This window comes from Aegilops tauschii, chromosome 2 (genome assembly GCF_002575655.3).
Source record: "Aegilops tauschii subsp. strangulata cultivar AL8/78 chromosome 2, Aet v6.0, whole genome shotgun sequence".
Lineage (NCBI taxonomy): Eukaryota > Viridiplantae > Streptophyta > Magnoliopsida > Poales > Poaceae > Aegilops > Aegilops tauschii.
The window spans coordinates 208,659,402-208,730,978 of NC_053036.3; the positions used below are offsets into that span (position 1 = coordinate 208,659,402).

The 71,577-nt window shown below is 45.9% G+C and overlaps 3 protein-coding genes and 1 long non-coding RNA gene across 5 annotated transcripts; 2 read left to right on the top strand and 2 right to left on the bottom strand.

Moving 5' to 3' along the window:
- Positions 1–12,432: 12,432 nt before the first annotated feature.
- Positions 12,433–20,014, bottom strand: LOC109744408 (mitotic checkpoint serine/threonine-protein kinase BUB1). Its single transcript, XM_020303525.3, has 14 exons — positions 19,766–20,014; positions 18,973–19,132; positions 18,720–18,877; positions 18,532–18,625; positions 16,581–16,691; positions 16,414–16,501; positions 16,081–16,184; positions 15,929–16,000; positions 15,722–15,811; positions 15,415–15,572; positions 13,301–13,355; positions 13,086–13,220; positions 12,873–12,994; positions 12,433–12,782 (listed from the first exon to the last, which is right to left on the bottom strand). The coding sequence occupies exons 1-14, from the start codon at positions 19,885–19,887 to the stop codon at positions 12,593–12,595; spliced, it is 1,659 nt and encodes a 552-aa protein (XP_020159114.1). The 5' UTR covers positions 19,888–20,014; the 3' UTR covers positions 12,433–12,592.
- Positions 20,015–20,125: 111 nt separating this feature from the next.
- Positions 20,126–25,497, top strand: LOC109744389 (SH3 domain-containing protein 3). The gene is made up of 10 exons (XM_020303503.3): positions 20,126–20,347; positions 21,575–21,697; positions 21,976–22,045; positions 22,776–22,924; positions 24,206–24,307; positions 24,400–24,597; positions 24,693–24,755; positions 24,833–24,913; positions 25,025–25,099; positions 25,218–25,497. The coding sequence occupies exons 1-10, from the start codon at positions 20,288–20,290 to the stop codon at positions 25,332–25,334; spliced, it is 1,038 nt and encodes a 345-aa protein (XP_020159092.1). The 5' UTR covers positions 20,126–20,287; the 3' UTR covers positions 25,335–25,497.
- Positions 25,498–25,843: 346 nt separating this feature from the next.
- LOC109744388 (protein FLX-like 1) lies at positions 25,844–32,243 on the bottom strand. The gene is made up of 5 exons (XM_020303501.4): positions 31,664–32,243; positions 27,820–28,052; positions 26,835–26,998; positions 26,422–26,498; positions 25,844–26,338 (listed from the first exon to the last, which is right to left on the bottom strand). The coding sequence occupies exons 1-5, from the start codon at positions 32,207–32,209 to the stop codon at positions 26,243–26,245; spliced, it is 1,116 nt and encodes a 371-aa protein (XP_020159090.1). The 5' UTR covers positions 32,210–32,243; the 3' UTR covers positions 25,844–26,242.
- A 288-nt stretch (positions 32,244–32,531) lies between these two features.
- Positions 32,532–35,949, top strand: LOC120973243 (uncharacterized). Of its 2 annotated transcripts, none has more exons than XR_012202285.1 (3): positions 32,532–33,066; positions 33,924–34,031; positions 34,359–35,949. It is a non-coding gene; the product is annotated as an uncharacterized lncRNA (long non-coding RNA). The 2 variants fall into 2 exon arrangements; XR_005767662.3 differs by having other exon boundaries at positions 32,539–33,074.
- The last annotated feature ends 35,628 nt before the right edge of the window (positions 35,950–71,577 follow it).

A 71,577-nucleotide genomic window follows, 5' to 3' on the forward strand; every position in this document is an offset into this window, starting at 1 on the left:
TTGTCACAGTAGACAATAGTGGCCTGCTCAATAGGCCTGTGTAGCTCGAAGAGTAACTGCCGAATCCAGATTGTATCTGCAACGGCATGTGCCACAGCGCGATACTCAGCCTCGGCCGACGAACGTGAGACTGTAACCTGTCTTTTCGAAGACCAAGAAATCAAATTGTTACCAAGAAAAACACAAAAACCGGAAGTGGACCTTCGAGTGTCAGGACAACCAGCCCAGTCTGCATCAGAGTATGCGGTAAGCGAGTTTGGAGAAGAATTATTGAGGTGGAGACCATGATTGAGAGTTCCTTTTAAATACCGAAGAATGCGTTTAACATGATTATAGTGAGGAACCCGGGGATCATGCATATAGAGACATGCTTGTTGAACAGCAAAAGAGATTTCAGGACGAGTAATGGTGAGATATTGGAGAACACCTGTTAGGCTACGATAGAGAGTAGGATCGGAAAAGGGTTCACCGGTAGCCGAAAGTTTAAAACTAGTATCGACAGGAGTGCGAGATGATTGACAGTCAAGCATACCAGCACAATTAAGAAGATCAAAAATATACTGGCGTTGGGAAAGAAAAAGGCTGGAGGAATCTCGAACAACAGCAATGCCTAAGAAATGATGAAGGAGTCCTAGGTCAGTCATAGAAAATTCAGATCTAAGAAGAGAGACAATATGATCTAAGAACTTTTGAGAGGAGGCGGTAAGAATGATATCATCTACATAGAGAAGTAAATAGGCAGTGTCAGAAGTTTGATGATACACAAAAAGAGAGGTGTCGGAGAGAGATGGAGTGAAGCCTATTGTTTGAATGAAGGAGGAGAAGCGTTGAAACCAAACTCGTGGGGCCTGTTTAAGACCGTAGAGAGATTTCTGAAGAAGACATACATGAGTTGGAAAGGATGGATTTTCAAAACCCAGAGGTTGCTGGCAGTAGACAGTTTCTTGAAGGGAACCATGGAGGAAAGCATTTTTAACATCAAGTTGGTGAATGGGCCATGAAGAGGAGACAGCAACACTAAGAACGGTGCGAATGGTGCTAGGTTTAACAACAGGAGAGAAGGTTTCTTCGTAATCAATTCCTTGTTGCTGAGAAAAGCCACGACAAACCCACCTGGCTTTATATCGTGAGAGGCTCCCATCGGAGTGGAACTTTTGGCGAAAAATCCATTTGCCAGAAACAATATTTGTATTGGGAGGACGAGGAACAAGTTGCCAGGTGTTGTTTTGAAGTAAAGCATTATATTCTTCTTGCATGACAGCGGCCCAATTGGGATCAAGTAGAGCAGTTTTGTAATTCTTTGGAAGATAAGTGAGAGATACGGAGGTATGAAGGTTTAGGCAGTCTTGGGGTTGATGAAATCCTGATTTGGCCCTAGTACGCATGCGATGATCATTAATCGGGGCTGCTGTAGGAATAGCACGAGGGGGTAAGGTGGGTACTGGTGAGTCCGGTGCAGCGGAAGAGTCGGACGAAGGAGTAGGGCTGGGTGGTGGAGTGGGAGCAGGGATGGGTGGTGGAGTGGGAGTAGGGGCCGGGGGTGTTGGGGACGTCTCGGGTGGGGTGAGTGTATGGTTGGGATTCTATGGTGGGTGTTAATGGTGGTGGTGATAAGTTGTGTTCGGCAGGTAGGGGAGTATATAGTTGGAAAGAACGGGGAGAGGGGGTGTTTGCGGAGCTAGGGGTGTTGGATGGTGTAGTAGTGCGTTGTGAGAAAGGAAAAATGTGCTCAGCAAACATGACATGACGAGAGACATGAACGTGTCCGGTGTGAAGGTCAAGACAGTGATAGCCTTTGTGCTCGTCAGAGAAGCCGAGAAAAGCACATGGGATAGAGCGTGGTGACAATTTATTTGCAGAAGTGGCGTAGGCATTGGGAAAACAGAGACAGCCGAAAACACGAACCGCGGAGTAGTCGGGGTGGGAAAGAAAGAGGGAATAATAGGGAGTAGTGTTGGGTTTAGTTTTAGAAGGTCGAATATTTAGAAGGAAGGTGGCCATGTGTAGGGCTTCAGCCCAAAACTTGGGAGGCATAGATGATTGAATGAGGAGAGTGCGAACTATATCATTGAGGGTGCGAAGAGAGCGTTCTACTTTACCATTTTGAGGGAATGTGTAGGGACATGAGAATCTAAGCAGGATGCCATGTTGTAAGAAGAAAGTATGATTTTTAATGTTATCAAACTCGCGACCATTGTCACATTGGATAAAGCGAATTGGGAGGAAGAAGTGAACAGACACATAGCGTTGAAAATTAAGGAAAAGAGAATGGACCTCGGATTTGTTGCGTAGAGGAAAAGTCCAGACAAAGTGGGTGAAATCATCTAGGATAACAAGGTAGTATTTAAAACCCGAAACACTTGCAATGGGAGAGATCCATAAATCACAATGTATTAATTCAAAGGGATAAATGCTATAAGAACTAGAGGAACTAAAGGGAAGACGCACATGTTTGCCTAATTGACAAGACTCGCAAAACACAGAATTATGAGAGTCCCTATTACGTGGTATGGTAAATTCACTAAGCATAGAAGCTAAGACGGCGAGGTTGGGATGGCCCAAGCAACGATGCCAGAGATCGACGGAGGCCAGCATGGATGTTGGAGGGGTGGCGGTAGGAACTCCATTAAGAGAATAAAGATCACCGGAGCTATTGAAGCGAGCGATCTCGGCCTTGGTCAGGTAATCCTTCACAGATAAACCAAAAGGGTCAAATTCAGCCGAAACTAGATTGTCGCAAGTAAATTGACGAACAGAGATAAGATTTTTAATGAGGGCGGGTGCAACTAGAACATCGCGAAGTAAAAGAGGTTTGGTGGAAGAGGGAAGTTGAGCCTGACCAACACAATATATAGGAATAGATGATCCATCTCCAAGGATAATGGAAGGGAAAGGAGATTTAGTGCAAGAAGATAACCAATTACTAGATGCAGACATATGACTGGAGGCCCCTGAATCAAAGATCCAATCCGTACCTGAGTTTCCTTGTGCAGCAAAGTTATTCATGGCCTGGAGAAAGGCAGCTTGATCCCAGCTCGCCGTCGCAGGCGAGGGTGGCGTCGGAAGCAGTGCCGGCGGATACGATGATGAAGGCAGTAGGGCCGGCTGGGGAGTGTAGTAGGCATTGGCCGGCTGTGGTGGGGGTGGCGTCGGGAGCAGGGCCGGCTGAGGTGTGTAGTAGGCGTCGCCGTCGGTGGTGTAATGACCATAAGGAGCATACGTCGGGGCGGCGTGATAGGCATTGGCCGGCTGTCGGGGGTTGAGAACCCCGGGAGCACCAGTAGACGGCCAAAGGCCGGGTTGCCAGGCACCTGAGTATGCCGGCGGAGCACCGAGGGTGGACGGAGCGGACCAGGGCATGGGCCATGCTTGAACAAGCCCCGTCCAAGGATCATGAGGAGGCTGCCATGCAACCGCAGATGGAGCACTGGTGGGTGGTGCAGGACTCGGTGCTGGTGATGTCGTAGGCGGAACCGAACAAGTCGACGGCGGCCTGTAGATAGGGTTTTTGCCGCCGTAGTTCGGACTAGGACGCCAGCCTGGGGGCGGTTGAACAGATGACGATGCGGACGGCCCGGCGGCAGGAGCCGGCCTGGAAGGGGCGCTGGTGTAGACGACAGAGGAGAACGAGCCGCAGCATGAAAGACCTTGGGGCGAGAGTCCTTGCGAGCTTGTGTTTCCGCCGCGAGTTGTAGCAAGGAACAAACTTCAGCGAAGGTAGGAGGGGGCCGTATCATCGGTATGAACGAGGCTTGCTTGTCAAAGTCTTCGCTGAGGCCGACGACGACGATATTGATTAGCTGTGAGTCGCTAACTGTATCGCCGAGTTCGCGGAGCTCATCACCAATGGTCTTAACGCGCTAGCAGAACAGGTTCCCCGGGGCGTCTCCTTGCACCATATTGCGAAGCTCGGTGTGAAGAGCGTTTTTCCGAGCGTCGGTGTTGCTTTGGAAGAGCTGACGGAGGGAGTGCCAGATGTTGGCAGCGGTGGCGCCGTCGTGATCGAGCATGTTGAAGATCTCGGTGGTGATGCGGGTGTAGAACCACTGGACGATCGCGAGATCGTCTTTCAACCATTGCGGATCGTTGGGGCGGGGAAGACAGTTGGCGGCGACATGCGAGCGCAGGTTGCAGCGGCCGAGGTGGAGATCGAAGAGATGTCTCCAATGATAGTAGTTGTGGGCGGCGAGATCAAGAACTATGGGATGTAGGGGCTGACGTCGGAGATTGTGTCAGCAAGAGATATTGGTGCGGCGAGGATGGGTGCAGGGTAGTTTTGTGGAGCTATGGTGAGGGCCGAGAGAGAAGCGGCCGCGGCGTTGGCAGCCTTGGCGATGAGTGCGGCCCGGCGCTCGAAGTAGCCAGGCGGCGGCGCGGCGGTGGCGTTGGTGGAGCCATACTCTAAACCCTGGGACCGGTATCTGATACCATGAAAGCTGAATAAAACTGTTGCTTATAGATGATTTGGTGCGGCATACAAAAGTATATGAGAGGGTACAAACCGACTTAGGGTAGGGGTACAAAACTGACTTAGATTAGAAGTCGTATACCATAATGATTACTCTAACACTGTGGTTCATCATCTTTTCTTCTTCTTGTTTTCGGCGAATACTGATGATCCACAAGGCACCAAGTCACAAGCGCAGACTCAACAAGTTCAGAGATTCAGCCTAACTCACTTTGATTAGCCGCTTTCAGAGGGAAGATTCAGTCTAATTAGGCTATTATTACAGTAGGAGACTTTACGGGCACTATTAGCACAGGGCAGTGATCATGTGGCGTGATCCTTGATTTCTTTCCTTGTTGGTTTTTAGGTACGTCAGCGGATTTTAACATGATGCCCAAATGAAAAGTGTTCTATACTAGGTCAAACAGTCTGCCCTGTTCCTGTTCGCAGCCGGTTTCACCGTTGCCTTCATGTTCACCGGAAGAATGCTCGTAGAAGAACCCTCGTGCGTTGCAACGAGGCCACGTTAACTTTAAGAGTTTAATATTAATATTCTCACACGTATCAAGTGATATTAGCAACATTTTTTATCATCAAATCCTCACACACACACTCTCTCCCTCCCTCTTCCTCACTCTCTCTCCCCCTCTCCCTCTCTCTCTCTAACACACACATATCCATCTTATTGGATACGGGACCATAATCCATTTATTTCACACACACACGCTAGTGCATAACAATATGGATTATGTGTATTATATTTGTCACCACAATCGAGGGAATTAATTTCATGTAAATCGGCCAGCCAAAGCTTCAAGAATACGCGGAGGAGGTGGCCCGGGTCGGTGTCGGCGCCGTCCGGCGTGGGCCACGGGCCCGCTTCCAAGTGCGTCTGCGCGCCGGCCACCCACGCCGGGTCCTTCAAGTGCCGCTTCCACTGCACCAACTTCCAAGGCCACGGCCACGGCCAGGGAAGCCACCCTTTTTCGCCCCCTTCACCGGCCGCGGCCAACGCGGCCGCAGCACCCGGCCTCGCCGTCCTCGTCCTCCGGCACCGTCGCGACCCAGTGACGCAGCCCAAGCATCGGCCTCGAGAATCAAGAACGCTCGACAACGGAGAGGGAAGGGAAGATCATATACATGTCATAAGAAAAGAAGTTTATTTACTGCTCCCTCGATGTATTGTTTCCTTTGTTTGGAGATTGATTACCATCTGTGAGTTAAGGTAAGGTTAATGTGATTGACCGATTTTTCTGAAAATCAATTATTTGTTTTCTAATTAATGTGATTGAGTGATTTAAGGTAAGGTTAATTAATTTAGATTTGATCTTTAGAGATTGTTCGTGATTGATTCTACATTACTAAATAACTTGCGCCAGTATGGAAAGTTCTGATCTGTTCAGATTTTTTTTCGTTGTGTGAGGGGGTGACGCGAAAATAAACCGATGAAGTAGGGGGAGGTGACGAAAAAAATCTACGAAAAAAACCAGCGAAGGTGGGACAAAAAAAAACTGGAAGCGAGATTACCAACTGCTCCATTAGGAGTAGAGATATTGACGAGGGCGTAGCATCCCATATCAAGCTAAATGGGGTAAGTTGGATGAATTTCACTCGCTTAAATAGGGTAATCCTTGTAAAAAATGAATGACTCGACAAAAGAGGGGGTAAAAGAGGGAAGAAATAATTCTTGGAAAAATCCTGCTCGCCTTATTTCATGATTAGATTAGACTACATTGAAACTTGGCGACGCTCTGAGTCTTGCCTCTGCCTGGTTGTACGTACAGGAAGAGGATCGAGTGTTTGACCTGAGAGGCAAGAAGCAATTAATATGCTCCACCTGACGACGGACGCAAATTAAGGCAAAGCGTTGATGCTCCACGAACACCTGATGAATCAAGTCTGAGGAGATGGACAATTCGAAGAGTTGAGTACCCAAGGACGACTGCCCCTCGCCCTCCAACCGGCTTTTGCAGCCAGCAATCTGTTAGCTGTTTCCATCAAATTAAGAATCGCTGTGGTTGGGACTTGGGCGTACGTCAAGTCTCTGTCCACGAAACTGAAACTGAAACTGAAAGGATGCATGCAGATGCAGGTGTATAACCAACAGGAGGAGCTAGCCTCGCCGTACTGTGAATGTACGTGCTGCCTGTATGTAGCGTTTGGATTCGCGATCGATCACGCAGACGCCCGCAGGAAGGAAGAGTCGGTGTCACTTTGCCACACATTTTTATCAAGCTTGCCTAAGATTAGTTCATCAAAATGAGAGCCACATGTTGACAAGCCTAAGGGAATCTTGGCACATTTTTTACGTGTATACCATGTGGGGTCCAAGTGTGGCTTGCCTAAGATGTGGCTTAAACCAAACACTCACCTAAGTTGGTCAAACTTAGCTAACGTGTGGCAATCTTTGACAAAGTTAGTCACAAACCAAACAACCCCTAGATAATGGCCGTATCCTATCCGGGCGAAAACAGCGGCCGCGCATCCACAGGGCCGGCGGAGGAAGGGTGGCAGCTCGTCTGACCGCCCGCTGGCGCTGGGCGGTCTCGATAAGAGAAGGACAGGTCGACCGAGGACGTAGTACGCATCCACGTTGAGTAGTGCAGGGCCACATGACATGATCGATGGAGCGACGTCTCGCGAAGCACCACGACGATGATTGCCGGCCGGGCCGGTTGGTTGGACGGACACAGACAGGTTGGCCATGGCCTCTTGCTTGGCCGGCGATCCTTCGGAGGTGAGGGGAAGGAGGTCGGACGGTGCAAATAAAGCTCCCAGTCAGTCAGTCCCAGCTAGCGCGGGACACCACTTAGACCTCCGGCGAGGCGAGGCATTTGACCATGCTAGCTTACATTTGAAGAGGCTTTGTCCTCAACGATAACCGGCTAAAAACTGGAACTCTCACGTCTGTAACTGGCCCTACGCCTACGTGTGTAAGTGTAAATTCCCGGCTCAGCCACTGCGCTAGACCAGTAAGTCGATCGGTTCGGTGCAACTGCACGGGACATGCCAGAGCGGCCTAGCTGCTAGCTAGCGCACAAACACACAGTGGTGGCACTGACCGGCCGGCCACCGCGCAGGCCTTAGACCATCTCCATCGCGCGAACCTAAACGGACGTCCATTTTGTCCGGATTCTGTCCGTTTGGATAGGGATTTGGGATCGTGTCCGGACGTGTTTTGGGATGCGGTGGCCGTGCGGCCAGCGCGCGGCCGCATCCGTTTGCCCTATCCTGTCCGCGTCTATTTAAAACAAAAGCAACGTTTCAAATGCCAAACCCTAATTCACGGCCCCAGTTCATCACGCCGGCAACAAAGCCAGCGGCCTACACGTCCATCGCCGGCATCGGGCAGCAGCCGGCAACACAGCCAGCCTCCAAAATGAATAGTTGTCCTCGTCGGCAACACAGCCAGCCTCCAAAATGAATAGTTGTCCTCGCCGGCAACACAGCCAGCGGCCGGCAACATAGCCGGCCTTCAAAATGAATGTTTTCTCGCCGGCACACTGCCAGCGGCCTAGCGGGCGGGCGGCACCCATGCCAGCCTCCAAAAAGAACGGCCATGCCGATCGGACGACCTAGTTCAGGCCTTCGGCGTCGAGCATCTCCTTCTGCCTGGCCTCGAACCAGGCCCTCGTCTTGTCGCTCATCTTCGACAAGTCCACGCTTATGATCGCAAGGGCCACCTCCTTCGCTTTGGTGGCAGCATTGGTGGCCTCGATGTCGAGCTGCCTCTGCCTGGCCTTGACGTTGTCGGCCTCGATGTCGAGCTGCCTTTGCCGGGCGGCCTCTTTCATGTCGAGCTGCCTTTGCCGGGCCGCCTCCTCCATGTCGATCTTCCTCTTCTTGGCCGCCTCCTCCATCTCAAGCTTCTTTCTTTGAAGGTCTAGGTATTGCTTCATTTGCTCGTCCTTGCTTTGTCACTTCTTCTCGTCCCTCACATCCTTTTGAGACATCATGCCATGCAAAGTGTCATGCAATGCCATGGATGAGGCATCACGTATGTCATCAACCTTGGAGTTGGTCTTGCCCCTCGGCCTCTTCAACGCCTCGCCATCTCCACCTCCGGCGAACTTGGCCGTCTTCAGTCCTCTCTTCCTTTGTAGTTCACGGTATTGGTCCTTAAACTTAGGGTAATTGTTGATGAGCGTCCAACAATGCGTAAGAGTGAATGACTTGTCATTATGCCGGGCCTTGAATGCCTCCAAAGATTGAAATGCCTACAACACATGATCAACAAGAAGTGAACATGCAAACATATACAAGGCCGAAGTCTCATGGCCGTAGCAAGGAAACGGCATACCGTGTCCCCAACGCCGAGACCACTCACGGGCTGTGCTTCAACGCTCTCAAATGCGGCTTGATACTTGTTGCACTCTTGTTGGATGAACAACCATCTCTTTTGAATCGAGCCGATGCCACGGTTGCTTGAAATTTGGTAGGGCTCGAACATCTTTCTTTCATGGAATGTTTTGTGGACTCTCGTCCAAAAAACAATGCCCTTTTGTTGCGCGCCGGTCCTCGGATCTTGGCTAATCTCCATTCAAGCTTGGCAAATCAACTTGTCCTCATCTTGTGTGTATGAACCTGTGCGAATGCTCTTCCTCCTCTTTTGTGCTTCCGCTCTTTGGGTCAGCTCGTCGATGAACAATGGCGCGCCACTAATATCAACGTTATTGCCTTCTTCTTCTTCATCACCATCACCTTCGACATAGATGTCATCGTCTTCAACGGGGGGCCGGCATGGTGCACGTGCTTGCTTGCTCTGCATCTCGACGGACGGTCGGCCGCCGCTGCTGGACCCAGGCATGACATTAAGGTCGATGACGGCCGCGGGGCGCGATGTCGACGGCGCGAACAAGCCAACGTCCGGCGACCCCGAGAAACGGGTCTGGGCGTCGTGCCTTGGCGGAGGAAAGCCGGGCGACATGGGCGTGGTCCGCGACGTCGGCGACTGGCAGTGCGCAGGCCGGGCGACCGACGAGCCTGTGCTCGCCGGGCCGACGGCCGCTGTAGTGAAACCGGCGGACGGCCCATGCTCAGCATGAGGAGGGCGTGCGCTTTGTTGACGATGTCCTCCTTCTCGTCGGCCGCGGCCTTGCGCCGAGCGGCCTCCTTCGCATCGCGCTCGGCGGCGAACTTGGCCGCGGCGGCATTGACCTTGACGACCGCTCTCCGGCTCCTCTTCTTCGCCACTTCCGCGTCCAACCTGGCGATCTCCTCCGGCGTGCACTCCGACCGCGGCTTCCTTGCCGCCTTGGCCGCCTTCTTCTTCACCTTTCCGGGCGGGTCAACGGCCAGGCCGCCGGAATTCGGCTGGGCGTCGGCCATGAACGGGGGAGAGAGGGGGCCGCGGGAGGGACGTGGGAGGGTTTGGGGGAAATGGCGCCAAATGAGGCGTGGGGGGTTTTGGTTTCTCCCACCAACAGGCGGGCCAGGCGAGGACAAGCGCGCGCGTCCCGCCCGTCCGTGCGCTGTCCGTTTCACCCCAAAACCGGCGCAAACTTGGGCCGGGATGGGTCGAAAGCGGACACGAAACGGACAAAAGTCCGTTTGCTCCCGCGCGCTGGACCGCCTGGTTTGTCTTTTTTACCCCAAACGGACGGGGACGGACAGGATAGAGTCGCGGTAGAGTTGGCCTTAGGACCACGCTTGCATGGTCGATGGATCACAATGTCAACGACAGGCCGGTCCATGGCCATGGGGGCGTGCAAGTAGAGAGACAGATACAGGTCGGTAGGTAGGTCGGTAGGTTGCTAGGTTGGCAGCTGCATAGCGTCAGTCAGTCAGTCCGTCCGTCCGTCATCAGGGGCCAGCCCCGCCATGTTTTGGATCCGGCCAAAACCTCCCCTCCACCATCGATCAGAACCTCCACAAGGCCGGTGAGGTTTCAGAGGTCAGAACAGGAACAGGCAGGAGAGCGACAGGTCGTCATGAGGGGCCATGGCCACCTTCCATCAGATCGCTAGCTAACTGCATGCAATGCACTGGAAGGTGAGCATCGTCAGGCAGATAGATCTGCTGCCTTACGGACGCGCGCCATGCATGGTAAATAAATCTTGGCTCCATCCACCGCACCGCACTTTGTACGGGTTTCGCCATATGCTTAGCGTGCTCAGCTACTCATCATGCATCGCCATATGGTGATGGTACCGCCGATCCATGCATTGCCGATCCTGGAGTAGAAGAAAATGTAGGCTGGGGCCAGGGATCTAATTATGAGTTGCGGTAGGGCCGGTCTCATCACGCATGCGCATTATTATGCCCGGTAATGCTGGAGTTAATTAGTGGAGTAATTATCGGCCAGGTTGACCGGCTCTTGCTGCCAAAGAACCTGGCTGGACAAGGGGTGAATTCAAATTTCAAGGGTCGATTTGAACTCGTGTTAAGAGCCATACATTTGCTGACCAACTATGATGATGCCGCGAACTGTGCGAAGCTCAAATGGTTAGTTTTTTCTTGTGGTGGAACCAACCCATCAAACCTCAAGTCCTAGACTACAAAGGCTTCTGGGGTAGGGAGTGCGTGCGTGTGTGTTCATAGGAATGACTGTATCTATATATATATGAGCGTCTGCATCTGTACTATGTTATAAAAGAAACTACGATCATGCTGTTATCGACATCCGACCTTCGGTAATGGGTCAAATGGTACAATATTCCTTCGTTGTTGTCCAGCGGATGTTAATATCTTTTACAACAACAAGGTTGCCCATAGTTAAGCTTGACAGTGTGAAGATTTACCGGTTCCATCTATCAGATATGCTTAAAGAGATAGGGTGTGCGTTTGTAAGAAGTGCTAGTACGTGTTGTTGAGTGTATTCGTTTACACCGTGTTTCTAAAGAAAAAGGTTTCAGCTATATAAGGTGACCTCTCCACCCTCCGGCTATTTATAAGGGTGTGTGTTTATGAGCGTATGCGTTTGTACTATGTTTTTACAAAAGTTTCAACGACCTCTCCACCCCTCCCCTCGTAACGATGGAAGACTGACATTTGTAAGTAAAAGATGATAACAATTTGCACTATGATTCCTTTATGTTTATCAAATTTGGGTTGCTCAGCAAGTATCCGGTTCCCAAAAAACGATATCAGTGTTAAAATGGTCTCCATAATACTATAATGGAACCGTTTGCATGTAACGATCTGAAATGTGCTTTTAAATTGATTGCCAAAGAACTGAAAAATTGCTGTAAACTCTCAAGTAGTTAAACCTAGTACTACCCCGGGTCCATCTTACAACAACCTTTGTTGTATATACAGGTACAGACATAGCATAACCGGGTCCAAGTCGGTCTGCTTACAAGTCTGACGCCGAGGACCAAAGCTAGGTGCATGGCAGTTGGAAACGGGCCAAGACAGTGCAAGACCCAAGACAGATCCCTGCACCTAATCCAGGGCCTCGACCTGACAAACGCTGGATATTATGTCGCCCCAGAACGCTGCACCGTGGGCAGCAGCAGGCGCAGGCAGGGACCAGGGCACTCACTCAGATCCTGCATGCGATGCGCCCAAACGTTATGCTATGGCTATGCTATGAGCTGGCAAAACCGCACCACGGATCGAGCCATCGTCCAATAACAACAAGACATACATGCACATCTCTATCTCCCTCCGTCTCCATCTAAGAGATCGGTGACATCGACATGAACGCCGCGAGGACACACAGCCCCAGTGGCCATACGCCAAGACACGCACAGTGAAGCGTTGGCTCATATATATCGCTCAGATCAGATGGGTGGGCAGCCCATGTCCTCGCGCAGGACGAAAGTGACAATACCGTTGAGCGGACGTTGATGGTCCTGGCAAAAACGTGACATGTCTAACAGGGCTGATTAGCCCCATTATAGCCTAGCCAAAGAGGCCCTTTGACTTTGGTTGGGCACTCTTGGTTCGTGACAGCAACCACTCATCCGTTGCGTCTCATCTCGTTTGTCCCACCTGTACGCATATCTAAGACGGTAACTATTTGGTTCTCACCGGGACACATCTTGAGAGTGACGCGGAGTACTAGTTAGACCATGACACGGGCGTGTATTTTCATTTTCAGATGATACAACAAGGCCACGAGATGTGGACGAAGGCACATACATAGGGAGGTAGAAGAGTAGATAAATATCGCAGAGGCATTCTGGGGACGAAATGCACACCTCAGGATGAGCACAGGGAGGCCTTCTGCTTTGCCAGCAGCTGGTTCAGCTTGACCACCAGCTGATAGTTGCTGCACATGTACTCCTGGAACGATCTCCGGAGGCTCCGGAGGTCGCCTACGTGGTTCCCGTTGGAGCCCGGGTTCAGCAGCGTGGTGAAGAGCTGCTTCCACAGCGCAACGTTCCAGTACCTGTTCAAAGGACAGAAAGGTGGAGGGGTTATCTTCTCACTCTGGGCATCACTTTTGTAAGCAAAAATCAAGAGCTCGCGGCAGCACAACCTTTTAAATGACAATTTCGGTTGGTACATGTAGCTTCCACCTGTTCCGGGCACCTTGGCGATGCTCATCTCTTCCCCGTGCAGCATCATGTGTGCAACCACGCACAGACCAAAAGTGTCAACCTGCAAGAGAGGAAACCAAATCGATGTTGCAGACGGTTCCTTTCTGTGATGATGGTTAGTACGGTTGTGAGTAACTTTGAAGGGTACAGACTTGATATGTCCAGCTTCTCTCTTCTTGCATCTCGATACAACTGAACCCTGAGGTTCCACAATCCGCAAGGAACTCCGTGCCGGCTGGGAAGAGATTCACATCAATGCCCCGGCCCCAGTCAATAAGACACAGCCCCTGGAACGGAAGTTGTTTCATAAGCAACACAAAGCCTTCCCATACCTCTAAATCAAGATTCTTTGAATTCAAATGCTAACCTGATTCTGCCCGCTTCTCGTTTCGCTCCTGAAGGTATCGTCTGTGATCTCTTCACTTTATGGGCCACAGGTGAGAGGAAAACTCATGTTAAATTTAAACGAGTTGACAAGTGCTACAAACTGAACTAGCAACTTCGGGAAAATAAGTCGAGAAGCAAGCAATGCATGTTTACTTTCTTCAAAGAGCACGCATGAAATAGTCTGGGTGAGCTTTAACACATAATAGATTTTTATTATTCTTAAAACAAGAACCAGCTTCAGTGATGGTGTTTGATATGATCTTCTAATAACCAAAACAGAATTCGTACAATCAAATGCTCAACAATAAGGAAGACAAAATATCAGAACATCAACATCTCAGCAAAAGCATGGAACATGAAAATACAGATTCCAAATACACTTTGAAGTAATAATAATAAACAGAGTCAGGAATCATCCTAGATCTTTGCACCCACCAAACCCAACATCTGGGGCCAACAAATCAACCTCTTATCTACTTTCATGCTTGCTCTTATGACCAACCATTTCAAATATTTACAAAGAAAGTTATGGTTCTTAGTTGCAATAACATCTGGCATAATTCTAATCAGTTAGGAGACATTTGTAAGCTCGGAACACACATTTACAGAAGAGTCACAACATCACCTAAGGTGCTTTAAAACGATTTGTACAAACTCGCAAAACCTGACTATTAGATGTCTGTAGTCGCTTGTGCACACTACAGGTGGTTGATCGGTGCAATCTTTCGTACTGTGACAGATTCAAACAGGCTGGGATACCATCACCCACAAAAACAAGAATACAGGATCTGCCTGAAATATATACTATCTCCGTCAAGAAATGCAAGTCATCCAATTGAAAGGACATCTACACGCCCTAAGTAGATTTTGGTAATTAAGGAGCTAATATGTGTGCTAAGTACATGAGCAGGTCTTGAAGCCCCACAAAGTGAAAAGAAGGTCCTCTGTCGCTACAAAGGCCAAAAGCCTCACACAACCATCCTTGGGTGATAATCCAGGCCAGGAGGCCAGAATCTCCAGACGCAGTAGCTAGTGAGCAAGGAGGCCAAAGACTTTCCAGGCGCCCTTCAGGGTCGCCCAATAGCCGGCTCAGAATATGTGGGGTATTAGCACGTACATTGTCGGAGCTAGATAGGTACTTGGGTGTACAAATGTACATTCATCTCTGCAAGAAGGTTGACTACCTATGTATACACACATATGGATCAAATAAATTAAAAATTATAGTAAAATGGTGATTTTTAAGGAAATATGTACACCCATTGTCTGGATACTGGCTCCGCCACTGAGCACGTATACCCGAATGTGTAACCGGCCTGGAAAATATCCGGAGGTGCATTGTTACTGGGCCAGGCAGTTCCGAATGTTTCGTTGCCAGGATTCTGTGTGAGTGCCATGTCACCAGACAGTATGAATTTGAAGGGTACCTTAGGACAAGAGTAGATTTGAGAGATTTTTGAAATTTCACATGTACACAGAGCTAGAGCATCGTCTACCAAGCATTCACCACGCCCATTTCTCTTGGAGTTTGCAGACTCCTAGGCACCGGCAGTCACCTGGGGACATCCAACGTGTGGATTCGCCAAAAAGACTTTGTGATGGCTGGAGATCGCCTCACGATCATCCACTAATGGTTGAGCTTAGACACTGCCCAAGGCTCAAGGAGAAGAAGGTTAGGTCTTTGTGGTTGAAGGGACTTGGTGTCCAGGCCTCTCCAACGAAGACGTACAATACCCCCAAGGATTCATACTCCAGGAACCAAATCCTCGTGTCCAGGTCCTTTGGTTGATTTACTTTACCTTCATATCTTGTTTGTTGTGCTTGCCTAGCTTATCATCCTGTGTTCGTGGAATTTCTAAGTTGATTGCACCATATAGGTTATTCCAATTAGAGAACCTTTACATTTCAGCAATAATGTGACAAGGTTGAATTAGGAATACATTTTCTTAGTTGCCTTTCACCGCGCCCCTCTAGATGAGGCATTTGGTCCTTCCCCAAGGATTGAAACTTTTACCAGCAGTATGAAAAGGTACACAGTTTGACCACGCAAAAAAGGTTGAGTAATTCCTCAAATGTGGTAAGTTGGTTAGTTACCTTGGATAGCAGACAAGCATATTGTCAGGTTTGAAATCACCATGGATTATGCCAACACTATGTAGAGTTTCAAGCATGTGCAACATCTCTATAGTGTAATATATGCACAAAACTTCATCCATGTGCTGACCAACAACTAAATGGGAATTTATAGCGTCCTGCAAAAGGTCTGTACTGTAAGCTATCACATTTAGCAACATGGATTAGCTAGAGATATATCTGGGCAACAACAGATACAATCCTGATATATAAAGTTGTTCTTTCGAGCAGGTTTTGAAAGAGCTTTCTTCACATACGAAGGAATTACCAGAAGAGTTCCGTATGGCAGGAAATTGCAAACTAGCACACTGACGTCAGCAAAGACATGCACTTCATGAGCATAGCCATAGCTTGGTCTCTGGAAAGAAAATTATTTGACATGTGAGCATCATTATAATTTACCAACTACTAACAACCTGGTGTTCTTAACAGAAATTATTTTTAGAGAGTGATTCTTAGAACAGAGATTATTCACCTGAATATCAGATATACGCGTATCAAGCTGGCGGTACATGTAAAATTCCCAAGGAAATGCAGGCTTTTGAACCTGCAAACAAGCACTAGGGTTTAAAATCAGAATCAGGTGCAAAAGGCAGGTTTTACTAAGACAACTGAAACATGTTTCACCTTCAAAGCAACTATTTCTTCCGTGTTGCCATCAACACTAGCTTTGTATAATTTAGCAAAAGCACCAGTACCAGGAGAACCTTTGATGTGATATTTCCTGCCACCTTGGTGCAATAGAAGGTATCATTGTTAAACTCTGTGATATCAGTTACATGAATCGGCTTCTTGAAATCGTAGAACAGAGAGATATTTCTGTGAGAACATTATGTAGTTATGTTCTGATTGAGACATGAAAAACACAGTAGAAAACAAAAAACTTCATCCAGTGGCACTATTGCGGAGTGCACAACAACATTGTCAAAGGTTGCAAGAGAAAATAACTAGAGTTTATACCTAACTCGACGTCTTTATTTTTTAAAGCATTATGTGAGGAAGTTAGGGGCACCTTTCCTGAGTAGATCTTGTTGCTCTTATGATAGCCCTGTCAAGGATTTCAGTGGCACACAAAGATGAGAGCCAAGCAAAACACTAGTGAACCACACAAAGCAAATTTAACTTACTGTTAACTTCTTGAGGCCACCACTAATTTTCGTTAGCAAATTGCTCATGGTAGAATCTGACCATGGATCAACCACAGTAAACTCCCTTTTTTGTATTTTAGATGGTTTGGGCTGCCCAAACAAAATTGGAACGACAAACAATTAATTACCCACCAGGATGTTAGGCACTAGGTGACCATATCGATGAAATGATGCTATTTAAATTAATGGACAAAGTGGGAAAATTGTATTAGATAGAATAAGGTGCATAGTCTACCACAAACGACAGCGTAAAACATTTTCAATAAGTTTTAGAAATAAAACTCAAGCTAATCATCATTGCTGTAAGTGGAAATAGATGCTGTGGATATATACAAGCCAGCATAGAGAAACAAATAAAATAGATGCCAATCTGTCAGCCTCCAAGTTACACTCAACTATGAACTATCGAGTGACAAACAGGCACAATCATACATAAATGGGCGAAATAAATACATGCTGGAAGGAGACAAATCACAAGCACTGGAATGTACAAATCATATTCATTTCCTATCATTTTATAACCAAGTAACCATTCTGTGGGAAAGTAATTGTTTAATCACAAAAAAACATATAAGAAACTGCAAAACAAACCCTTCTGTGCTTGTAACATGATGTACAGGGTTGACAGAATACAAATGAAGTGAAGGGCTAATTCAAGTAATATTACGTTTATCCAGAAAGCTAGCCCACTAGTAGATGGGCCTATAAGCTTGATGGGGAAATAATCAAATAATCCTCAAAGCAGCTTGAGTTTGAGTTATCGCAACAAATAAGCAGCTACACTATTATAAACCCCAAAACTGCACCTAAAGATTTTACCGTTTCAGCTTCCCTCTAGAAGGGAGCTCATATTAAGAGTTAAGGCCAACTATTCAGTATTCAAGAAAAAACTATATTCCACCTTTAGTTTGTATTGCTAGAAACTGGAGCCTGTAGGACAGTAACGTCAGTCCCAATGGTCGTCTCTTATTACCCGTATTTCTATTACTTAGATTCTCATCATCCTAATGCACTGTATCTTACATAGGCTAAGTATTTATTATAGAAGCTCCCACTTTTATTAAGATTACACGAGTCTAATTGGAGGACGATGGACGAGTATGAGATTAAATTATCTATGTATTGGATTGTGTGTAGAGATAGTATATAAGATAAGAGACGGCTTCTTCCTCTCTCTCATTAATTCTGTGCCACATAAACAAATATCTGATGTGGAGGGCTACGAGACGGTACCAAGGTGGAGCACTGAAAGAGACCAAAGCTTAAGCTATGCTGAACAAGACTTCTATAATTACACCATATCTTCAGAAAAACATAGCATATCGAATTATGGAAGATCAGTAGCTAAATCCACATAAGGAAAAAGTTACACGATAAGGAAAAACTTGTACTAAACCAGCGACAAGTAATATGTATCGGAGGGAGTAGCGTATCCCGATTATCTCTCTTATGTAGTAAATAAAAGTCTATATGAACTCTACACTGCAAAGAACTCGATAAAGTTCTTCATTGTAGAAAGCTATTTCAAATTCAATTAATTATCATAGATATGGGATGTAAGGCACGAACATCAATGATTATGCGATTGTAATCTTTTCTAGGTGGAACGCATATTTTCCAACATGTGTTTGCTGAACAGTAATGAGAAAATCTGTCAGCCTAGTCATCATCATATCTCAAATACAACATGGGGCGAATATCAATCCAGTTCCTTGCTTCTTCCCGCACCTCCGGTCTCAAAAAAAGTTGTATATCTCAAATACTACCGAATACAACATGACAATTAGATAGGAAACCCGTGACTATTTGACAGCAATAAAAAAATCAGAAAGCGCAATGCTTAATATATAGCCTACCAAAACGTCATATATTTAGGTACGGAGGGAGTACATGATAGCAATATTTCGACTCAGTTATGTGGCTTTCATACCTGTGCATCCTCATCAGATTCTTCGACAATACTCTCCAATTGTTTTAAGAAGTTGATATGCATCTTCTTCAAATGATCAAGGGGCTCGGCTTTTCTGGTTAAACCACAGACTATAATTTGCCATCACATCAACACGATAACCATCATTTTGTAGCTGAACACGAAGGAAAAATACTATCGACTCTAACCTGGAAATACCAATCCCATAGACCTTATCAGCCTCGAGCGCTCTCCCCTGAGCACACAGAAACAGTGCATATGATTCATAGAGCAGTGCATCCTCTAAGAACATTCTCTTCTCCTCCAAATGTGCATACACCTTGTCAAAATCAGAAACTGCATCCCCCTAAAATAGCAAAATCTCAGGAAATTAAGGAATGAGGATAAAAAAAAAGCAGAAAGATAACATCAGCATTGGCATTTTAAAAGCAATTAAGTTACATAGAGGATCCAGATCTTCAGGAGCCGGGGGTCAGTGGAGTACTGATAATCGTCCCCATACTTATCAATGCATTCTGTGACATAAATCTTGAGCTGTTCAAGTGCTGCGTGATAACATTCTGGGTGTGCCCTGATCTCATCAATGGCCTTCTTGATAGACCTGAATATGAACACATAATCGGAGATAAGAAAATAGCACACAGATGGTAGATCATAGAGGCGTCCACGTCACCAGATAAAACACATGACATTTATATGCACAAAATTTGATACTGAACTATGACTGAAGCATATGCACATCAGCTGCATGAATACCAATTGTAAGTTAAGAAATCCATATACTCAAATTGCCCAGAAATTGAACTCCGAAACATAGCTCATACACATAGAAATGAGTTCATAAGTACGAATGGCGGTGATAATCATACTAGTATATGCTTAAACCTTTACGCACTCAAATACATTTGATGCCAGAATCAAGGTATCTCGACTCAATCGCATATTTACAGATTAGCGAATATATGTAGAATCACAAAGGTGAGGTGGCGCAAGCTAAATTAGATGCGTCCGCCATATTATGCACCTAAGCAATGCATAAGCCGGGAGGTTCATCCTTTCTTTTCCACGTATATAAGATAAGAAAGAAAAAAGCACCTGAGCAGTTAGGTGGCGCAACGGAAGCGCGTCTCCATGCGCAAACCGAGGCGAAACCTCGGATACACGCACGCACACAGCTGAGGTGAAATCGCGCGAAGATGTAAGCAGGTAGAGAGGTAGATCTCGAGGGCGCTACCTGAGGTAGGGGAGGATGGGGTCGGACGGCGGCGACGCCTCCCGCGAAGCCCTAGGAGTGGATCTCTGGAGCGGACTGAAGGGGGCCGCCCCCGCGCACGGCGTGCGCTCGATCAGAACCATCCCCGGCGGCGGAACTGAATGGGGAATGGGGAGAGCGACACAGCGTAGCGGCGGAAGAAGGAGAATGGGGAAGATTTTGTTTGAATTCTGAGAGCGCACAACTTTTTTTTTTCTTTGATTCGAGGGAATTGAGAGCGCACAACTTTTTTTTTGAGAGCGCACAACTGAACTGAACGCACGCGGGGCTCGCTGCTGGGCCGAAATGGGCAGACGTGGGCCGAGCCCGTTCTTGCAGCCTTTGATGAACGGCCGTGATTTCGTCGCAGCGCTGTTCCTTTCTTTCAGCGTGTAGGGGCCACCGCCCACCGGTGTGCTTGAGCGTGCGCATCTCAGCGAGAGAGAGAGAGAGAGAGAGAGAGGACGAGGAGGAGGAGCCGGGGAGCAGGCGAGCAGAGCAGAGATGGAGGCGTTCAGGAAGCAGGCGAACAAGTTCAAGGAGCAGGTCGCCAAGCAGCAGCAGGTGAGCACCATCCGAGATCTCATGATTTCTTCCTCGCGGCATAGTCGTTGGTCGAGGGGCGAGATTTCGCCTTGGCATGATTTGATGCGTTGTGCGTGTGGAGGCCGCCAATGAATGAGCGAGATCGCCTGCGAACCTCGGATCTGCTATCGAAATTGCTACGCTATTGACTTAGGCTACAGACTGTTGAACTGCTACTGATTTAGACTACAGACTGTTTAATCTTATCCTAAACTGCGACCGATTTGGACTGCACTGTTCACACCCTAGTGTGAAGCTACGCTGCTGGTCTTTTGTGCTAGGGGGAGCTTGTTTGCCTGCTCTTATTTAGCTTATGTAATACTCCGTATTTGCTTGTAACACCGTTCTTTGCTCATGTTTACAACAGTGTCAGGATTGGTATATATGGAAATAAATGGATTCGTACTACAGTTTAATGGAAGAGGAAGTTCTTTATTACTTGCTTCAGGAAAAGTTTTTATTTTTAATGGAAGTACAGAAAGGCAAAAATTACAATTTAGGTTCTATTTATCAGAGCATATGTGTACTTTGTGAAACCCCATTGACCATTGCGCTAGAGATGGGCAATGTATATGCATATTCCATAAATGTATGTGCAGAATCCTCTAACTAAATTTGTGTAGCCCTTTTTAGGAAAGGGGCCAATTCAGTGGTCTGTTCCTTTTTCATGCACTCCTAGGTTAGTTATTCTAGTGTCTACCATGCCATCAATGCAAATGTTCTTATTCCAGCATTCCATTATATATGCGAATTACTACTAAGTTTTTCTTTTATATTGCTCTTGACATGCGTGGAGTTTCCATGTAAACCCCGTTATTAATTATCTATAAGAAGCGTAAAGCTACGCATTGCTACTAATTTCTGTATGAAAAAAGGGCTAAATTTGAGATCACTTTTGTAGCATAACCATATTAGCATTCAAAATTTGTTTTTGTGGTCTAAACATGCTCCTAAACTCCATTTCTGCAATGACATTCCACGATGTGAGCACGTGTCATTACTTCTTTTGTGTATACCTTCTAATTGAGGCAGCAACCGTCTTTGTGCAAATATAATACCCGAAAACTTAAATTTGAAAGAGTTTATCATTTGTAGGATGATGGTGTTGCCCTGCCTACATTATTCTTGATGTTTCTGCTAGAGCTGCAGGTGCTCTGTTTAAGATTAATTCCATGTTTCCTTACGTCTTATGAATTAAATTTGCAGGCTGTGATAAAACAATTCAGCACTACTGGTTACGAGCGTTCAGATTCTGTTGTCATTGATGAAGTTGAATTACAGCAACATCAAAGGCTTGAGAAATTGTACAGTTCTACTCGTTCTGGAAGGGTAAGAACGGTTAAATTACAATGTCAGGGGATACATAACTGTGTGGTGTGAGCAGCAAGCTAAAAAATAATATTGCAATCAAACATGTATTCCCTTTTCTGTGCCATGCTGCAATGAATGGACCATCATTCTCAACATATCTTATTGCATCAAGTTCATTAGACCTTTTTATAGTCAATAACTATAGAAACTATTGCACAACTGCACTGATGCATTATGTGCTTTGTTGAGTTTCGTCCTGTCAGTTCTAAGCTTATTCCATGCATATACGCTTACAGGATTTCCAAAAGGACATAGTTCGAGCAGCTGAAGGCTTGGTGTCTATTGGAAGCAAGCATATTGAAGTGGGTATGTACCTCTTGTCCTCCATACTTTGTTGGTTTATTCTGTCAGCCTTCGGTTCTCTTTCAGAATGGGGGGAATTATGCTACTTGTGGGTACGTGTTAGTAATATATTCAGATTAGAAGGTAGAATGTCTACAATCCAGAAAATGTGGGGTGTTTGCTTGAAGGAATGGGTTGCTTGTAACTTGTAAGTTCATCAGATCCTAACAAAAAAGCACCTTGTTTGGTTTGAGGAATGGAATGGCATGATCCATTATCATGTTATTCCACTGACCACAATGCTAACAGAAAAACGTGAAATTAGTTCATGCCATATTAAATCATTGGGATGGCTGTATGGACCAGCCCATCTTATAGTATGATATTCATTAAAGAAAATGGTTCCTTAGTGCCTTGGTGTGGCACCTATCTATCTAGGAAGCTCTTATAGTGCTTGCTACAGATTTTAGATTGGTCTTGCTAGTAAATGTTATGAAGTGTCTTTTGAGACTGCTCCCTTCACTTGCGGCCTCTTTATTTTTTACACTTGCGGACTCAATGTTACTAAGATATGCATTTCAGTTTACCAAAGAATTTTAAATTTGTGTCAGTTACCTTATGCCTGCTGACAGCATGGTAAAAATTCTATTAATGAGTCATATTTTCTTAAAATACATTGCTTGATCTATCCATATCTCCAAATTCAACATCTGGTGGGTGATGCAGGTGCACCTTTTCTTGCATTTGATCACAGGAACAAAATTTTCTGAGGATTGCTATAGATATGGAGGTGAAAATAATGCTGATGGTGAAGCTCTTACAAAAGCCGCATCACTGTATGGAGGTGCTTTGAGAAATGTTGAAAAAGAGTATGAAGATTTCAATAGAACTTTATGTTCTCAGGTAACTCTATCGACCTCTCTTTGAGCTAGTTTTCCATGCAGATGAAATGTGTTGATTTCTAAGAGTGGACATGAAAACTTGGGCTAAAGCAGTTCAGATTCGAATGTGTAAAAAGTTCAACCTACATACACAAAAAGAGTTCTGAATAAAAAAATAAGTTGTTGAATTTCCTTACAAAAACAACTTTGTGCATAGCAAAGTTAACAAAATTTCTGGAAAAAAGAAAGGAAAAATATATTTAACACAAAAAATTTACATGTATATTACACGCACCAAAGACAAAGAATTGTTGCTGGCCCCACAGGCTTTTCTTATTGGAAGCTCAAACGAGAGACGTATTCAGTTAAGCTATGACCGATGTGACAGTTGGTGCGGTTAAGGCATGGTGAAAATCAAGCCTGGGCGGTTCAGTTTTCCAGGCCACTAACGCAGCTAACCCCACACTCTCTGAGCGGTTGCCATGCATGCACTACCACCAGCCCCACGACCTCGCTCCACCCCACTATATATACAGAGGCTAGCAACTCCTCGGCCATATCCATCGCCATTGCTCTTCTCTCTCCATCTCTCTCTCTCGCCCCAAAACACAAACCAACACACACGAGCAGGAAGTACACCAGGAAGCACTACGGCATCGAGAAGCTCCACATCGTCTGCACCAGCAGAGCTAGGCATGCCGACAAGATGATCACCAAGTTCAGAACTTGCTCCGAGGCACGCCAGACAAGATCATCAGTGTGGATGTGGAGTACATGTATGATAAGGAACAGAAGGCCGCCGTCCTCCAACTCTGCGTCGGCAATGAATACCGGGTGTACCTCGTTAGCGCCGCCGAACAGAGATTAGCCGTACTGCGGCATGAAGCTTAACAATAAATATCTGTAACATTCCATCCATGGATGCAATGTTATACTGGAAATGTTCATCTGAGGTCTCGGCAATAGCCCAGTTTATCTGAGTAGCTGAAAGTATTTTTTAGACGAGCTATCTAAAGTTTCACCCCATAAACGCAAACATGCCAGTGCTCTAAAACCGAATGGTATTGATGCCTCCTACACAATGCACAACTGTTTTGTCCTATCTTCTCTCTTCGCAACAACTTATACCAGTTCGCCATAAGTTGTGATAATATAATGAGTGTAGCAACGTTCTTTTTCAGCACAAATCGGAGCTTCTGAAGCATATGATATTATGATAGAAATATAAGACCATTAATAATCATATTTTGTAAGGCGCTTAAGTATAACTTTTAAGTATTCTGTCATCTATTTGGCATTTCAGATCATAGATCCATTGAAGGCGATGGCTGTGTGCGCTCCCCTGGAAGAAGCTCGTGGTTTTGCACAACGTTATAGCCGGATGAGACATGAAGCTGAGATACTCGTACGTGGCATCTTGCTCCTTGCATCATGTTCAGAAGTAGTAGTATTGTGATGCATAATACAGTACTTTGCCCTGACCTGCTTGTCGAACAGTCTGCTGAAATTGCTAGAAGGAAGGCACGGGTAAGAGAATCTCCAGTTGCTGAGCACACTACAAAACTTGAGCAATCTGAAGGTAAGATGATAGAGCACAAAGCAAGCATGGCTGTGTTGGGAAAAGAGGCTGTTGCTGCACTTGGTGCTGTTGAATCTCAGCAAAAGAGGGTAACTCTTCAGCGCCTGGTTGGCATGGTAAGAGTGCCTTCCTCTAGCATATGGGTTACATATTTCAATTGGTTTGTTCGGTTTGGCTTTTGCTTATGGCTTGGTCACTCATCCTGTTGAAGGTAGAAGCAGAGAAGTTGTTCTATTTGAGGTTAGCTGCCATACTTGATGATGTTGAAGCTGAGGTATAGTTTCTCACCCTGCTAGTCATATTAAGCTGTCATTTCTTGCAGTTGTAATCTTGACTGATTGCTCTTGATAGATGTCATCTGAGAAGCAAAAGAGAGAGTCTGCACCTCCTTCCCGTAAGCGTGCCGAGATGGCCCAGTACTTCCTCGCCGAGGTGAAATATGAGCAACTGACAATACCAGACAAATAACTCATAATTCCGCACTGTAGTTCTTTTTAGCTGAATTCCGCATTGTAGTTACCAGTCCTTTCCATTGTGCTGCAGGCAGTGCATAACTTCAATGGTACCACGGAGAAGGAACTGAGCTTAATTGTTGGTGATTATGTTGTTGTTCGTCAGGTCAGTGTGCCAATAGTCATTCGAAAGGAACTGAGCTCGTTTGTTGATGCATGATGGAGAAAGCAATCTAGGGATGGATGAAATAAAATCCGGTGCCTAACTGTTTGCACTTTTCCAGATTGCTCCCAACGGTTGGGCGGAAGGGGAATGCAGAGCGAAGGCAGGGTGGTTTCCGGCTGCCTATGTCGAGAGGCGCGAGAATATCCCCCCGAATAAAGTCTTCCCGCAGGCATAGTTGGCGACTTAGTTTCTAAAATGCTTCTAGTGGTTGTCATGTAGATTCGCGCTGTTTTCTCTGCAAGAACTTGGTATTTGTTTGTTGTATATTATCGTGCACCTCCCACGAGTGGTTCAGAACATGCCAGTTGCAATGTGAGCTGCTTCCTTTCCAGTGTAAATTGTTTTGCTAGTATGCTACTTTATTGATTGGTTTTGCTTCTTGTTGTCTAATATTTGGCCTTCTGATATGGCCACGTCGCATCGCCTAATACGCCAATGCTTTCGACGACACAAATTTTAGTCGGTATATGCCAGTACCGATGATCGGATATGATTCTACACCATTGTTCTTGAGGTAGAAGAAAAAAAAAGGAACTACTGGATTCAACTGGTGTCCCTATTCGGTACAACGGTGGGTCATTACTCGTTAATCATCACCCAGGTTCTTCTTACTGACACGAGCATCCCATGTCAGTTTTCTTTTAGATCAATGGTAATGGCAACACTGGGAAAAGATGCTTGTAATAAACAAAGGTAGTGACAACTGCATTAGGTGAAAGAGCACATGTACACAAAATGCAATTTCGCGGTAACCTAGATCACTGTAACGTGCAATAAGCATGTAACTCACTCAGATAAAGGTCAAGAAATACACAAGGCATATCTGACTCGTCATAAATCAACATTGCACAGAAATCAGGTTGTGCCAGAAATCTCCGTTTGTTACTTCGCTAACAGGACCAGATTTAGGCTTTGTTCGGAATCCCTCCTCACCGCTCCGACTCCGTGGAGTCGTGGAGCTCAGTTTTAGCAGCTCCGTGAAAATGAGCTAGCACCTGGTCCGCTCCGGAGCGGAGTGGAGGGAGCGGAGAGGAGCCGAACGCGGCCTTAATAATAAAATAAAGAGGAGGAGGATGTCGGTATTCATCTCCGTCCTGGAGCTCTTTGCATGTCGTAGGCGCCCCAGGAACTGTGCGCTGCCCCAGCCCCATACTGAGAACCAGAATCAGTAGCATTTGCCTGAGATAAAGATGCCATCTGAGACGCGGATTCAAATAAGGATACAAAAGAGAGTGCCTTCAAAAACAAAGCACAAGACATACTTGATTCATGCTGTATCCAGCATTGTAAGGATTTGCAGCATAATTGGCATTAGGATTTCCATAGCCTCCAGCATAACCTGCGGGATGGGTGCACAAAGCATAATCCACATTTCAGATACATGCAAATTGTACTATATAGTCAGCCTTACTTATTAATTATTATGCCCTTGATAGAATATTACTCCCTCTGTAAACTAATATAAGAGTGTTTAGATCACTATTTTAGTTATTAAACGCTCTTATATTAGATTATTAGTTTACGGAGGGAGTACAAAGTTTCACTATTTTAAGGCTCATGATGGTGTCTTCTTCAAGCAGATTGGCTGCGGACAGAACCGTATTTAGCATGTCAATTTACAGATAAGTAGCACAACTACTATCTGCAACATATGCAATCTAATGTAAAAACAAACCTTGATTGCCTGCAGATACAGCAGCTCGTGATCTCTTCTCAGCATTAGCAACCTCAGCACGAAGTTTCTCCACTTCAGAAGCAACTGAGACCAATTTCTTCTGCATCTCTTGTCCCTGCTCATAACTCTCTGCATATCCTTTCTTCTCAAGCTCAATACTGGATCTGCAAGTTAGTTCAAAAGTATGTAAGTTCACAAAATAAAAAATAAAGGGCTTCTTGCAACCTCACCTTTCTCGGTGTTACTTCACGGAAATTTAAAATTCAATTCAATCCAATGTGACAAATCATTTCAATCAGAACTTAATAAACCCATATTGTCGCATCGAGCTTTAAGAAAATCACTTTTTACCCTCTAACCAACAAAACTGGCTATTGTTCCCCCTAGACATCCCATAACAAAGCACTACCCCCAAGGTGGTTTTGGAGGCGGTTTTCCCAGTAACACAAGGTGACAGGCATGTCAGTGTGAAAAGGTGAAAGCAGAGGCTAACTCGGACCACATGTAGGTGGTGGACGGAGCTAGTGGTCTATCGCATTTTCTTCTGTTGACTGGGACGTTCGTGTGCTCAAGAGAGAGAGAGAGATAATAGAGAAATATGCCTAGCGTGACCTTTTGATAGCAGAGATGCCATCTCATTTCCACAGTGACAAAGTCGGCTTCGAAATCACTATAGGCGATTAGGTGTTCCAGTATTTAAAATTCATGGGTAGCTCAGGGGCTTAAGTGGATATCTACACAGGTTTGGGGGTGGAACTATTCCATAAAACACTTCATTTGAAACTGTATGCTGTATTTTGATCAGGCACACCAGTAAAGGAGGCTATAGGACCAAGAGAATGTTTCCTCATTAGTGCCAAGAGGAGAAAGATAAACCAGGGCATAACATAGAAAGCACCAATGAATTATGACTGTATTTCAAAAAATACTGAACAGGTATATTTTCAAATAGAGAGAGTACATGCAAGGTCAATAGGGGACTTACCTTAAATGCTGTGTTTCATGCCTGAGTTCTTGGGTCTCAGCTTTCACTGCAGCCACCTGCTGCAACTCTACTGCTGAACGAGCCAAATCTTGTGTATATCCCTGAATCTGACCCATGAGTTCCTGTCTTGCTGCACCCAGCTGTTGAATGTCCATACGAACATGTGCAAGTTCCGCTCTCATCTCCTCTACTGCTCGGAACTCTGCTTCCATTTTCATTAACCTCTCATAGACCTTTAACACAAAAAACAAGTCAATTTTACATGCCAAAACTAATCTACTCCATCCGCCCCTAAATATAGGTCTTTTTTGAGATTTCATTACGAACTACATACGGATGTATGTAGACATATTTTAGAGTGTAAATTCACTCATTTTGCTCCGTATGTAGTCCATATTGGAATCTCTAAAAAGACTTATATTTAGGAACGGAGGGAGTATTTAACTCAGGCAGATTTCTATCAAAGAGAAGAGAATTTTAATAATAACATACAAAGTCAGAATATATTTTAAAAACACTACCATATAATGGGTATCTTGAGCAAAAGTAGTCAAAAAAATGTGCGGGGTACACAGCTTCGAACCAGTAACAAACGAAACAGTATAACATGTCATGCAAAATGCACTAACTATAAACAAGTAAAAAAGCTGTGATAGTTTTGTAACTGAACTATAGGCAACGGATTGTGTGGTTTGAAATAAGAGTGTGGTTGAAAAAATATTACAGATAAGCAAGCATATATAAACTATAATGAAATATTTATGTAATTTCAAATACTTTATACAAAAAGGTCATACAACAGAAGTTACAAAGTTCACGTTGAAGGAGTGAATTCTAGTGCTCATAAATCTCTTTTGGACAAAGAGTTGGCGTAGGGGAGGCTTTTGCATCTTTATGAAGGCAGATGCAGCAGTTGCTCTGTGTTGTATCCAGATCTCACATATCACTTAGATATATCATATATGGCACAGAAAATTTGGAATTCACACCCATTGCATCAAGAATTTGTGTATCGATACTCCAGTCCACAAAAAATGTGGGGGAAATGGCCCGAATAAGTACTAAAAAAACTCAACCAATCAGGCACTAGCACCTGGTGGCATTGTTTGTAGAAGAATGACCAAGACACCAGGCACTCCAAAAGAATTCCGCCCAATGGGAGTTGAACCCTTCTGGGCGGTTGGCACTCACACAATCTGTCTGTTCCGTGGAGACTGGGGTCCCACTGATCCGTCTTGCATGGGCCGCGGCAGCCCCACCAACGAGCGGGCACGGGCTAGCTGCCCGTGTACTACAAGACTCCGCTCCCTTCAAGGTGGCAAGTAGATCTTCGTCAAGATCTGAGGCTATGGGAGCCTACCTCCAAGGTGGGCGAGGCTGCCTTCACTGCTGACAGGTGGTTCGAGGACGGACGCGCCACGGCTGACTACACCATCCAGAAGCACTCCATGCTACCACCTTGCCTCCCGGCAACGTGGTGGTATGCAGATTTTTGTCAAGAATCCTCCTCCAGATGCAGATCTTTGTGAAGACTTTCACTGACAAGATCATCACACCTGAGGAAGGGCTCTCTGACACCCTCGACAACGTCAAGACCAAGGTCACCATGGGAAAGAGCTTCTTCTGGGGAAGATCCTACCCGTCGTCTGCCTCCCGAGAACGACCTCAAGACCGCCAATGACCTGTCGCTAGCAGGCGCAGTGATGGGACTGCTCATACCACCAGTGGCCTAAACCTGCAGCGGCCAGCCATAGCTCAGGGCGTGTTATCAAGCATGCATGGCCTCCCTTGGAGGGCAAGTTCCGTGCGCAGCGGCTCACCCCCGCATGCGTGCCACTTGCCGATGCATGTAACAGTGGCGGGCACGGATCAACAAAGCTGCCTCCGATGGGACGTGCATCTGCCCCCAGCAACGTGGTTCGACGCCACGTGTTCGCACATTAAATGTGCTAGGTGCTCCACTGTGCAACTACCTTATGTACTGCCTTGTAGCACTTGTGGCCACCCCTTGTATCTATAAAAGGAGGTCCAAGCTACCTAGATCAGGGTTCGGCTCCTAGCAAGTCTACACCCACGTACTAGAGCTCATTTCCTAGTCCCGGCAAGCCCCGGCAACGAAAACCATCTCTTGTAAACATTGTTCATCACATCCAGTGAGAAAATCCAGCAGGACGTAGGGTGTTACGTTACTCAGCGGCCCAAACCTGGGTAAAAACCACCATGTTGTAGAGTTTGGATTCGAGCGTCTCGGTTCCCCTCTCCGAACCAAAAAAAGGGGGCATCACTTGTCCCCGGTGTTGTGTTTCTGCACACACGACACACTCCCATGGCTCCCAATAGAGGGACGCTTAGTTCTCGGCCCAAATAAGCGCAGGAAAATGTAAGCCAATGTAGACTTGCATATTACATTTGCATGAACGAAATGTCCTGTTTACCATTTGTGAAAATAGAGTGACACTCCTTGCATATTATATTACGTCATTCTTCTTCATCTCTGCCTTGACTCCGTTGTTTATGTGCTTGCAAAAAGGACAGGAAGATGAGATCAAAGGAAAAAAGATAGATCATAGTCCAGTGCGAGCCAGCAAAAGCCTGTCCCGTCTACAAAACTGGCCTGGACAACTTGACATCACACACAGAGAGAAGTACAAACACAGGATTCTAGACTAGTGGCTTCTCATGCCTCCTGATGTCATAACGGATAACACTACTGCCGCCAAGCTCCCAGCGTCATCAAAATAGGGGAGATGGAAAGAAAGGGAGGAAAAAAGGAGGAGACTAACCCTAGACTTTCAAGAGAAAGAAAATGAAGGGTGGCAGTTCCTTCCCTTGCTTCAGCCCTACCCTGTGAGGAAAATAAAACGTGCTTCTCTAGTTGCCATGTTATTATCGTATCTCTCATCTTCACAAATACAGGTGGAGGAAACCAAATACGGCATAATACTGGCCCCTATGCTGTTTGGGTCATCTCCCCACGGCTTTGGTAGTTCAGAGCATCAATGGATGCCAGCTTTCAGACTTGCTGCAACTACAATCAAAAAGCCACTTTGGAACCCGGGTGTATTGGAGCCCTATTTTTTGAACTGTGCCAAAATGCTTTTTTGAAGTTTCAAAAAATTCTGAAAACAAATCAACATGTTTATATGAATGTATATTACACATGTGTAAACTTTGATGTTGAAATAAGTAACCATGTGAGTTACACAGAAATGACAAAATCGTGATTTTAGAAAGATGAACAGTGCATGCATTATTCACTATTTGGAAATCACCATTTTGTCATTTTTATATAGGTCGCATAGTTACTTATTTCATCACCAAACATTACACATGTGTAATATACATCCATATGATCACGTAGAATTTTTTTCAGAATTTTTTGAAACCTTAAATGTGATTTTCAAAGTATTTAAAATAAGGTCCTCCAATACACCCGGCTTCCAAAAATCCACTCTCCAACTACAATACACTATCATTGCCCTATGCAAAATTAAGACACAGCGTACAACAGCAGTTGGAAATAGGTGATGATAAGCTAAAATTTGCATGCTCGTTAGTCGTTATGAATACACAAAATACAGTACATATCATACTCTAAGGAGTTACTTCCTGCATTTGCAACGCCAGGATGAGTTTAGGAATGTATGTAACACCAAAGTCGCATCATACAGGCTCAAGGCATTGTAGAGCTTCTTTCTAAAAAAAAGGCTTTGTGGAGCTTCTTGTACTGGGTTAAATGTTGCAATTTGCATTAAGCAGGGATGAGTATATATTGGCACTGAATTTGCAATGCAAAGAGAGAAAGATCAACTCAGGGCACTTAACGAATGGAAAGCATCCACACCTCACGAATACGGAGATCTCCCTCTTGCTGGGCAGCGCCGATGGCTCGAGCGGTGTGGCCAAGCTCGTGCCGCACGGCGGAGACCTCCTGCACGAGCGCCACGTGCGTCGCAGAGAGTCGCTGGTTCTGTCCGAGCAGCGCGTGCGCCTCCTCAATCTCCGCGCCGATACGCTCCTCCAGCGCCGCGGCCATGTGCGATGCTGGGGGCAGGGCCCCTCCGCCGTGGCCCGCGAAGTGGTGGCGCGGCAGAGGAGGATGCTCGCGGAGGCTGTCGGGGTGGCCAGGTGGCAGGCGAGCCGGGTCTCGGAAGTCATCGAGGTGGTGCGGGGGGAGGCGCGGCGGCTCGCGGAATTCGTCGAGGTGGTAAGGCGGGAGATGAGGGTGATGGGGCGGAGGAGGGTGCGGGTGGTTTCCAGCACCGGCGCCGCGGGAGAAGGAAGAAGGCAGCGGGTTACGGTGGCGACCGGCCATGCGGAGTCGCCGGAACCCTACCGAAGGGTTGTTGAAGCCTTGAAGGGACGCCGACGAACAGATAATTTTGCACATAGCTACTTTGAAAGATTTATTAATTCCATGCTTCGCTGAGGAGTGGGAAGGGATTATTCTTCGGAAATCTTATCTACCTGACGTTCCTCAGGGGGCAATTCCTGGCGAACGCCTCGAGAGCCCTCTCATCTCGATCCAAGGGCGATAGTTTTCTATGAGAACACACTGAAAAGAAGGAATTGCCAACCCTATGCACATCAAACACAATAAGCTACGGGACAATGGCGCCCTCTAGCCATGTCCACGTCGGATTCAATATACGTTAACGAATGAATAGTGAATTTCTCACGAGTCCCCGATTGGCCCGTTGGCCTTTTTCTCTAAAGTTCTCGATTGGGTGCTGCGTGTTTGTATCTGCATGTGGGTCGCGCCATGTTGTTGGGCCTGATGTCAGTGAGTGTGGCTCGCTGGATCAATCTCCCGCAGATAACACTGCCCCAAGTTTCTTCCCTTTGCCTTTCCAAAGAAGGCTTGAAACCCACGCGACCTCGCTCTCGTTCCCCACAAGGCCTCCAACCACTCCTGCTTCTCCGCCGCCGCCACCTCTTTCTCTGCCAAATCTACATCGCCTTGAGAGGGCTTCCCCGCGAGGCATTGCAGATGAGATGGGGCGCTGGCGGAAAGGCAGCGAAGGCATGGCGAACGGTGCGTGTGAGCCTCTGGTGACGCGCGACAGCACCACCGTGCTGCTCTGAACGTGTGTCGTGGTGCTGCTCGCGGCGGCCTTCGAGAAGCACGGGGTGTGGTCCGGCTGCCTCGCGCAGACGCTTTGCAGCGCCCGGTGCTTCTGCCGGCGGACCGCGGGAGGGTCGCCGCCACCGCCGCCGCCACAGTCGGACTACCGCTACCGCCAAAGTGTTAGTCGGTAGACTCTTGGTCCCCTTCTCTTCCCTTCTTTTGGTTATGAATGTTTCCGAATAAGGCGGCTTCTGGAACATATACTATCTCTTCAGGGAGTACAAAAAGTTAGGCTCTGTTGTTGCTGATAAATCACAAAAGACTATTGGGAATATTGGCTTAAGTCATGGGACATGGCTGGTAGTGTTCTGCTAATCCTTTTTAGTTTTTTCTCAAAGTGGAATCGAATTTATTAAATAATTATTTGTTTGACTTACTCGCTTGTATTCAAACTGTACTGCATTTTTGGTTAGGATACTGTTTTTTCATGTTCATGATAGTTCATATATACCATGCTTCTCATAATTTAGGTGGGACATTTTATAAAGGTAATCTTTGGTATCATTGAGTGGTTTCAACTAATTTCTGAGAGCAACTAATTTCATTTTCTGTAATCAAATATAGAATTTGCATTGTAAAAGGTATCAAAGTGATGCATATACTCTAAAATGTATCTATCTAGCTGGTCTTAGTTGCAGTTAGATAAATTTCTATTCATTGATCATGAGTATGATGGCTTCTTTTTTTCCTACTATAAGCAATTCTTTATTGTGTGGAGTTTGTCAGTATAATTACTTGATGACCAATAGATAGCAGAAGAAGATTTGGCAATTTGGCAATTCCATCAAAAGAGGAAAGGTATCATACGTACAGAACTGTAATGCACCACGAAATAACCTTGAATAATCAACCATATGGTTCAACTGAACACATGTTTATTAGTTCAGTAACTATAGTTCTGTCTGCCGATTCGATAAGTTATCACATCTGATAAATTTAAACAGATTAATTACTTATAAAATACATTTGTTTTTAGGTATTTCAAAGAATACTCAAGGCCTTTGCAACAAAAGTATATGCCAGGCTGCCATAAGGTGGTACTGGCATTGTTGCAGCTGCTACTAGTACCGACGGGCAGATCAGGGTATGACAGTCATCATTGCACCGGTTGCTTTTCTATCACTTGTTTCTCTCATCTGGTAACAACATTTTATGTCCCGTGGGTACTACTGTAGACCTATGACAGTGATGCAAAAATTATATGTTACATTGTTAATACTGCTGAGTATTTGTAAAAGTCCAGTCTTAGCTTGTTGTTAGTATGTGAAAATAATAGCATTGTTTAATGCATTGTTAGAACTTTTGTCTTTGTTGTCTCCTGTGTTTCAGCTGCATGTTATCTTTTCTAAATACTTACCATGCAGTAGTCTGAATTCTTCCGTCATTTTCTTATGTGATCAAAAATATGCAGGGATGGTGTGAGCGAGTCTCAGTTTACCCAAGTACAGAATCTTGAGGTTGATCGAGTAATAAAGGTTGTACTTGACACTTTGGCTCTAGAAACTCTTGGTTTTCTGGAAAGGCCTTTTTTACAGACTTTTGATGATGCGGGCTTACTAGAATATGGGTCAGGGGCAACCTCCAAAGATTACAGTTACTGTTGCTCAAAAGAATCACCACACGGAACTGTTCCAAGCTGATGCACCAGATAATGTTCCGCCTGGTAAGCAATTGTCCTATGTCAAACATAGTGGAGTGCTTAGCATCCCCACCAAAGAAAAGAGGACAATTTATGGAACTAAATTGTGTTTTGGCTCTGAACATTTCAAGCTGTTGTGATTTCACCCTTGATCTGTCAGGTTTTATTCGGCATCCTAAATTGATTGACGAAGGGAGTATAAAATTAGCAACACGGATCTTATTACTTATAGACATTATCTAAAAGAGGTTTACTCTGTCAATGAAAGGGTTGTGTTTGTCATCAATACTATGCTTCACATGTCAGTTTTGTGGCCAAATGATCTAAACCAGATTTACCTAGTTCTAGAACAGAAAAGAATCTGGTGTTTCCATTCCTTGGATTTGCTCCAACGATTGTCTTTAGACTTTTCTTCAAATCCACTCGGTTTCTTTTCATCTCGAATTTGTTTCATTGTTTGCAAACCAAGAAAAAGGTTTAACGGTTTTCATATTCCTGATTTAGTAGTACGTTTGTTTGTAGTTTCTTCGTATAGATAATAAATTAGGGGCAGAGCAGCCACCTCTCAGGCGGTGCCCCATTCATTATTTTCACTCGTTCAAGTATATCCTGGTTGGACATGCATGTTTGAATTTGCTTTTGTATACCAATATGGAAGTATACTATTTCAAGATATTTTACTAAAGTAGCTTCTGATTTGTTCACATTTGTAGAACTGCACAGTCATGCTCATTCCTTCTCTTCTCCTAATTAATCTCATGTCAAATTAAGCTTTATCCCTTGATTAGGATTCTGAGCTACTTAAATCTCTTCGCCCACATGCAACAATTGTAGACTCGGCAAGCAGGTCAGCGCCATAACCCCTTCCCTTCATCATGCCTTTAGTTAACGTGCACACGTCGTACCTGTTCTAACATGTTTGGCTGCCTATTGGGTGATCATGTTAATGCCTGAGATATGAAGTGTGCATCGCATTTTTTTCACAGGACCAAAGGTAGGGAAAATCTCAAGTTGTATACTTATCTTTTATTTATTTACATATAAGGAGAGCCTGAAGTCATGGTACGTCCGATCAACCACACTCGCTTCTCCCAGAATTTGTATATTCACTAGAAGTTCACGACCAGTCAAGCCAAAGATATGAAATGGAACACACAGCTGAGGAGAGAAGGACGTCTCCTCAACAAAGCACGTCTGGTTGTAGTGCGAGAAGAAGTACGTGCAGCAAAGTTTTGTGGGTATATGTGCGATTTGTGGTCCTCTCAATGGTGAACGGTTGTGTATATGCGATTTGCTGGTGCTCTCAATGGTGAACGGCTTTGGCTGCCTAGCAAAGTTTCTGCATCAAGATGCTCTTCTGTCATGTATATTGTGATCCAAATTGCCTTCCTCATTTTTGAACAAGCTGCCATAATGTAATGTATCATTTAGCCGGTTACTGCTACTCGCGGACTGTCAGTAACAGATCTTATCGACTTAATATTGTTTAGAGCTTGTCACCTGTGTTTGCATGTATCACACCCATAACCAAAAAGGCTCGCGGAATGGGCGTTACCTACCTGGCACCGCTCCAATTTTCTCTCAGGAGGCCCACAATGGTGGGCCCCAACCACTAGTAAAATGCCAACCGACGTTCGCATGTACCACCCTAACTGGCGACCGTCCTTATTCTTAAAAAAACGGTACGATGCTCTCTCTGACTGGGAATATAATCACGCATAGAAATATAATTCTTATTATTACTAGCAAATATGCATGTGCATTATGTTGTAAAAAAGAAAATATCCGCAACTGGGGAAAATATCACTTTGTTCCTAGCACAATAAACACGATTGAAGACCCCTCCACAAGTGCACGTTATCTATTTGAACATAGCGCCTCATCCGTGTTGTCGCTTATCCTTCTTCTTGTCGTCACCAACCAAGGTTGTCGTGTCCATCTGATTATAATGCGTTCAACGTGATCAATCTCATGATGATGATCTCAACTACTCACTGATACGTCTCCAACATATTTATAATTTATGAAGTATTCATGCTGTTATACTATCATTCTTGGATGTTTCACAATCATTTTATAGCAACTCTATATCTTTTTTGGGACTAACCTATTGACATAGTGCTCAGTGCCAGTTGTTGTTTTTTGCTTGTTTTTACATCGCAGAAAATCAATATCAAGCGGAGTCCAAATGCGGCGAAACTTTTTGTAGATTTTTTTGGACCAGAAGACACCAGCTGGGCCAGAGAAGCACCTGGGGAGGGTGCCCCGAGGGGGGGGGGCACAACCCACCAGGGGGGACCAACCAAGAGTTACCCAAAGCGCAGGTTGCTACCCCAACTCGAGGAGGAAGCATTGAAACCCGCATCACCAGTGTATGATGCGGCTGATCGGCCACCTCGTGGCCGAGATAGAGAGGCTTATTAGCCCGAAGTACAGTCCGCACCCCTCCGCCATTCAAACAAAAATACCAAGGTCCGGGGTAACACGCGGAACCTGCGAGACGTATTGGAAAACAAAGCAAAACATGCAAGATCGATTTACGGATCACGAGGGCGCGCCCCAACGTGGGACGATGACCGTCACGCCGGATATGCTAAAAGCAAATCCGGCCGGGCCGAATACAGCAGACAAGACTCGTATGAACTGCGTCGTGATATAGCCCGGCACAGAGGCGCTGCACACCCCTTATGCTTCACTGATGAAGTAATGGATCACGCATTCCCAGAAGGGTTTAAACCCGTAAACATTGAATCATATGATGGTACTACAGACCCCGCGGTATGGATAGAAGACTTCTTCCTCCATATTCACATGGCCCGCGGGGATGATTTACATGCCATCTAGTATCTCCCGCTAAAACTCAAAGGGCCGGCTCGGCATTGGCTCAATAGCTTGCCGGCAAACTCCATCGGAAGTTGGGAGAGCCTGGCAGATGCATTCCTGGACAATTTCCAGGGCACTTATGTGCGACTGCCAAACGCTGACGATTTAAGTCATATAACTCAGGAGCCAGAGGGATCAGCCAGGAAATTCTGGACCCGGTTCCTAACTAAGAAGAACCAAATTGTCGACTATCCGGATGCAGAGGCCTTAGCGGCATTTAAGCATAATATCCGCGATGAATGGCTTGCCCAGCACCTCGGCCAAGAGAAGCCAAAATCAATGGCAGCCCTCACGACACTTATGACCCGCTTTTGCGCGGGCGAAGATAGCTGGTTGGCTCGTAGTACCAATACAGCAAGCAAACCTGGCATATCAGAAGCCAGGGATAGCAACGGCAAACCACGACGCAACAAACACAAGCGCCGCAAACATGGTGAAAAGCTGAAAATACGGCAGTTAATGCCGGGTTCAGGGGCTCAAAGTCCGGTCAGCGGAAAGGGCCACCCAAAAATAACAATCCGGGTCCATCTAGTCTGGACCGCATACTCGATCGCCAATGCCAAATTCATGGCACCCCAGGAACGCCAGCCACCCATACCAACAGAGAATGATGGGTCTTCAAACAAGCCGGCAGGGCAGGCGCCAAAGACGGAGAAGGGGGGCCTCAAAGCGATGATGGCGACGAAGAGCCCAGATCACCGAACACAGGAGGGCGAAAGAAGTTTCCCCCGCATATTCAATCGGTGAATGTGGTAAATACCACCCAAATCACCAACTCGGACCGGATATGCACCCTTAGGGATGCCGACTTAACGGAACTAGTCGTCCCACAATATAAACTAGGGCCGGTCACCTTCAACCGCACGGGTCGTCTGGTTAACGCCAATCAGGGCAATCCAGCCGCACTAGTCCTCGACCCAATAATAGATGGGTTCCACCTCACTCGAGTCCTTATGGACGGAGGCAGCAGTCCAAATCTGCTCTACCAGGACACAGTGTGCAAGATGGGAATCAATCATTCGGCGATCAAACCCACTAAAGCCACTTTCAGAGGCATTATACCAGGTGTGGAAGCCAGCTGTACAGGCTCCATCGCCCTTGAGGTAGTCTTCGGATCACCAGAAAATTACCGTACCGAAGAGTTAATCTTCAAAATCGTCCCTTTCCGCAGTGATTATCAGGCACTGCTCGGACGAACCGCGTTCGCTCGATTCAATGCGGTGCCACATTATGCCTGCCGTAAGCTCAAGATGCCCGGTCCATGCGGCGTCATCACGGTTAATGGCAAGGCTGAACCTTCCCTCGGCACCAGCAAATACACCACTGCCTTAGCAACAGAAGCAACGAGCAGCACCTTGCAGCCGAACCTCAAGTCGACGTCCAGGCTCCCGGACACCGTCAAGGGACTCCGAACTACTTCGCGGAAGGATAGCCCGGCTCGTCCAGAGCTCAATTAAACACTCCGGCGAAGGCCAGGACAGGCCGCATTCAGCGGCTCAACCGCTCTCCGGCGCGCAAATATTTCTTACATTTCCTTCATAGGTTCACCTTCGCGCCGACCAGGACGGGCTATACGGGGGCAGCTTGAATGCGCAAGGGAATCCTTAGACATTCCCCGCAATGACCATCTGGCTATATTACGGATCCGCACTCAGCCTCTTCCCCCTGGTCTCAGCAGGTTCCGCAATCATATTCCTTTTTTTATCACATTACTTGTACCCATACGCATAGACGTACTATTCAAATACAACATGTGGATTTATATGACGTTTACCTGCTGTTATTTCTCATTGAAATTCTTTTGTCAAGTGGCATCCGTACACAGCGATATGCCTTAAAATATGCCAGGGGCTTCGTTTTACCCATAACACGGCAATAAAGTCCGAACACCTTCATGGAAGTTCGGCACCCCGAACCTATAGCATTACATGCATCAGCTCCGAATCATGTCTTGGGTCAATAGTTGGGTTTGCCCGGCTCCCATGTTTTGGTACCTTACGTTCCGCTATATCGGCTAAGGTAGCACTGGGAGAACTACTGCGATTGTGTCCCGGTTCTTCTGGACGAGCACCTCAGTAGAGAAAGCCGAAAACTGACTGTCATGATACGGCGAGAGCTGTCAGCTGTTCGAGAGGTCACAAAATCTTTAAGGATTTCTCCCGCATAATGCCATAACCAATGCAGCGTGCGATGGATCGGTTTTTTCTTCGATCAGGCGCTTATAGAGCCCCTAGTACGGTCTTCCGAACACCAGGGGCTGCGCCTACCTTACTAAAGCTCCTATGGCTAAGTGAGAGTGATAAAGACCTATAGTCCGATTGCCTGGTTCGTTGTGCCAAGCACCTCCTTCCAAGGACCCAAAACTGGGATAAAGAGTGCTTAGGTTTATCCCGAACACCCCCATACTTCTTACGTGGGGGCAGAAGCCGACGACTGGCCAACTCTCAGGTTTAACATATAAAACGGCCGCACAGGAGGGTAAACTTTTATATAACAGGCAACAAATAAATGACCTTGTTCAAACATTACAAAGGATAACATGATTGGCATTTATGGAAATATAATGTCCTTGGCGCATAGCTCCGCTGCAAGGTAGGATCCTTTCAGGACACTCTCATAATATAATTTGGGCTTGCGGTGCTCCTTTCCCTCTGGCGGCCCTTCGGTCATCAGCTTCTCAGCATCCATCTTCCCCCAGTGCACCTTTGCGCGGGCGAAGGCCATTCGCGCACCTTCTATACAGACCGACCGCTTGATGACGTCAAGTCGAGGGCAAGCGCTTACAAGCCGCTTCACGAGCCCGAAGTAGCTGCTTGGAATCGGCTCGGCAGGCCATAGCCGGATAACCAAATCTTTCATGGCTAGTTCCGCCGCCTTATGCAGTTCGATCAGCTGTTTCAGTTGATCGGCAAAAGGCACCGGATAATTCGGTGCCAGATACTGCGACCAGAAGAGCTTATCTGCAGTGTTCCTTTCTTCGGCTCGGTAGAATTGGGCGGCATCTGATATGCTGCGGGGTAGCTCGGCAAATACCCCTGAGAAATCCAGATTCAAAATTAGAAACATAGTTTTTCCCTCAAATACTTGCTTTACATGGAAAAAGCCTTACTCGCCGCGATCTTTCTCGCCTCTTGGATCCCCTGCAGGGTGCTTTGGGTTTCCCCCCGGGCATCGCTCGTGGCCTGATGCGCCTTGGTGAGTTTGGATTCTTTCTCCGTTAAACTCTGATCCAAGGTCTCGCATTTCCTCACGGCCTCTTGCAGCTCCTGCTCAGCTTTAATAACCCTGGCCTCGTGCTTCTCACGAAGAGCCTGTTCTGTGGCTGCCTTTTTCTCGGCCTTGGCCACAGCCTTCTTAAGGGCCTCGACTTCGGTCACAATCCCTAGTGCAAATCATGAAGCTTATTTCATACTGAAAATTCATTCGCAATAAACGCGAACAAGACTTGTGCATACCTTGTTTATCTCTCAACTGCATTTTCAATTGGCCAAGTTCTTCTTTGGCCCGCTCCAGATTTTGATTCAGTCCGGAGATCTCCGCAGTATGAGAAGCAGCAGCCACTACAGACGTCAGCTTATAACAGAAGAGAGATAGATGTCATTCAATGAGTCTTCCTGCGAACATAAATTCGATCCTCTTTCCGGTTCTTTCTTTCACCGAACAGTGCATCAGGGGCTACTATCTATACTATGACACTCTTCGAAAACTCATAAAACATACCTCAAAGCCTCTTATAAGGCTGATACATGCTTCGTTCAGTCCACTCTCAGCTGACTGAATCTTCTCAATCACTGCACCCATAAGGGCACAGTGTTCATCAACGATGGAGGGGCTCTTCAGCGCCACCAACAAAGCATCCGACACCTCTGGCTGAACAGAGGTTGCCGATGGAACAGGCACGCCCCCTCTAGCCGAGGGAGGCTGCCTGCTTGATTCTGGAGCCGTATAGATCTCCGGAATCGCATCCGGCCGGGAGCCGAACTCAGGATGGCCCCCGCCGTCAGCTCCCATGGGAATCTTTTCCCCCATGTGTCCGGCCCCTGAGGTTTGACCTCCAGGCGCCGCCTTCACGGTCTTTTCCTCTCCTCCTTGGCCGGGGTCCTTCTGGGACGAAGCCTCGGTGTTATGCACCTATTTGGAGGAAGGGGCCTTTGGGGGCGTCCGCTCTCCATAGCATCTGAGCTCAGCGAATCCTCTGATGAGGATTGTTTGGTACAGGACCTCGCCGGACTACAAAAAATATGGCTTAGGTTAAAATACTATGCCATGATGAGTCTGGACGCATAAAGCGTACTTGGATTGTATATACTTACGAGTTCACCAGGGGCTGGGCCTTGGGATCCCACGCCGGGCCGCTGTCGGCGATGGTGTACTCCTCCGGAAGAAGAGCCTTTCCCCTTTTGGGCGGCTCGGCTTCCAAGTGCACGGAGGCCATCCTCTTCTTTCTTCCCCCCGCAGGGGATTCATCTTCCTCTTCCTCCTCGTCCTCTTCGGAGGCGGAATGGGCAACAGAGCCTTCAGATATTGTGTCCGAAGTGCCGCGGCGACGAAGGCCGCCCCGGGTCTTCTTGGCCTCCTTCTCGGCCGTCTTCTTCGGCACCTTGTAAGGCGCCGGGACCAGCATCTTCGTCAGAAGTGGGACGGCCGGTTCTTCGGGCAGCGGGGCCGAACAATGGATCCGCTCCGCCTTCTTCGTCCAGCCCTAGGAGAGTTGTATAAGACACGATAAGCGCTTCCGTTGGGTTACGTGAATAAAAAGTTTGATGACTTACCGAACTTGCAGGGCGGGACAGTTGGTACCCGCGGTCCTCGGCAGAGTCCGGCCATGATTTGCCGGACTTGAAAAGCACCTTCCAGATATCCTTGTGCGAAGAGCCGAAAAGCTCTCGCAAGGTTTGGTGCCTGGCCGGATCGAATTCCCATAGATTGCAACTCCGGTGCTGACAAGGCAGGATCCGATGAACTAGCATCACCTGGACCACATTGACAAGTTCAATGTTCTTGTCTCCCATATCTTTAACGCGCGTCTGGAGCACCGGCAGTTCATCGGACGAGGACCAGCCCAGGCCTTTCTTGACCCAGGATGTAAGCCGTAGGGGGCACCGGATCGAAACTCGGGAGAGGCGGCCCACTCTGTGCCGCGCGGCTCAGTGATATAAAACCACTGCTATTGCCACTCCTTGACAGAATCATTAAAGGTTCCCGTTGGCCATATGACGTTGGGCATCTTGCTCACCATAGCGCCCCCGCACTCGAGGTGCTCGCCACCCACCACCTTGGGCTTCACGTTAAAAATCTTCAGCCATAAACCGAAGTGCGGCGAGATGCAGAGAAAAGCCTCGCACACGACAATGAATGTCGAGATGTTGAGAAAAGAATTAGGGGACAGATCATGAAGATCGATCCCATAGTAATACATGATGCCGTGAACGAACGGGTGGAGGGGAAACCCTAGCCCGTGGACAAAGTGAGGGAGGAATACAACCCTCTCGTGGGGTTCCGGAGTAGGGACAATCTGTCCCGTCGCTGGGAGTCGGTGGCTGATTTTCTTGGCCAGGTACCCGGCCTCCCGAAGCTTTTTGATATCCTTCTCTCGGACGGTAGAGGCCATCCATTTGCCTCCTGCTCCGGATCCGGACATCTTCGGAAGGCCTTTTGTGGGCAGAGAAGATGAATGCCTGAGCGCTGGAGCTTGGGCGAAGGGGAATGAATTGGGAAGTAGAAAGCGTGGGTGCGAAAGGGAGTCCTTACCCCCTTATAAAGGCAGCAGGGATTCTGCGCCTCACCACTTGCCTGGTAAAACCGCTTATTCCCCAAGCGCCGTAATTGATGGCGTAGTTGGGTTACCCACACCCGTACTGATGAGAATCCCGTGATAAGGGGACACGATCTCTGCTTCAACAAGACGTGCCAAGGAAACCGCCTCGCAATATGTGCAGTGGCTGGTTGTGAAAAACGGTTCGAATAATGACCGGGCCGTGGTGTGATGTCATGCTGCAAAATGCGTCAGCAGATTAGATTTGTGGAAATATTATTCTCTCTACGGCGGTATGTGGAATTTCTTTTGCAGAGCCGGACACTATCCTTGTGTTCAAAATCTTCTATGGAGTATTCGGAGGAGGAACCCGCCTTGCAATGCCGAAGACAATCTGCGCGCCGGACTCATCGTCATTGAAGCATGGTTTAGGGGCTACTGAGGGAGTCCTGGATTAGGGGGTCCTCGGACAGCCGGACTATATCCTTTGGCCGGACTGTTGGACTATGAAGATACAAGATTGAAGACTTCGTACCGTGTCCGGATGGGACTCTCCTTGGCGTGGAAGGCAAGCTTGGCAGTACGGATATGTAGATCTCCTCCCTTGTAACCGACTCTGTGTAACCCTAGCCCCCTCCGGTGTCTATATAAACCGGAGGGTTTTAGTCCGTAGGACAACAACAATCATACCATAGGCTAGCTTCTAGGGTTTAGCCTCTACGATCTCGTGGTAGATCAACTCTTGTAATACTCATATCATCAAGATCAATCAAGCAGGAAGTAGGGTATTACCTCCATCGAGAGGGCCCGAACCTGGGTAAACATCGTGTCCCCTGCCTCCTGTTACCATCCGCCTTAGACGCACAGTTCGGGACCCCCTACCCGAGATCCGCCGGTTTTGACACCGACACTCCCCCCTCCTTTATATACGTGGGAAGGGGCACCCCAAAGGACACCAAGTCTTCTCTTAGCCATGTGCAGTGCCCCCCTCCACAGTTACACACCTCGTCATATCGTTGTAGTGCTTAGGCAAAGCCTAGCGCCAATAACTTCATCATCACCGTCGCCACGCCGTCATGCTGACGGAACTCTCCCTCGTCCTCAACTGGATCAAGAGCTTGAGGGACGTCATCGAGCTGAACGTGTGCTGAACGCGGAGGTGTCGTACGTTCGGTTCTTGGATCGGTTGGATCGCGAAGACGTTCGACTACATCAACCGCGCTATTAAATGCTTCCGCTTTCGGTCTACGAGGGTACGTGGACACACTCTCCCCGCTCGTTGCTATGCATCTCCTAGATAGATCTTGCGTAATCGTGGGTAAATCTTTTGAAATACTGCGTTCCCCAACAATGGCATCAGAACCAGATCTATGCGTAGATGTTATATGCACGAGTAGAACACAATGAGTTGTTGGCAATAATAGTCATACTGCTTACCAGCAAAGTCTTACTTTGATTCGGCGGTATTGTTGGATGAAGCGGCCTGGACCGACATTACATGACCGCGTTCATGAGACTGGTTCTACCGACGTGCTTTGCAGACAGGTGGCTAGCGGGTGTCTGTTTCTCCAACTTTAGGTGAATCGAGTTTGACTACGCCCGGTCCTTGTTGAAGGTTAAAACAGCACACCTGACGAAAAATCATTGTGGTTTTGATGCGTAGGTAAGAACGGTTCTTGCTAGAAGCCCGTAGCAGCCACTAAAACTTGCAACAACAAAGTAGAGGACGTCTAACTTGTTTTTGCAGGGCTTGTTGTGATGTGATATGGTCAAGACGTGATGAGATATAAATTGTTCTATGAGATGATCATGTTTTGTAAAAGTTATCGGCAACTGGCAGGAGCCTTATGGTTGTCTCTTTATTGTATGAAATGCAATCGCCATGTAATTGCTTTACTTTATCACTAAGCGGTAGCGATAGTCGTAGAAGCAATAGTTGGCGAGACGACAACGATGCTACGATGGAGATCAAGGTGTCAAGCCGGTGACGATGGTGATCATGACGGTGCTTTGGAGATGGAGATCAAAGGCACAAGATGATGATGGCCATATCATATCACTTATTTTGATTCCATGTGATATTTATCCTTTATGCATCTTATTTTGCTTACTACGGCGGTAGCATTATAAGATGATCCCTCACTAAATTTCAAGGTATAAGTGTTCTCCCTGAGTATGCACCGTTGCTATAGTTCGTCGTGCCGAGACACCACATGATGATCGGGTGTGATAAGATCTACGTTCACATACAATGGGTGCAAGCCAGTTTTGCACACGCAGAATACTCTGGTTAAACTTGATGAGCCTAGCATATGCAGATATGGCCTCGGAACATTGAGACCGAAAGGTCGAACGTGAATCATATAGTAGATATGATCAACATAGTGATGTTCACCATTCAAAACTACTCCATCTCACGTGATGATCAGACATGGTTTAGTTGATTTGGATCATGTCATCATTTAGATGACCAGAGGGATGTCTATCTAAGTGGGGTTTCTTAAGTAATATGATTAATTGAACTTTAATTTATCATGAACTTAGTACCTGATAGTATTTTGCATGTCTATGTTGTTGTAGATCAATGGCCTGTGCTACCGTTCCTTTGAATTTTAATGTGTTCCTAGAGAAAGCTAAGTTGAAAGATGATGGTAGCAACTACACGGACTGGGTCAGTAACTTGAGGATTATACTCATTGTTCCACAGAAGAATTACGTCTTGGAAGCACCGCTAGGTGCAAGACCCGCTGCAGGAGCAACTCCGGACGTTATGAACGTCTGGCAGAGCATAGCTGATGACTACTCGATAGTTCAGTGTGCCATGCTTTACGGCTTAGAATCGGGACTTCAAAGATGTTTTGAACGTCATGGAGCATATGAGATGTTCCAGGAGTTGAAGTTAACATTTCAAGCAAATGCCCGAATTGAGAGATATGAAGTCTCCAATAAGTTCTATAGCTGCAAGATGGAGGAGAATAGTTCTGTCAGTGAACATATACTCAGAATGTCTGGGTACCACAACCACTTGACTCAACTGGGAGTTAATCTTCCTGATGATAGTGTCATTGACAGAGTTCTTCAATCACTGCCACCAAGCTACAAAAGCTTCGTAATGAACTATAATGTGCAAGGGATGGATAAGACAATCCCCGAGCTCTTCGCAATGCTAAAGGCTGCGGAGGTAGAAATCAAGAAGGAGCATCAAGTGTCGATGGTTAACAAGACCACTAGTTTCAAGAAAAAGGGTAAAGGGAAGAAGGGGGACTTCAAGAAGAACGGCAAGCAAGTTGCTGCTCACGTGAAGAAGCCCAAGTCTGGACCTAAGCTTGAGACTGAGTGCTTCTACTGCAAAGGGACTGGTCACTGGAAGCGGAACTGCCCCAAGTATTTGGCGGATAAGAAGGATGGCAAAGTGAAAGGTATATTTGATATACATGTTATTGATGTGTACCTTACTAATGCTCGTAGTAGCGCCTGGGTATTTGATACTAGTTCTGTTGCTGATATTTGCAACTCGAAACAGGGGCTATGGATTAAACGAAGATTGGCTAAGGACGAGGTGACGATGCGCGTGGGAAATGGTTCCAAAGTCGATGTGATCGCCGTCAGCACGCTACCTCTACATCTACCGTCAGGATTAGTTTTAGACCTGAATAATTGTTATTTGGTGCCAACGTTAAGCATGAACATTATATCTGGACCTTGTTTGATGCGAGACAGTTATTCATTTAAATCAGAGAATAATGGTTGTTCTATTTATATGAGTAGTATCTTTTATGGTCATGCACCCTTGAAGAGTGGTGTATTTTTGTTGAATCTCGATTGTAGTGATACACATATTCATAATATTGAAGCCAAAAGATGCAAGGTTAAAAATGATAGTGCGACTTATTTGTGGCACTGCCGTTTAGGTCATATTGGTGTAAAGCGCATGAAGAAACTCTATGCTGATGGGCTTTTGTAATCACTTGATTATGAATCACTTGATGCTTGCGAACCATGCCTCATGGGCAAGATGACTAAGACTCCGTTCTCCGGAACAATGGAGCGAGCAACTGACTTGTTAGAAATAATACATACTGATGTATGCGGTCCAATGAGTGTTGAGGCTCGCGGCGGGTATCGTTATTTTCTGACCTTCACAGATGATTTGAGCAGATATGGGTATATCTACTTGATGAAACATAAGTCTGAGACATTTGAAAAGTTCAAAGAATTTCAGAGTGAAGTGGAAAATCATCGTAACAAGAAAATAAAGTTTCTACGATCTGATCGTGGAGGTGAATATTTGAGTTATGAGTTTGGTCTTCATTTGAAACAATATGGAATAGTTTCGCAACTCACGCCACTTGGAACACCACAGCGTAATGGTGTGTCCGAACGTCGTAGCCGCACTTTATTAGATATGGTGCGATCTATGATGTCTCTTACCGATTAACGCTATCATTTTGAGGTTATGCTTTAGAGACGGCTGCATTCACGTTAAATAGGGCACCATCTAAATCCGTTGAGACGACACCATATGAACTGTGGTTTGGCAAGAAACCCAAGTTGTCGTTTCTTAAAGTTTGGGGCTACGATGCTTATGTGAAAAAGCTTCAACCTGATAAGCTCGAACCCAAATCGGAGAAATGTGTCTTCATAGGATACCCAAAGGAGACTGTTGGGTACACCTTCTATCACAGATCTGAAGGCAAGATATTCGTTGCTAAGAATGGATCCTTTCTAGAGGAGTTTCTCTCGAAATAAGTGAGTGGGAGGAAAGTATAACTTGATGAGGTAATCGTACCTTCTCCCGAATTGGAAAGTAGTTCATCAAAGAAATCAGCTCCGGTGATTCCTACACCAATCAGTGAGGAAGCTAATGCTGATGATCATGAAACTTCAGATCAAGTTACTACCGAACCTCGTAGGTCAACCAGAGTACGGTCCGCACCAGAGTGGTACAGTAATCCTGTTCTGGAGGTCGTGTTACTTGACCATGACGAACCTACGAACTATGAGGAAGCGATGATGAGCCAAGATTCCGCGAAATGGCTTGAGGCCATGAAATCTGAGATGGGATCCATTTATGAGAACAAAGTGTGGACTTTGGTTGACTTGCCCGATGATCGACAAGCCATAGAGAATAAATGGATCTTCAAGAAGAAGACTGACGCTGACGGTAATGTTACTGTCTACAAAGCTCGACTTGTTGCGAAAGGTTTTCGACAAGTTCAAGGAATTGACTACGATGAGACCTTCTCACCCATAGCGATGCTTAAGTCTGTCCGAATCATGTTAGCAATTGCTGCATTTTATGATTATGAAATTTGGCAAATGGATGTCAAAACTGCATTCCTTAATGGATATCTTAAAGAAGAGTTGTATATGATGCAACCAGAAGGTTTTGTCGAACCTAAAGGTGCTAACAAAGTGTTCAAGCTCCAGCGATCCATTTATGGACTAGTGCAAGCCTCTCGGAGTTGGAATATATGCTTTGATAGTGTGATCAAAGCATATGGTTTTATACAGACTTTTGGAGAAGCCTGTATTTACAAGAAAGTGAGTGGGAGCTCTGTAGTATTTCTAATATTATATGTCGATGACATATTGTTGATTGGAAATAATACATAATTTTTGGATAGCATAAAAGGATACTTGAATAAGAATTTTTCAACGAAAGACCTCGGTGAAGCTTCTTATATATTTGGCATCAAGATCTATAGAGATAGATCAAGACGCTTAATTAGACTTTCACAAAGCACATACCTCGATAAAGTTTTGAAGAAGTTCAAAATGGATCAGTCAAAGAAAGGGTTCTTGCCTGTGTTACAAGGTGTGAAATTGAGTCAGACTCAATGCCCGACCACTGCAGAAGATAGAGAGAAAATGAAAGTCATTCCCTATGCCTCAGCCATAGGTTCTATCATGTATGCAATGCTGTGTACCAGACCTGATGTGTGCCTTGCTATAAGTTTAGCAGGGAGGTACCAAAGTAATCCAGGAGTGGATCACAGGACAGCGGTCAGGAACATCCTGAAATACCTGGAAAGGACTAAGGATATGTTTCTCGTTTATGGAGGTGACAAAGAGCTCGTCATAAACGGTTACGTCGATGCAAGATTTGACACTGATCCGGATGACTCTAAGTCACAAACCGGATATGTGTTTATATTGAATGGTGGAGCTGTCAGTTGGTGCAGTTCCAAGCAGAGCGTCGTTGCGGGATCTACGTGTGAAGCGGAGTACATGCTGCTTCGGAAGCAGCAAATGAAGGAGTCTGGATGAAGGAGTTCATATCCGATCTAGGTGTCATACCTAGTGCATCGGGTGTAATGAAAATCTTTTGTGAAAATACTGGAGCAATTGCCTTGGCGAAGGAATCCAGATTTCACAAGAGAACCAAACACATCAAGAGACGCTTCAATTCCATCCGCGATCAAGTCAAGGAGGGAGACATAGAGATTTGCAAGATACATGCAGATCTGAATGTTGCATCCTGTTGACTAAGCCTCTCTCACGAGCAAAACATGATCAGCACCAAGACTCCATGGGTGTTAGAATCATTACTATGTAATCTAGATTATTGACTCTAGTGCAAGTGGGAGACTGAAGGAAATATGCCCTAGATGCAATAATAAAGTTGTTATTTATATTTCCTTATATCATGATAAATGTTTATTGTTCATGCTACAATTGTATTAACCGGAAACTTAGTACATGTGTGAATACATAGACAAACAGAGTGTCCCTAGTATGCCTCTACTAGACTAGCTCGTTAATCAAAGATGGTTAAGTTTCCTGACCATAAACATGTGTTGTCATTTCATGAACGGGATCACATCATTAGAGAATGATGTGATGGACAAGACCCATCCGTTAGCTTAGCATAAATGATCGTTTAGTTTTATTGCTATTGCTTTCATCATGACTTATACATTTTCCTCTGACTATGAGATTATGCAACTCCCGAATACCTGAGGAACACCTTGTGTGCTATCAAACAGCACAATGTAACCGGGTGATTATAAAGATGCTCTACAGGTGTCTCCGATGGTGTTTGTTGAGTTGGCATAGATCGAGATTAGGATTTGTCACTCCGTGTATCGGAGAGGTATCTCTGGGCCCTCTCGGTAATGCTCATCACTATAAGCCTTGCAAGCAATGTGACTAATGAGTTAGTTACGAGATGATGCATTATGGAACGAGTAAAGAGACTTGCCGGTAACGAGATTGAACTAGGTATGATGATACCGACGATCCAATCTCGGGCAAGTAACATACCGATGACAAAGGGAACAACGTATGTTGTTATGCGGTTTGACCGATAAAGATCTTCATAGAATATGTAGGATCCAATATGAGCATCCAGGTTCCGCTATTTGTTATTGACCGGAGATGTGTCTCGGTCATGTCTACATACTTCTCGAACCCGTAGGGTCCGCACGCTTAACGTTCGATGATGATTTGTATTATGAGTTATGTGATTTGATGACCGAAGTTTGTTCAGAGTCCCGGATGAGATCATGGACATGATGAGGAGTCTCGAAATGGTCGAGCGGTAAAGATTGATATATTGGAAGTTTATATTCGGACACCGGAATGGTTCCAAAGTGTTTCGGGTATTTTTCGGATTACCGGGAGGTTACCGGAACCCCCCGGGAGAGTAATGGGCCTTAATGGGCTTTAGGGGAAAGGAGAGAAGGGCCTCAAGGGGTGGCTGCGTGCCCCCCATGGGCTGGTCCGAATTGGACTAGGAGGGGCAGCGCCCGCTCCTTTCTTCTCCCCTCTTCCCCCTTCCCTCCTTCTCTTAATTGGAATAGGAAACGGGGGGGGGGGGATCCTACTTGGACCGGGAGTCCAAGTAGGACTCCCCCCATTGGCGCGCCCCCTCTAGGGCCGGCCTCCTCTTCCCCCCTCCTTTATATACGTGGGAAGGGGGCACCCCAAAGGACACCAAGTCTTCTCTTAGCCATGTGCAGTGCCCCCTCCACAGTTACACACCTCGGTCATATCGTCGTAGTGCTTAGGCAAAGCCCTGCGCCGGTAACTTCATCATCACCGTCGCCACGCCATCGTGCTGATGGAACGCTCCCTCGTCCTCAACGGGATCAAGATCTCGAGGGACGTCATCGAGCTGAACGTGTGCTGAACGCGGAGGTGCCGTACGTTCGGTGCTTGGATCGGTTGGATCGCGAAGACGTTCGACTACATCAACCGCGTTATTAAACGCTTCCGCTTTCGGTCTACGAGGGTACGTGACACACTCTCCCTGCTCGTTGCTATGCATCTCCTAGATAGATCTTGCATGATCGTAGGTAATTTTTTTGAAATACTGCGTTCCCCAACAAAATCATCACTAGTGGCCATCTTCATCATCCCGGCGGCCACCATGATGAGGAGGGAGTAGTCCACCCTCGAGGCTGAGGGTTGTACCAGTAGCTATGTGTTTAATCTCTCTCTCTCTCTCGTGTTCTTGAGAGGTCACGATCTTGATGTATCGCGGGCTTTGTTAATATAGTTGGATCATATGGTGTTTCCCCTCTCTATCTTGTTGTGAATTGAGTTTTCCCTTTGAGATTTCGTTTTATCGGATTGGATAATTTTATGTATTTGAGAGCACTTGATGTATGTCTTGCTATGAATACCCGTGCTGACAATGGGGTATCGCATTGATTCACTTGATATGTGTTTTGGCACTCAACTCGCGGATTCCCGAGGTGACATTGGGGTAATCTATGCATAGGGGTTGATGCACGTTCTCGTCTTTGTTTCTCTGGTAGAAATCTTGGGGCACCCTTTGAGGTTCTTTGTGTTGGATTGAGTATTATGAATCTGAAATTGTTTGATGCATATCGTATAATCAACTCACGGATACTCGCGGTGACATTGGGGTATCTAAGTGACATTAGAGTTGGTTGATGTGTATCATATGGTGTTATTTTAGTACGAACTCTTGGTTAGATCGATCGGAAAGAATAGCTTTGTGTTATTTTAGTACGAACTCTAGGATAGATTGATGGGAAATAATAGCTTTGAGGTGGTTTCGTACCCTACAAACAATTTCATCTTATGTTTGCTACCTCTTGAGCACTGCGTTGGTTTTCCCTTGAAGAGGAAAGGGTGATGCAGTAAAGTAGCGTAAGCATTTCCCTCAGTTTTTGAGAACCAAGGTATCAATCCAGTAGGAGACCACGCACAAGTCCCGCGCACCTACACAAACAAATAAGAACCTCGCAACCAACGCAATAAAGGGGTTGTCAATCCCTTCACGGTCACTTATGAGAGTGAGATCGGATAGAGATGATAAGATAATATTTTTGGTATTTTTATGTTAAAGATTAAAAGTAAAGATTGCAAAATAAACGGCACCAGAAATAGCTTGTTGACGGGAGATTAATATGATGGAAACTAGACCCGGGGGCCATAGGTTTCACTAGTGGCTTCTCTCAAGAGCATAAGTATTACGGTGGGTGAACAAATTACCGTCGAGCAATTGATAGAACTGATCATAGTTATGAGAATATCTAGGTATGATCATGTATATAGGCATCACGTCCGTGACAAGTAGACCGAAACGATTCTGCATCTACTACTATTACTCCACACATCGAACGCTATCAGTATTAAGTTCATAAGAACAGAGTAACGCTTTAAACAAGATGACATGATGTAGAGGGATAAACTCATGCAATATGATATAAACCCCATCTTCTTATCCTCGATGGCAACAATACAATACGTGCCTTGCTGCCCCTGCTGTCACCAGGAAAGGACACCGCAAGATTGAAACCAAAGCTAAGCACTTCTCCCATTGCAAGAAAGGTCAATCTAGTAGGCCAAACCAAACTGATAATTCAAAGAGACTTGCAAAGATAACCAATCATACATAAAAGAATTCAGAGAAGATTCAAATATTGTTCATAGATAATCTTGATCATAAACCCACAATTCATCAGTCCCGACAAACACACCGCAAAAGAAGATTACATCGAATAGATCTCCAAGAGAATCGAGGAGAACTTTGTATTGAGATCTGAAGAGAGAGAAGAAGCCATCTAGCTAATAACTATGGACCCGAAGGTCTGAGGTAAACTACTCACACATCATCGGAGAGGCTATGGTGTTGATGTAGAAGCCCTCCGTGATCAATGCCCCCTCCGGCAGGACACCGGAAAAGGCCCCAAGATGGGATCTCACGGGTACAGAAGGTTGCGGCGGTGGAATTAGGTTTTCGTGGATGCCCCTGATGGTTTGGGGGTACATAGGTATATATAGGAGGAAGAAGTACGTCGGTGGAGCAACATGGGCCCCACGAGGGTGGAGGGCGCGCCTGGGGGGGGGGGGTAGGCGCGCCCTCTGCCTCGTGCTCTCCTTGTTGATTTCTTTACGTAGACTCCAAGTCCTCTAGATCACGTTTGTTCCGAAAATCACGTTCCCGAAGATTTCATTCCGTTTGGACCCCGTTTGATATTCTTTTTCTGCGAAACACTGAAATAGGCAAAAAACAGCAATTTGGGCTGGGCCTCCGGTTAATAGGTTAGTCCCAAAAATAATATAAAAGTGTATAATAAAGCCCATTAAACATCCAAAACAGAATATAATATAGCATGGAACAATAAAAAATTATAGATACGTTGGAGACATATCAATGTTCTCCGCTAGATAGGAACTTTGGAGTGATTCTTCATCGCACGTTGAGGGATGGTTATATGATCCAGTATATTAGCATTGTTGAGAGATTGCACTAGCGAAAGTACGGACCCTAGGCCTCATTTTCAAGCATTGCAATACCGTTTGTGCTCCGTTTTATCAATTGCTACACTACTGTTTTTTATTGTTCCTATTACAAAAATCAATATCTACTATCCATACTACGCTTGTATCACCATCTCTTCGCCTAATATGAACATAGCTACCATGAATACATCTACAAATATTACGTGAGACATCGCTAACACAGTTGCACCTGGACCTATGACTAGAATGTATACAAGACAAATAAATGGCCAGGTACTATCATTCATTTGTACGTATGATTTAACTGATGAGAATACGATGTCACACTCATGCTTTGGTTTATTTATACTCAGGAATAAAGAAATCAAGGAATTAATTAAAGAGGAGCAACCCTCTTTGCATGCATGCCCTCATCGTCGTTGCATGCATGCCCTCCACCAGCGAATCATCCATCCTATCCAACATGCACAAGTCAAGAAGCCAACGCCATAAGAGTCAAACAATTTTTGTTTTGCCAACATGGATCAGGAGTAACGTGTTGGGTTTGAAGACTTACACCACGACGGGCCAGCCGAAGCAAACTCCATGTGTCCAGCCTTCATATGACCCGGCCACAGCGGACCGACTCGGCTGCATCGCTTTAATAAATAGCTAGTCTAGGTTAGGGTTTATACTCGGGTTTAGTTTAGAAAAGTTTAGCCTTAGCTACTTTTATTTGTCTTCGCTCGTAGCGGCTAGTGCAACCGTCAAGACATCCTATCGAAACCCTATCTTGTGAGATTTATCCATTTAGCACATTCGCAATTTTGAGATTGCTTGGCTATTATTTTCTTGCATGTTCGTCGATTTGCTTGCAGGAAAAATCCTTTGTGGATAGGTCGATCGTGCCGCTGGCTCGGTCAATAACGCCGTGGAGTTGGTTCAGCGATTGCCGTGGATATCAGTCGTGTACGGTTCTCTCTATAAGGTTGGTAGCCGGGTCGTGTGGGTCAAGTCTCACCCAAAATCGTAATTATCTCTCTCTCATTGAAAGATCGGGTCCCCAGTTCGCATTAAGTGGTATCAGTTTTCAGGTTCATCGGTGAGAAATTTACAGTTTGGTTAGGTTAGATTGTTTTTCGGTCCTACAACCCACAAAAAAACCAAAAAATAGATTATTTCATCCGTTGCACCTATCTTTTTAGCCTTTAGCAGTTTGCATCTAGTATTTGGTTTGTAGAATTTTTGGTTGCATCCATCCTAGAAATAGTGCTGGTTTAGATTGGTTAGGAGAACAAATTATCTACTAGATCACAATCGTTTTTGTTTACCCAGTTTTCCTATCGATTCCGTTGTTCGTCCAAAACAAAAAAGAAAAAGAAAAAAATCTTCGTTGATTCAGTGCCCTCGTATCGCTCCATCCGCCACCGCGTATCATGCCTTCCTTTTTTCTTTTTGTGTCGTCCATTGTTTTCCTGCCGCCAATTGTGCTCCTGACATCTTTGCCTATCGAGTCTCCAAGTATAACACGTTTCTTCTGATTTGTTTTTGTGTCGTGTGTATCCTTCCTTGCGCGTTTGACTTCAGGCTCTTTGCCTTCACGTGGTACCCATCCATCTTTGCAGTAGCAGCCACGATTCACCCGAGACACACGCCACCTGTGTACCACTGATTCATCTGCTATCCACCACCGTTGTATCTACTGTGTGAGTTGCTTTGCTTTTGCCCGCGCACGTATTCCATTATAATTCTTAATCTCCAGTAGTACGTGACCCGGTTGCTTATAGTAGCACTTGATTCTGTAGCATCTTTTCTCTCCTGTCCTGTCTGCAACTTCATACGTATATTTGTTGGTAATAGCCTGGTAAAGAGAAGAGAAAGAAAAAAAGAGAGAAGAAAAAAAAGAAAAAAAGAAAAAATATATAGAAAAAACAGAGAAAAAAGAGCAAAAAAAAGTTGAGAGAAAAAAATCAGGCCAGCTAGCATTTTTTTGGGACTGCTTTATTCTATTAGCTACTCTGGACATTATTTTTGCTGTGCTTGCCACTCCATCTATTATATCTTTTCGAGCTTTGTCATACACTCGTTTGTACTTCACTTATATCTAGCTATTTGTAACACTCCGGATGTAACTTTCCATATTTGTAACTCCAACTTTTGCCATTTTCGGCTATGTGTTATGATATTCCCTCCGTGGTCGGGTTTTGTCTTTCGTTTTGCATTTTGTTCATGTCATGCATTTCATATCATGTCATCATGTGCATTGCATTTGCATACGTGTTCGTCTCATGCATCCGAGCATTTTCCCCGTTGTCCGTTTTGCAATCCGGCGCTCCCATCTCCTCCGGCGCACCGCTCCTGTTTTCTTTCGTGAGCGGGTGTCAAACATTCTCGGAATGGACCGAGGCTTGTAAAGTGGCCTTGGTATACTACCGGGAGACCACCGGTCAAGTTTCGTTCCATTTGGAGGTCGTTTGGTACTCCAACGGTTAACCGGGTAACCGCAAAGGCCATTTGTGTGTGCAGCAAAACCCCCCCTCAAAACCAGCCCAAAACCCACCAAACTCTCTTCCATGCTCTAGGTCGTTCGATCACGATCGTGTGGGCGAAAACCGCACCTCATTTGGACTCTCCTAACTTCCTCTAGCTATATAAGTGCATCCCCTCTCGAAAACGTTCGCAGATCAACCCTAACCCGCTCCTCGCGCCGCGCCGGACGTGTCCGCCGCCGGCCGGACAGCTGCGCCGCCGCCCCCGTCCACTCGCCTCGCGCCACGTGGCACGCCACCGCGCCCCGCGCCGCCGCGGCCCGCTGGGCCCGAGGCCGGCCCACCCGCGCGCGACCGGGCCCCGAGCCGCCGCCCGGCCTTCGCCGTGCCCCGCCGCCGCCTGCATCGCCGCCCCGCCGCCGGCCGTCCCCGCCGCCTCGCCGCTCACCGCCGTTCCCGCCGCCTCGCCCAACGCCGGCGTGCCCGCGCGAGCCCGCCTCCGCCGCCCCGCGCCTCCCGAGGACCGCCGCCGCCACGCGCCCGCGCCTCGTCGCCGGCGAGCGCCGTCGCCCCCTCCGGCCGCCGTCCTTCCCCGCCATCTCCTCCTCCTCTCCCGTCGCCGGCGACGACCTCGGCCTCGATCCGATCTGGGTCAAACCCTAAGGTTGACCCGAGACCCCCCCCGGAAATTCTCCAAGTTATTTTACTTTACAGCAAGTATATCTGTTCATCATTGCATAACTCTCTGTACATAGCTCCGTTTCACGCGTGTAATATATCGAATTGTTCGTATCGTGATGCTATACATTTTGTTCAATTGTACCATGTTCATTTGAGGCCATCTTGATGCCCAAATCTCTGTTGCAAGAGTGTTACTTGCTGTTATCTGCTGTTACTTAGCAGAACTTGGAGATTTGTCATTTTTGTATCATTAAATCTGTGCATCTTATGGGCATGAGCTCTACATGTGTTTTGTTGTATGCCATGTCATCTTTCCAGTGGTGTATGTCATGTATTTTTGTGATCTCTTTGGTGACTAGCACAAGCATGCAAACTAGGCTCCGTAATGTTTCTGATTTCAGGGACTTAGAAAATTCTCTAAGTCTTTGTCTGCTGTTATTTTGTTGCCATGTAAACTTGATGCTACAGAGAGATCCATGCATATTTTGGAGATGTTCAGTAAGGATGTTTTGTAGATATTGTAGTAATTGATCCATTCCTGCCTTTGTTTGCAATTATGAAGTGCCATAGCATGACTCAATCGTGCTCTACTTTTGCTATAAAATATTTCTGGCAGATTCTTAACATGATATTTATTTTTGCCAAGCTTGTTGTAGTTGATCCATACATGCTATGCTTTTTTTCTTGCCATGGATAGCCTCATAAACATGCCATCTTACTGTAGGTATGATAGTCTTGTCATGCATTGCTTTGTGGTGAGTGCATCAAGCTCACCAAGATGCCTTCATATTATTGTTTCTGCCATGCTCTGTTTTCTGCTAAGTCTGAAACCTGATAACGAAACTTGCTATGTTTACATGCTTGCCATCATAGCTTCTGGTCCTTTTTGGCTTATAGTCAGTAAGGGACTTTTGTCATATGCATTTAGTAGAATACTGCCATGCCTTGTTTTGCCATGTTAAGTTCTTGTAGCATGTTGATTTCGTGCTCTGAACATTGCTACCTGATGCTGTTATCTGCCATGTCCAGTAATTTCACCAAGTCTGTGAACCTGTTATCTTTTGCTCTTTTGCCATGCTTGTTTGAGCTTGTTGTGTTGTGATCTAGCCGTAGCTCAGTGTTCATCTTTTGTCAAGCATCTCCTGTAGATTACTGTCATATGCTTTGTTGCTATGTTGGAGTGCTGTAGCATTGTTACTTGTTGCATTTTAAGTGCTATCATGCTGTTAATCGCAGATTCGTGTCATTCTTGTTTTGCTTGCCATTTGCAAACCGTGCATCCGTTTCCGGTGATCTTTATATCGATTTCGATCGAAATCATCTCATCTTTCCAGTGGCATGCTTGGGTTGCCAAGTTACTATCTTGTTCATCATTTTCCTTCCGGAGCACGCATATGCATCGCATATCATATCTCGCATATCATACATGTTTTGCATCATGTTGCTTGTGCATTTCCCGTGATTGATTGTGGTTCCGTTGCTTGTGTTCTTGTATTTGGTAGAGCCGGGAGACGAGTTCGTGAACGAGGAACCTATTGAGTACGCTTACGAGGATCAAGCTTTCGACAACTCTGAGAACCTTGCAGGCAAGATGACCACCCCTCGAAATCACTTCTATCTTTACTTTGCTAGTTGTTCGTTCTATTGCCATGCTGCACTACTTATCACTTGCTATATCATGCCTCCCATATTGCCATGTCAGCCTATAACCATCCTTTCCTAGCAAACCGTTGTTTGGCTAAGTTACCGCTTCTGCTCAGCCCTTCTTATAGCGTTGCTAGTTGCAGGTGAAGTTGAAGTTTGTTCCATGTTGGAACATGGATATGTTGGGATATCACAATATCTCTTATTTAATTAATACATCTATATATATATTTGGTAAAGGGTGGAAGGCTCGGCCTTATGCCTGGTGTTTTGTTCCACTCTTGCCGCCCTAGTTTCTGTCATACCGGTATTATGTTCCTTGAGTTTGTGTTCCTTACGCGGTTGGGTGATTTATGGGACCCCCTTGACAGTTCGCCTTGAATAAAACTCCTCCAGCAAGGCCCAACCTTGGTTTTACCATTTGCGACCTAAGCCTTTTTCCCCCGGGTTTTCGCGAGCCCGAGGGTCATCTTTATTTTAAACCCCCGGGCCAGTGCTCCTCTGAGTATTGGTCCAAACTGTCAGTCGCCGGTGGCCACCAGGGGCAACTCTGGTCTGGCCTATCGGAAGCTTGGACAATCCGGTGTGCCCTGAGAACGAGATATGTGCAGCTCCTATCGAGATTTGTCGGCACATTCGGGCGGCTTTGCTGGTCTTGTTTTACCATTGTCGAAATGTCTTGTAAACCGGGATTCCGAGACTGATCGGGTCTTTCCGGGAGAAGGTTTATCCTTCGTTGACCGTGAGAGCTTATGATGGGCTAAGTTGGGACACCCCTGCAGGGTAATATCTTTCGAAAGCCGTGCCCGCGGTTATGAGGCAGATGGGAATTTGTTAATGTCCGGTTGTAGAGAACTTGTCACTTGACCCAGTTAAAATACATCAACTGTGTGTGTAGCCGTGATGGTCTCTTCTCGGCGGAGCCCGGGAAGTGAACACGGTTTGAGTTATGTATGACGTAAGTAGGAGTTCAGGATCACTTCTTGGTCATTTCTAGATGACGACCGTTCCGTTGCTTCTCTTCTCGCTCTCTTTTGCGTATGTTAGCCACCATATATGCTTATTGCCTGCTGCAGCTCCACCTCATTACACCATCCTTTCCTATAAGCTTAAATAGTCTTGATCTCGCGGGTGTGAGATTGCTGAGTCCTCGTGACTCACAGATTCTACCAAAGCAGTTGCAGGTGCCGACGATGCCAGTGCAGATGATGGGATCGATCTCAAGTGGGAGTTCGACGAGGAACGTGGTCGTTACTATGTGTCTTTTCCTGATGATCAGTAGTGGAGCACAGTTGGGACGATCGGGGATCTAGCATTTGGGGTTATCTTATTTTCATTTGGATCTTGACCGTAGTCGGTCTATGTGTGTATTTTTGGATGATGTATGGATTATATTTATGTATTGTGTGAAGTGACGATTGTAAGCCAACTCTTTATCCCATTCTTGTTCATTACATGGGATTGTGTGAAGATGACCCTTCTTGCGACAAAACCACAATGCGGTTATGCCTCTAAGTCGTGCCTCGACACGTGGGAGATATAGCCGCATCGTGGGCGTTACACTATTAGAGCTGTCACATATTTTCATTCGGTTTTCACTCCCTTGATTCAGTATCTGGGCTTAGATTGTTTTATCTCTTACTAGTTGACTACCAGCACTAGTTAGGAGTTTGAGCAATTATTCAACTTGCATTGCTTTTTGCTAAATTGTGCCACTAATATTGTGAGTTGAGAAGCCTTTGCCAAGCTACACTTTTTACTCCCAATAAGTACAGGGCCCGGCTCTACTGTTCCTGGTTATCGCTCCATCCAATCTTCATCGGTCGTTTGAAGCCAACACCAACGCGCCGATCACCCACCTGTTGCATTGGTAAGAACAAGTAAGAATTTGATACTAAGCTTGAGTGTGAGTGATTTTTCTCCACCACGTCCTACTAGTTGATAGGGATTATGAACTCTGTGTTTTTCTCTTTCGCTAACAATGGCACAGGATCATCCCACACTTGAGGGCCTCACCGCGGATGTGAAAGTCACCAGCGAGCGTCTCGCCCAACTTGAGGGTGCTCAGGTTGCGGCCGAAGAGAGGCTCAGGGCCATAGAGGATGCACAGGGTGTTGCGAACACACAACTAAAGGACATCTTGTCACGTCTGGACGAGTTGCGGACTGCACCCGCCGTCAACAACAACGTTGATCCTCGCAACTCCACGGGTGGCGCCGCTATTTCACGAGCTCGGTGTGTGCCCATGGGTCATCCACAACACCCAGCTACTGCCACTGATGCCGCCATCATAAACCAGCACCAACGCATTCCTCCCCGTGTCCACGAGGAGTATGGGGACAACTATAAGGATTATTCTGGTGACACCGAAGACGACCAAATGGTCAACCACCACAGTGATCGTGCTCATCGACAACTGCGTTTCAACCGTCAAGGTATGACACGAGGTCCACACAGGTATGATGTTTGAGATTATGACCATTCTAGTGCTAAAATTAAATTTACTATGCCTGCTTTCAATGGTAAATATAATCCAGATGTTTGGGAACTTTCTGTTGAACAAAATTTTGCATGTCATGATATTCCTGAGAACCAAAGCGTTAGGGCAGCCACTAGTGAATTTACAAACTTTGCTTCTATTTGGTGGTGTGAATATTGTCGTACTAATGCAAATAATATACCTACTACTTGGGATGCTTTAAAACGAGCTATGCGACAACGTTATGTTCCTTCATTTTATGCTCGTGATAAACTAAATGAATTGCAACGTTTAAAACAAGGTAGCAGTTCTGTACAGGATTATTATCCAGAATTGCAAACTGGCTTAGTGCGATGTGGATTAGTTGAAACCGAAGATGCTATGATGGCTAGATTTTTAGGTGGTTTGAATCGTGATATTCAGGATATATTGGACTATAAGGAGTACAATTCTATTACTCGTTTGTTCATTTGGCTTGTAAAGCTGAAAGGGAAGTACAGGGACGACACAACAAGGGACGAGGTAACTTTTTTGTAGGTCGCCGCTCATCATGGACACCCTCTCCTACTGTTCTGTCCACTACTGAGTCAACACCACCTATCTTGCACAATGGTGCACACCCATCAAGTTCAAAATTAGGTCCACAATCATCCGAGGCTTCCAAAGCAATTTATGTAGCACCCACCACTTCGTCTGGACGCACAAGGGACATGAAGTGTCATATATGCAAAGGTGGCTGGCACTTGATGAAGGACTGTCCAAATAAACGAACATTCGTTGTGCGGGAAGATGGTGAGTACTCTTCTGCTAGTGATTTGGATGAAGATACACGTAATATATATGCTTGCCACTAATAATGTAGGTGACACTGAGGAGAATGAGACGGAGGCAATACATGTTAATGCTGCGATAGCAGGTCAATACCCAAGCCTTGTCACCATGCGAGTACTTAGTGCCCAGGTTGGGCATACTGAGATGCCTCAACGCCATAATATTTTTCAAACTAAGTTTGTTGTCAAAGGGCATTCTGTTCGTGTGATAATCGATGGTGGAAGCTACAATAATTTGGCAAGCATAAAGATGGTAGAGAAGCTTGGCATCGCCACTACAAGACATCCCTATCCATATAACATCCAATGGTTCAACGACTGTGGTAAGTTGAAGGTAACACGTCATGTGAGAGTACACTTTACACTTGGTTCATATCATGATTATGTTGACTGTGATGTCGTTCCTATGCAAGCGTGTTCTTTATTATTAGGTCGACCTTGGCAATTCGATAATAGTGTTACTCATCATGGTAGAACCAATTTGTATACTCTCGTGCTTGAAGGAAAAACCATTAACTTGCTTCCTATGACCCCTGATGAAATAATTAATGATGGGAAAGGTAAATCAACAAAACATACTATGCATAGTACGCTTGCAATCAATTCTGAAATTTCTCCGTTGATTGTCCCAACTTCTCAGTGGGACATACAACGTGCTCAGATAGTTCATTTACATTCCCATAATTCATATATAGACTTTGTATGGGATAAAATTTATCATGATATTCATAATATTATGCTCCAACATGAGAAAACTTTTACAAATTTATCACATCCTCGTGAGCTAACGCCTTTGGAACACCCTATATATGTTGCATCTATTTTTGCTTTTCTCTATGATGTGTTCCAGATAGATGAAAGCCGAGGACGACTTTGTTTTCAAGAATGGGAGGATGATATGAACATAGCTACCGTGAATACATCTACAAATATTACACGAGACATCGCTGACACAGTTGCACCTGGACCTATGACTAGAATGTATACGAGACAAATAAATGGCCAGGTATTATCGTTCATTTGTACGTATGATTTAACTGATGAGAATACAATCACACTCATGCTTTGGTTTATTTATACTCAGGAATAAAGAAATCAAGGAATTAATTAAAGAGGAGCAACCCTCTTTGCATGCATGCCCTCCATCGTCGTTGCATGCATGGCCTCCACCAGCGAACCATCCATCTTATCCAACATGCACAAGCCAAGAAGCTAACGCCACATGAGTCAAACAATTTTTGTTTTGCCTACATGGACCAGGAGTAATGTGTTGGGTTCGAAGATTTACACCACGACGGGCCAGCCGAAGCAAACTCCATCATTATACAGTGTCCGACCTTCGTACGGCCCGACCACAGCGGACCGACTTGGCCGCATCACTTTAATAAATAGCTAGTCTAGGTTAGGGTTTATACTCGGATTTTGTTTAGAGAAGTTTAGCTTTAGCTACTTTTATTTGTCTTCGCTCGTAGCGGCTAGTGCGACCGTCAAGACATCCTATCGGAACCCCATCTTGTGAAAGTTATCCATCTAGCATATTCGCAATTTTGAGATTGCTTGGCTATTATTTTCTTGCATGTTCGTCGATTTGCTTGTAGGAAAAATCCTTCGTGGATAGGTCGATCGCGCCGTTGGCTCGATCGATAACGCCGTGGAGTTGGTTCAACGATTGCCGTGGATATCAGTCGTGTACGGTTCTCCCTATACTGTTGGTAGCCGGATCGATCGTGAGGGTCAAGTCCCACCCAAAATCGTAGTTATCTCTCTCTGTCATCGAAAGATCGGGTCCCCAGTTCACATTATCGCCGAACTAGTGCACCTATACAAATTACCATTGTATTTGGTGTGTTGGGGACACAAGAGACTTTTTATTATTTTGTTGCAGGGTTGTTTGAGAGAGACCATCTTCATCCTACACCTCCCACGGATTGATAAACCTTAGGTCATCCACTTGAGGGAATATTGCTACTGTCCTACAAAACTCTGCGCTTGGAGGCCCAACACGTGTCTATAAGAATAAAGTTGCGTAGTAGACATCACTACAAAAAAAGACACATCCGTGACATTTTGGGCCGAACGATTTTTTTTCCTATCACGCTTATGACACTTCTGTGACGATAATTGTGACAAACCCGGTATCATCATAGATGTGGTGCGCTCCTACTTCTATGACAAAAAATGGGCTTTTCGTCCTGGGCGGGCTGGAGACGCAGTTGCATGACATTCTTTGGGTCGTCCATGACGGAAAAAACCATGGTAGAAGCGAGGGCGAGGAAAATATCGGGGAGTTCTCGGTTACGGTGGGTGGTCGGGGCCGAGCGATGCGCGTTTCTCTCGTACACGTACGCGCGTGGGTGCGAGGCGTTGGGCTCTAACCGAACCCGAGTAAGGCGTTCGCCTACTGGACCCGAGCGATTGCACTGCAGGCTACGCGTTACTGAACCCGAACGATCAACCGATCCCTGGCTGTTAACTGAACCCGATCGAGCGATTCCTTTGCTACTGCTGCTAACTGAAGCCGATCGAACCTGCTGCCTCTTGATGAACAATGAGCGTTGTTGGGGGTTGGATGAATAGTTCCCGATGGGGGTTGGATGAACAGGACCACGTGGTAGTAGAGGCCGTTGCCGCTGGATGAACAGGACCCCGATCGAGCTAGTTGGGGGTGGATGAACAGGACCCAGTAGAGGGTTGGATGAACAGTAGCTGGTGGAGGGCTGGTTGAACAGTAGCCGGTGGAGGGCTGGATGAACAGTAGCCCGTGGAGGGGTGGTTGAACAGGACCCCGTGGAGATGGCTGGTTGAACAGTAGCCGGTGGAGCCTGGATGCACTACAAAAAAATACACTTCCGTTATGATACGTGTTTGTCACAGTAGGTCATGTTTTCTGTCATGCATGTACATCCATGACGATTTTATGACAGAATCAAGATAGTCATACCTGTGCTGTCGTATAAGTGTTCCATGACATTACCAAAATTATCATCACGGAAGTGTCCACTTCCATGACGATAATCCCGCGTCATAGAAGTGCTTTCGTCAAGGGTGACCGACACGTGACATCGACCGTAACGGGTCGCTGTTAAGCTATCGGGCCTGGTTTTGGATCCGATAACCCGTTAACAGCCCGGACCAATGGGGATTTTCCACATGTAAAATTCTCATTGGCTGGAGGAAACACGTGTTTGCTCATCGTTGGGACAGATGTCGTCCACTCATTGGACAAGAGGCACCTATGATACGTCGACACGTGGCACGGCCCAACAGAGGCCCATTCCGTTGAAAAGGCCGGCCCAGCTAAAGGCTCGCCATGTTTTTTCAGACACTAGTGGGCTGGCCCCTTAACAGCCTGCCATGTTTTGGGCCAAATTGAGGCCCATAGTAGATCAGGCCCGTTCACATCCTGCTGTGTTTTGGGCCAAATTACGGCCCTTATCGGATCAGGCCCGTTAACAGGCCACTATTCTTTTGGGCCCATTCTAAGACAAGCTTGTATATCAGCCTGTTAAATGCCCGTTAACCAGTTTGGCCCGATAATAGTTTCGGCCTGTTAGCGGCCCGTGGTGCATCTGGGACGTTGTCGGCCCGGTTTAACTTTAGGCCCTTTAACGGCCCATGCAGAAACTGGGCTATTTCTTGTCCGAAGTAACTTTAGGCCTCTTAACGGCCTGTAGTCTTCGTGGAAATATTTCAGCCCAACAGGCCTATCTGCCTGTTAATGGCCCGTGGAACAGTTGGGCCTAATTACAGCCCGCGTTGAATCAGGCCTGCTTACAGCCCATCTGATAATGGCCCATGAAACTTTTGGGTCTATGGCCCGCGTGGATACCGGCCTGCTTAAAGCCCATAATTTTATTGGGCAAAACTGGCCCGAGATATCTTTTGGCCTGTTAACCGCTCATCCTATTTGGGCCAAACATGGGCCTTAGGCAGTTTCGGCCTGTATTGGCCCGTGAATTTTTCGGCTCAATGCTGGCCCAATCTAGGTTTTAGCCTGTTAAAAGCCCATGGTATTCTCTGGCCCAGCTGGCTAGAACTTTACTCAGCCTGTTAAAGGCGGGAAACTACTATAGGTTTAGACCTGCTAATGGCCCAAGATGATTATAAGCCCACGTTTTGGCCCATATGAGTAACGGGCCGGCCTGAAGACTGACAACACTAAGATCCACTGAACCTTCCGGCTCAAATTACAGCATACCGACAAAAGAATAAACCTAGACTATACAATAAAGAAATTACGACATATTACATCCACTGGGAATCAAAGTTCTCTACCGGTGATAATAAAGCGCAACGTGACTGCAGATTACATACACTCGGCATCAAAGGTCGCCACCATTGCATATAAACGTGTCGACAAAAGAATATACAAAACTGAGAGCACTTCAGAAGGCAGTAGGCCTGGCCAGGACGGGCCCCGCAAGCAGCCGAACAAGCTGATGAGACCTCAGTTGTGTCAACGATAGATGCTCCATCGCTAGCTGTATGGCACGATAGTGCGCATGGCAGTCCTCTGACATCTTCTTTGCAACTTTGACTTCAAGTCGAAGCTGAGCTGAAGCAAGCCTTTCCGCTTTAAGTTGAGACTGAAGCAGTCGAACTGATTGAGGCAGCGACTGCACAGAGGTTGTCTCACACCTGCTGGTGAGTAGCTTCAACTCATTGTCTTCATCAAGACAGGACCTTGGGGTCATCTCGCTGTCCTTAATATGATTTGGCTCACTATCTTCCCTAAAGTTCTACCTGGCATAAGAGATACGACTCTGAAAGAGAAACAAGGAGACACGTAACAGGTTTCACAATTATATAAGCAAATAAATGGATCTGTTCTGTATAAGGAACATGTTTTTACAGCTACAATTTAAAATTGGTAGTTGTTGCAAACATCCAATCAGATGTAAACAACAGTGGAGGAAATGATGCCTATCCAACTCTATACTGGAACAAAGTTTGAAGGCTTGAGAAGGATGAACTTACATTACATGTTAACATGGGCTGGACAAAGCCCCTCTCCATGTTGATGGAAGGATAATTCAATAAATTCCCCAAAGAAAATTCTTTATAAGTGTTGCCATTTTTCTACATTTTGCAAAGGGTAAATATAGATCAAATAATATGGGAAGAAACAGAGGATAATGAAGCTTAGGTGCAGACTGATGATACATAATCAAATAGCAATTAATTAAGTACAGGGTTACAAGGCAAAAGGTACTGACAAGAGGAATGCAGACATCAGCGTGTGCAGTGGCATTGGCTTTATTCAACATTTTGGTAAGAGTAAATGTAGATATGATAATTTGGAGAAAGTGGAGGGAGGGCATATAAGATGCAGAGTAATGCTAGACAATCAACTATCTCGCGATGCAAGTACAGTAATACCACCACCGTCCGTTATTACTTGTCGCTCAAATGGATGTATCTAGCACTATTAAGTTCTAAATACATCCAATTGATCAACAATTAATTCGATACAGAGGGAGTACATGACAATAGGTACATACATGAGAAATCCAAAACTTCATAACCATTGTGTTAATTCTACATTTATCTAAGAGTAAATACAGATCTTATAATTTCGAGCAAAGGGAGGATAAAGAAGCAAACATTTACAGTGATGCTACATAATCAAACAGCAATGAGTGTACGTATGCTGACGAAGGGCAAGAGGTACTGCCAAGAGCAATGCAGAGCCCAGCATTGTTGTGAGATCCTATGATCCTTTGAGCAAGGAGCTTCATCTGAAATTAGCTTTCATACAAGAGAGAAGGTAAGGCACATGCAGAAATTTAGGAGTTCAAATTTTGAATTGATATCATAGACAGTACCTCACACTGGGCTGTCAGCAGTTCTAATAGGGGTTTGGCCAGTGGAGTAGGGGTAGAGTGTGGTATAGTTGGGCCTGTGTTTTCTGTGGCTGCTGATCTATCTGATTTATCAGGTATCACTACCTTTTCCAAATACCTAGTTTGTACTCCTTGAGGATATGCACTCACCCTCTTCCTTTTGGACATCTATTACGAAAGAACAACATTTGACTGGAAAAACATAGTATGACGACACATGGAATAGGTACAGAAAATGGATAGGTATGGCATATATGAAGGAAATATGCCCTAGAGGCAATAATAAAGTATTATATATTTCCTTATATCATGATAAATGTTTATTATTCATGCTAGAATTGTATTAACCGGAAACATAATACATGTGTGAATACATAGACAAACAGAGTGTCACTAGTATGCCTCTACTTGACTAGCTCGTTAATCAAAGATGGTTATGTTTCCTAGCCATAGACATGAGTTGTCATTTGATTAACGGGATCACCTCATTAGGAGAATGACGTGATTGACTTGACCCATTCCGTTAACTTAGCACCCGATCGTTTAGTATGTTGCTATTGCTTTCTTCATGACTTATACATGTTCCTATGACTATGAGATTATGCAACTCCCGTTTATCGGAGGAACACTTTGTGTGCTACCAAACGTCACGACGTAAATGGGTGATTATAAAGGTGCTCTACAGGTGTCTCCAAAGGTACTTGTTGGGTTGGCGTATTTCGAGATTAGGATTTGTCACTCCGATTGTCGGAGAGGTATCTCTGGGCCCTCTCGGTAATGCACATCACTTAAGCCTTGCAAGCATTGCAACTAATTTTGTTGCGAGATGATGTATTACGGAACGAGTAAAGAGACTTGCCGGTAACGAGATTGAACTAGGTATTAAGATACCGACGATCGAATCTCGGGCAAGTAACATACCGATGACAAAGGGAACAACGTATGTTGTTATGCGGTTTGACCGATAAAGATCTTCGTAGAATATGTGGGAGCCAATATGGGCATCCAGGTCCCGCTATTGGTTATTGACCGGAGACGTGTCTCGGTCATGTCTACATAGTTCTCGAACCCGTAGGGTCCGCACGCTTAACGTTACGATGACAGTTTTATTATGAGTTTATGAGTTTTGATGTACCGAAGGAGTTCGGAGTCCCGGATGAGATCGGGGACATGACGAGGAGTCTCGAAATGGTCGAGAGGTAAAGATCGATATATTGGACGACTATATTCGGACTTCGGAAAGGTTCCGAGTGATTCGGGTATTTTTCGGAGTACCGGAGAGTTACGGGAATTCGTATTGGGCCTTAATGGGCCATACGGGAAAGGAGAGAAAGGCCTCAAAAGGTGGCCGCACCCCTCCCCATGGTCTGGTCCGAATTGGACTAGGGAAGGGGGGCGCACCCTTCCTTCTTTCTCCTTCCCCCTTCCCTTCTCCTACTCCCACAAGGAAAGGAGGAGTCCTACTCCCGGTGGGAGTAGGACTCTCCCCTATGGCGCGCCTCTCCCCTTGGCCGGCTGCCTCCCCCTTGCTCCTTTATATACGGGGGCAGGGGGCACCCCATAGACACAACAATTGATCCTTGAGATCTCTTAGCCGTGTGCGGTGCCCCCCTCCACCATATTACACCTCGATAATACCGTTGCGGAGCTTAGGCGAAGCCCTGCGTCGGTGGAACATCATCATCGTCACCACGCCGTCGTGCTGACGAAACTCTCCCTCAACACTCGGCTGGATCGGAGTTCGAGGGACGTCATCGAGCTGAACGTGTGTAGAACTCGGAGGTGCCGTACGTTCGGTACTTGATCGGTCGGATCGTGAAGACGTACGACTACATCAACCGCGTTGTGATAACGCTTCCGCTGTCGGTCTACGAGGGTATGTGGTCAACACTCTCCCCTCTCGTTGCTATGCATCACCATGATCTTGCGTGTACGTAGGAATTTTTTTGAAATTACTACGTTCCCCAACAGTGGCATCCGAGCCTGGTTTTATGCGTTGATGCTATGCACGAGTAGAACACAAGTGAGTTGTGGGCGATATAAGTCATACTGCTTACCAGCATGTCATACTTTGGTTCAGCGGTATTGTGAGATGAAGCGGCCCGGACCGACATTACGCGTACGCTTACGCGAGACTGGTTTCACCGTTGCGAGCACTCGTTGCTTAAAGGTGACCGGCGGGTGTCTGTCTCTCTCACTTTAGTTGAACCGAGTGTGGCTACGCTCGGTCCTTGCGAAGGTTAAAACAGCACCAACTTGACAAACTATCGTTGTGGTTTTGATGCGTAGGTAAGAACGGTTCTTGCTAAGCCCGTAGCAGCCACGTAAAATATGCAACAACAAAGTAGAGGACGTCTAACTTGTTTTTGCAGGGCATGTTGTGATGTGATATGGTCAAGACATGATGTGATATAATGTGTTGTATGAGATGGTCATGTTTTGTAACCGAGTTATCGGCAACTGGCAGGAGCCATATGGTTGTCGCTTTATTGTATGAGATGCAATCGCCATGTAATAGTTTTACTTTATCACTAAGCGGTAGCGATAGTCGTAAAAGCAATAAGTTGGCAAGACGACAACGATGCTACGATGGAGATCAAGGTGTCGCGCCGGTGACGATGGTGATCATGACGGTGCTTCGGAGATGGAGATCACAAGCACGGTGCTTCGGAGATGGAGATCACAAGCACAAGATGATGATGGCCATATCATATCACTTATATTGATTGCATGTGATGTTAATCCTTTATGCATCTTATCTTGCTTTGTTTGACGGTAGCATTATAAGATGAACCTTCACTAAATTATCAAAGTATAAGTGTTCTCCCTGAGTATGCACCGTTGCGAAAGTTCTTCGTGCTGAGACACCACGTGATGATCGGGTGTGATAGGCTCTAGTTCAAATACAACGGGTGCAAAACAGTTGCACACGCGGAATACTCAGGTTAAACTTGACGAGCCTAGCATATAACAGATATGGCCTCGGAACACGGAGACCGAAAGGTCGAGCGTGAATCATATAGTAGATATGATCAACATAGTGATGTTCACCATTGAAACTACTCCATCTCACGTGATGATCGGACATGGTTTAGTTGATATGGATCACGTGATCACTTAGAGGATTAGAGGGATGTCTATCTAAGTGGGAGTTCTTAAGTAATATGATTAATTGAACTTAAATTTATCATGAACTTAGTCCTGATAGTATTTTGCAAATTATGTTGTAGATCAATACCTCGCATTGTTGCTTCCCTGTGTTTATTTTTGATATGTTCCTGGAGAAAAATTATGTTGAAAGATGTTAGTAGCAAAGATGCGGATTGGATCCGTGATCTGAGGATTATACTCATTGCTGCACAGAAAAAATTATGTCCTTGATGCACCGCTAGGTGACAGACCTATTGCAGGAGCAGATGCAGACGTTATGAACGTTTGGCTAGCTCAATATGATGACTACTTGATAGTTTAGTGCACCATGCTTAACGGCTTAGAATCGGGACTTCAAAGACGTTTTGAACGTCATGGACCATATAAGATGTTCCATGAGTTGAAGTTAATATTTCAAGCAAATACCCGAGTTGAGAGATATGAAGTCTCCAACAAGTTCTATAGCTAAAAGATGGAGGAGAATCGCTCAACTAGTGAGCATGTGCTCAGATTGTCTGGGTACTACAATCACTTGA

Coding starts and splice junctions, on each gene's coding strand:
- LOC109744388 (XM_020303501.4), bottom strand. CDS start 32,209: ATGTGCAAAATTATCTGTTCGTCGGCGTCCCTTCAAGGCTTCAACAAC. Junction 26,999..27,819: donor CATGAAACACAGCATTTAAG/GTAAGTCCCCTA, acceptor ACTAACTTGCAG/ATCCAGTATTGAGCTTGAGA. Junction 26,499..26,834: donor TGTATCTGCAGGCAATCAAG/GTTTGTTTTTAC, acceptor CCCATCCCGCAG/GTTATGCTGGAGGCTATGGA.
- LOC109744408 (XM_020303525.3), bottom strand. CDS start 19,887: ATGGTTCTGATCGAGCGCACGCCGTGCGCGGGGGCGGCCCCCTTCAGT. Junction 19,133..19,765: donor CCCATCCTCCCCTACCTCAG/GTAGCGCCCTCG, acceptor GTTCATATTCAG/GTCTATCAAGAAGGCCATTG. Junction 12,995..13,085: donor AGAGAAGCTGGACATATCAA/GTCTGTACCCTT, acceptor CCTCTCTTGCAG/GTTGACACTTTTGGTCTGTG.
- LOC109744389 (XM_020303503.3), top strand. CDS start 20,288: ATGGAGGCGTTCAGGAAGCAGGCGAACAAGTTCAAGGAGCAGGTCGCC. Junction 24,598..24,692: donor TTCAGCGCCTGGTTGGCATG/GTAAGAGTGCCT, acceptor ATCCTGTTGAAG/GTAGAAGCAGAGAAGTTGTT. Junction 24,914..25,024: donor CCCAGTACTTCCTCGCCGAG/GTGAAATATGAG, acceptor ATTGTGCTGCAG/GCAGTGCATAACTTCAATGG.